We start from the raw sequence: 72,089 nt of genomic DNA, 5'->3' as shown, positions 1-72,089 counted from the left end.
ACTGCGGTTAATGGATATAATACTACCATTATGAATGTTATGACCCAAAAATCGTACAGTTGTCTGAAAAAGTTTCATTTTTGGTACAGAAATAACTAAACTATTTCTGATGATAACATGCTTAAAGATGTTAAGATGTTTAATATGCTAATCAATGGAAGATGAGAAAATGAGAACATCATCTATATAGTAGATAGCAAATTCGGTATAAGGAGTAAAAATATCATTCATGATATGCTGAAATTCTAAAGGAGCATTTTTCAAACCAAATGGCATAACATTCCATTCAAAATGCCCAACGGGTACTGTAGAAGCAGTTTTATAACGATCCTGCTCAGCAATTTGTACTTGCCAATAACCTAATTTAAGATCAAATTTTAAAAAAATGACAGCATCCTGTAAACGATCTAAAAGATCTTTTTTATTCTGAATTGGATATCTGATCCATATAGGCACACCTCTTTCTATTTCTATATTTTTATTAACATAAAATGCTGTTCAACTCCAAGGTGAATGGCTAGTTCTGATTAATTTTTTCTGAAGAAGAGAATTAATTTCTATTTTGCAAAGTTCAAGATAGTCGTTTTTCATTTGACTAGAGTGAGCTTTGGTTGGGATGAATTTTTCATCAAAATCAGGTTCGTAGGGAAGAAAAACAATGTGCCGTTTTTTTTCCCAAAAAGCATTCGGTAGATTACTACAAATTTCTATTTGAAATTCGTTTTCAATAAGCTTGATTATATTCTGTAAAGAAGGTTACTGTAACCGTTGTTCAGTTGTAAGAAAATGAATTTCTATTTGAAGGAAATTAATTTGTTTTTCTTTGAAAGTAACTAAATCACGAATTTGATGTAGTTCTTTTGTGTAAGGTTCTATTATAAATTCAAAAATAAGTGGTTGATTACTGATAGTCGTATGAATGCCTATAGGATCAATCTTAGTAATAGGCATTAAAAGACATAAAAATGTTGTTCCCAAAATAATTGTTGGGGTCATATTTCTGATAATGACAAAAGAGGTAGATAAGCATGCCCTGTTTACCAATAAGAGCTTCAAGTATTTTATACTTGATATACATAGAATTACCACTAGCACTACTAAGTGACTGAGTAGTTTTCTGAAAGTATCTAGTGGGAATTAATCCTTCCCATGTACAATTCATGTCAGCACCACTATCAACAAAGGCAACTGCATCTTTAATAATGAAATCAGGTTGAATAACAAAAGTAATATGTATATACCATTTCTGAAATATAACCTGATTAACAAGCATCAAATACTGATTATCTTTCTGTTCAGAAGTTTCTGGAGCAATAACTTTATTTTTAGAAGTTGCAGTTTTAAGCTGGTGAATATTAGCTTGTATAGCTTGGTTGGCAATTAGAAGATATCAGATTTCTATTTTTTTAAGACATTAATTTCCATTTTTAAGTCTTGAATGGTGACTGGTTTTTCGGTGACTGGTTTTTCAGTAGCAGGTGAAGACTATATTCTATTCAAAACATCCCTCATGCTATAAGTCTGAAAAGGAATTAAAGGTAGTTCAGTAGCAGCTTTCTGTTATTGATAGCAAATGTCTAAAATTTTAACTTCATTTATGGATCCTTAATTTTCTCAGCAAGGTCGAGCATGGATTTCTGATCATCAGTAAAAACATGAACACTAAGACCTCCAAGATCCAATCCATTCATTTCAACTATAGATTTTCAATAGTTAATTTCAGAAATTTGATTCAGATTAGTAGAACAAGAACAATTAGGTTCTAGTGCCTCTGACTCGTCACTAGAGGTAGAAGGAGAGTAAAGCTCAGCGAGTCCATCAAACTCAAAGGCAGTATATGTTTCTTCTTATAATAAGATCCAAAGACATTGCATTAATTTTCTGTTTTAATTTTGACCTACATCGATTAGCATAATGTCCGATTGCACCACACTTAGAGTATTTAATATCTTTTTTTTAGAAGTGGCTACCTTTTTAACGGTGGTTTTCTTGGGTGGAGAAGAAAACTCTTTCTGGTGAGAGGCGAAAGGAATACTTTTGGATTTTTTATAGTATTGACGATACTGTTTGGAAGGCTTCTTGTAATAGGATTTCCTGGTTTTGGATACATACTGAATTTAGGTGACATAGGCAAATTGATCACAAAATTCACCTAATTCTATTTTTCCGATAATATTCTATTTTCTCATCTGGTATTGGAGTTTAAGGTCATTACATAAAGAAAGACCTTCTTCAAGGATTAGGCCTATAAGTTGGCCATAGGTGCACTGATTATAGGGAATGGCCATGCGATCATACTGATCCCTTAAGTTTTTTCCTACCCTTTTCTGCAAAAAGAGTAGGAAGGCCATCAATGAATTTGGCTTTCCAATATTCACTGTTAGCATCAGGTCGCTACATAACTTTCATTAGAAACACATCTTTATACCAACAAAAATGGGTTAAAGAAAGACATCTAAGATTCTGGAGAAGTTCACGACTACGATCACTGTTAACATTCGCTATTCCAACAAAATGATAGATAATGGTTTGGATTAAAGTATAAACTGTATCTTCATGGTGAACAGCAATATTAGTAATCGCATTTAAAACCTCATTCTGTTGAGAAGGAGTGAGAACATTATCCCACCATCCTTTAAGGAGGCCTATAAATCCATTAACAATGAATTGAACTATTTGGTTATCAGTATTATTATTTTGTTTACATATCGTGGCATACATAAGAATTTGATGTCTTAATTCATATATATATGGTATCAGAATAACCATCTAAATTCCATTCATAAATTGTTTTTCCATGACAAGAATTCGGAGCATGAAAGTAATTTTCTTCATAAAGAATATCCTGAGAGGTACGTCTATGATAATAATACCTACTAGATCATGTTGTAGCTGTTCGTGCTGTTTGTTTGGGGAAAATAGTTCTGGTAACAGATCGCATATCTTGAAAATTATTCTGAATTTCATAAATGAGAGAAGGGGTAATTTCCTCATCCTCTTGTTTTAATTCTGGAGTTTGTTGAGTAAACAACATATTTATAGAACTATGTCCTGGTGCAGATTTCCCTAAATTTAATTCATTCATTTTTTTTAGAAGGGTATCCATAAATTCATTGTCTTGTTTCTCGGAACCTAACTTAAAATTAGCTACTTCTATAGGTAATTTAATATTTACTGGTTGGAGGGTAGAGACTGATGGTGTGGGTATCAATTGTCGATCTTTAAAGGTTTCAATAGTTTCTTCTATTCTCGTCAATTGTTTTCCTACTGCTTGAAAGCATAAATTAGTATAATTATTATGTTTTATTAATGGCACAATATCTTTAATCTGTAAAGACTCTTTTTGAGCCATTCTGGAGGGAGTCTCCACATATGTAGTGATGATCAAAGGCATATGTGAAACATTACTAGGAGCTAATTCTAAAGATTGTGGTGGTAGATGGACAGAGACTATGGTTTGACCACTTACTATTGTCCATGTCCTTTGGATTTTCTCAACGACATTAAGCTGGCTAGTTGAAAGGGCTTCCATGACTCTAATTAATTCATAAAACTGTTCTGGAAAAGGTTTAAGAATTTGGTATTTCTCTAGATGATAATAATACTGATTCTTTAGCTGTTGAAGTTCATAATTGATATGTTTATTAAAATACCATAACCTAAACTCCTGATATTTATCCTGCATAAAGTCCTGGTTTAATTGCTTTCTTATTTCACTTCCTGGTGTAAAATCCATTTAGATTTCAAAATTCATATCACTAGCAATTAGGCTCTCAAACCTTCTGGTTCCATAACCTCCATAAGGAATTTGGTTTTCAGAAATGTGAATACCCTGAATTAGGGTTTTAGGAAAAGGGTCAGGAGAAGGCTGACTAGGTGGTCGAGAAGGCATTCCCTGGTTTACAGATTCTATGGATTCAGACATAGAATGTCTGAAGGATTCAGGTAAATCTACCCGGTAAAGTAGATTAGAAGAGTGATGACTCATACTGGATAGGCTTCGGCTGAGGGGTCGTTGAAATTTAAGATAAACATGACCTCCTTGTGTCTTAATAACATCATCTAAGGTTTGTTTGCTGATTGGTCTGGCTGGTACAGCATTCTTTATTTTCCATCTTTCTAGAAAAGTGATACTATTCCAAGGAATCATTTTAGGAACACCTACCTAGCTACTGAAAAGATTAGTGTCAATAAAGACAGTTTGTCCTAGCTCACTATGTTTTCTGATGTAAGGATTTAAAGTACTTAAAACCTTAAGATGAATCCTGAAAATAGCTGATAACGATGGTGATCCTGGTAAATACTAATAACCATTAGTCAAAATTCTTAATTCAAGAACTTTAGACAGATTAGGGTGTATAAGTGCTATGCGCAAATTCGGATAAATATTGAAATATACTAGTCCATGAGATTAACTGGTTTCAATGCCTCCCATTAAAAGAAGCTTTCCAATCTAGGCACCGACCATCCCTGAGTGTACAAGTAAAACTGATATTTTGTCCTAACAAAGTTAGGGGTTTAAAGGCTATCTGAACAAGTCCTATGTGGACATATTTATATTTTTTCAGAAAATGTACTAAATCCTGTATTTGTAGTAATTGAATTACTTCATCGTCATTCTGTAAAGGAACTTCATGTTCAAAAGTTTTAATAATTTTTCTACTGGTAAAATCAAAGGTTCCAATTTTATAAATAGTTTCTGGTTTCACTTTTGTTATAACCAAGCATTGTCTTGGAAAGTTGTAAGTCTTCAGGGCATTTCTTATTGGTTTTAACTCTTATTTCATATCTTTAACTTGTATCACATGCTATAGATTTAGAGTTAAAACTTGTGAATGTATAACTGCATGGGCTACCTTTTGTATCATGGAATCATATGAAATGGAAGGGGCATTGTATTCAAAATGGTATGATTATTTATTAATATTATAGATAGTTTATTATCTTTAATTTCCGGGCGTTACACTCCTCACTACCTTAATAGTGTTGCCATGTTGATTTTCAACCTCAAGCTTATATTGCTTAAAAGCTTCTAAGGCTTTATCTTTACTTCTTAATAAGTAAACATAGCAATATTGAGTGCAATCATCCATAAAAGTAATAAAGTAATTTTTACCTTCTCTAATTTGAACAAATTTCAAATCACAGATATCTCTGTGAATTAAACTTAGAGGTTCACTACTTCTTTCTACTTTATTAAATGATGCCTTAGTGAGTTTTGACTCAACACAAATCTTACATTCATAATTAGGGTCAAACTCTAAGTTTGGTAAACATTCTAAAGAACAAAAGTCTACGCAAAGAATTAAAATTTACATGTCCTAATCTACCATGCCTTAAAAAGAAAACTCAACAATATAAACAGAAAATGTGTTCTTCTTATTAATAGCCAAATTGGGTACAACAGTTAGTACATTGAGCTTAAAAAGCAAATCATTCATGTAACCTCGCCCCACATATATTCCACTCTTAGAGAGTACAACATTTTCAGATTCAAAGGCTAATCTAAACCCATTCTTGACTAACAATGACCCGGAAATCAAATTGTTGCTAATTTCCAGCACATTGAGTACATTGTTAAGAGTGAGCTCTTTCCCCGAGGTCATTTTCAACACAATCTTTCCTTGTCCTTCTACAGTTGATGTCGAGGAGTTTCCCATAAAAGTTGTTCTCCATTTTCCACCACTTTCTAGGTTATGAACACTTTCTTATCTGCACAAATATGGCAGGTTGCTCCAGTATACACCCACCTAGGCTTGTAAATGGATCGGATTCGGATCGGATCTATCAAAATCCGAATCCGATCCGATTAAGATAAACCCGAATCCGATCCGAATCCGTTTAGTTCATATTCGATTATAGATATCCGAATCCGAATCCGATGATTTCGGATAGCCGATCCGATAATCCGAATCCGATCCATTTATTTATTTATTGAGCTATAATTTTATATAATTTGCATTTTTTTTTCATTTTGTGTTTTTTTATTCAAATTGAGAATAATCGGATCGGATTGTCGGATTATCAAATCGGATCGGTTTTTTGCAAATTCAATCCGTTTAATAAACGGATTAAACATATTTGGATTGTCGGATTATTGGATCGGATTTTTTGTAAACGGATTTGAATTATCGAGTCGGATTCGGGTCTGATTCGGATTAAATCCAATCCATTGACAGCCCTACACCCACCACTCCCTGGGATTGCCCACCAAATTAGCCTCAGAGACTACTGCAGTAAGATTGATGTCTGCCACTCTATCAGAAAGATAAAAATCATCGGCTATGTTGGCTTGTGTTGGCTTTTTGCTTCAACTCCCTCTATCCTTGTGAATGTGACAATTCTTAGCGCAATGTCAATCTTTGTCGCACACAAGACACTTACCTTTGAACCTTTTGTTGAACCCATTGTTAATCTTACTAGTAGATCCTTGTTTGGGACCATTGCCATCATGTTTCCGCTTCTTGTTGTTGAATTTTGACCATTGTCCTTGTTCCACAACATTTGCTTTAGCCTACATGATATGCTTTCTCGACTTCTTGTCGATACCACGGTTGCCCTCCTCAATTCTAAGTCGTACTATTAGTTCCTCCAATTTCATCTCCTTGCTCTTATGCTTAAGATAATTCTTGAATTCTTTCCAAGATGGCAGTAATTTTTCAATGATCGCCGCTACTTGGAAAGATTCACTAAGAATCATCCCTTCCGCATATATGTCATGAAGAATTACTTGAAGATCTTGAACCTTGCTAATAACCGTCTTAGAATCCATCATTTTATAATCCAAAAAACGGCTGACAACAAATTTCTTCGTACTGGCATCCTCTGTCTTATATTTCAGATTTAGAGATTCCTACAGCTCTTTTGCAGAGCTTTTGACACTATACACATTGTACGGTGTATTGTCCAACCCATTAAGAATATAATTCCAACACAGAAAATCACCATGTTTCCACGCTTCGACTACGACAACCACTTGCCGGTCAGTTTCTTCCTCGTTCAGTGCCGGAACTTTTTCATGAGTAAAGCGAGCCAAATTCAATGTAGTAAAATAAAATATCATCTTTTATTACCATATTTTAAAACCAGTTCCATTGAATTTTTCTAGCTTCCCCTCATGATTTACCAGTATTGTCGGAGTCATTACTGGCACAATGGGTGTGGGGGGTCGGAGTAAGAACAGTCTCAGTATTGTTTGTTTCAGTAGTCATATTTCTGACGAAATAATAATGCAACAAACGCAAATTTATACAGACTAATTTTACACACAAAACAGACAGAAAAATATTCTGTAACAAAATTCCAATGATAAACAATATATTACTACTATGTTATCAAAAAATCACTAAATAGTATATTACTACTATTTAAGAAATTAAACAGTATATGACTACTATTTAATTTCTCAAAACAAAATATTCGTTTGTATAACACACAAATAAAATTTAAAAAAAAAATCTACTTTAAGATTGCTATTACCCAGCGATTGTGTGTGTGTGTGTAATTTAAATGTATAAATAAAATAAACAACAAAAAAAATAATTCAGAAAATAATTAAATAAATTAAATTTTGAATTAACCGCTTACATAAATTTTAAGTCGAGTCTTGTGTTGGACACAATCTCCTTAAAATAGATTTCGCCCTCGCTCTAGTGCCTCGGGATTTACTAGCGTCTACTTCCCATGATGCAATGACTAACACTTGATTTGCAGCACTACAAAATCAAGTCTGGTGAACCAAATAATGCTGTAACTCTCTCTTTCTCTTCCTATAGGCTAAATGCTGGACAAATACAAGAGCAAAGGAGGACGAAAATAAAAGAAGAAGAAAGAAAGAAGAGACGCTCGAAAAAATTAAATGCTTTAAATTGATGGAATGGCAGGCTATTTATAGCCAACCATGCACCTGTTCGGGTAGGCCTTGGTGGCTGCTCGGCCCATGGTCAGAAAGTCGTGACCAGAACGGTACTGATTCGGAAAGGAGGTGAATAGAATTAGAAATTTGGAAAATTCGAATTTGAAATTTTGGCGTAAAATTTGAAAGTTTCCCACACAAAAATTCAAATGAATTTGGTTCAAAAAATTTAAGCAATGACGCGACCCACAACCCGGTCGGTTGGATGGCGGCGGCGGCACGCGTGGTGGTTTTGGTCAAAGCATATTTTGTTCATAACTCCCCTCTTTTCAAAACTTGGGATGCCCCTTGGGGCCCATCCCAAGTATTACAAGTTAGAGTATATATACTCATATAAACTCTCTCTTTGTTTCAATGTAAGATAAGTCATTTCACAAATGTGTAGGAAACCCACCTAAAGCCATTTCCATGAACCCAAATATGCGCGTTAAATTCTCATTCATCCGGAATTGGTTTTAAGCAACCAAATACACGATATTATTCACCACGCGACATTCAGCATGAATCTATTTTGAAACATCAAAAATAACGCTTAGGTCCTACCTTAATTAATGCTAAAAGTTAACAAAAAATAAAATATTTATAAATCCATTTTCCAACGGATTAGTGGGAGATGAACCCCACCATGTTAGTTAGTTAATATTCCTCTATTCATTCACGTAAAAGGAATTTGGTTGAGATGTCAATTGATTTTTGTCTTTGTTAGCTAATATGTTGCCATCAAATTTAACATGAAATTGACAATTACAAAGACAATAAATAACGAGTCGATGATGATGTCCATCCATTTACTACTTGTAATGATGGTGAGTAAAACGGACCTTTTTTTATGCTAATATGTTACCGTGTTTTTTTTTTTTTTTTTTTAAAATCAGCAAATGTTAGTTGTTAGTTGTTAGTTGTTAAATTAGCACTTACGAGAGAAGATCTCTCTAACCTTAGCAAAGGGCCTAACTGCTTGCAGTCCTTTAATTCAACTCTTCTAAAGAGAATTCAACTCATGACCTCTTTAGAACTAAGCCCTAAAGAAGGCTTGGGGGCCATTAAGTTAGGCCTAGTTTATTTAATATGTTACCATGTCAAAATCAGAATTCGACCATACGCACCTTATCTACTAGGCGGCCTCACTGATCGTCTTGCAAACTACTGTGGAAACATCTTAATTGGTGATAAATCCATAAACTTTGTTGATAAAAGTAATTAATTAATAAAGATACAGAAACGTCCATTGATTTTATTTTTTATTTTTCACTTTGCTTGGTTAGAATTTTCTAAAAATATTTTTTAGAAAATTTTACTTTTTTGTTTTCTGTATTTTTTGTTTTTACTGAATTTTTTAAATATTTTAAGCAATTTTTTTTAATTTTTAGACATACCTAACATAAATATACCTAAAAAGTAAAAAAATTGTGAAAGAAACCTTTTAAAAATTCACTAAATACCAAAAATATAAATAAAAAAAATACGAGAATTCAGTATATTTTTTGTATTTTTATGTATTTATTAATTTTTTAAAATATTTTTTTACAAATTTTTTACTTTTTAGATACATCTAAGTAAGGTCCATCTAAAAATGAAAAAAAAAATTAAAATTTTAAAAATATTCACTAAAAGCAAAAAAAATAAAAATCAAAAAACTTAATTTTCGAAAAAAAACTTAATATAAAAAATTCAAACCCAACACATTACTATTCAAAATAAGAATTTACATGCAAGTGTGTTTGGCATCAAGGAATTTAAGCTGAAATCGGGGGTTATACTATGCTTCCAAGTCAAGAACTTGAATTTCATGCTGCCAAACACAATACTCATGAAGAAGCTCAAGCTGTCATCAGTTGTTAATATTAGTTGATTCCCTTTCAACTATAAAAGTATTACAATGTCTCCTTTAGTAACAGATGTTGTACCTGAGATGCTTTCATTTCAAACTTCCACCATTCCTTTTCTTGTAGACCGAAAGAATCCATCTTTCATCAACACATTCAATTAGAAAATTAAAAATAGGATACATTACAAACACACTACCTATAATTTACTTAAATTATAAATAATTTCTTGTGATTTTAAAAATTATATTACGCCTCTAAAGTTTCTAATTTCATAACAAATATCTCATTTTCTTAATAAATTATAAAGTTAATTAACAATTTTTAATAATGTTAAAATTTTATTTCAATTAATAATTTAGATAATTTTATTATTGTATAAGTGAACAGTTAGAAATTTCACTTTTTTAAATAATTCTGTTAAATAAAAAATTCTAAGAATGAGATATTTTTAATTTTTCAAACTATAAGAAACAATTCGTATTTTAAGCAAATCTCATAAGATATATTCGTAATCTACCCTTAAAAATACATCATCATCATCATCATCATCATCACTTCCCCCATTTCTTTTCTTGTAGACCGAAAGAATTCATCTTTCATCAACACATTCAATTAGAAAATTAAAAATGCATCATCATCATCATCATCATCTACAAATTCTCTCCCAAAGATTTTAATTATTCATTTTCAATTATGCTAACTTAAGAGCAGAGCCAAAATAGGGAAAGAAAGCAGAGCCTCTCTCTCTAGAATCTAGAGAGAGAAAGCTCCCCCCAGGGTAACCATTGGTCCTCCTCCGGGTTCTCTCCATTTTCTTAGAGAATCCATTACTCCTCCACCGTACTTCATTGATCATCTGTTGGGCACCAAGGATCCTCTAGAGTATTTTTTTCCTAAAGTTTCCTAAAGTGGCGTATTGTGTGGCTGAGATTTAATACTGAAAAATTGATGTGACTCGTCATTAAATCTCAACCACACAATGCACTACTCTAGGAAACTTTAGAAAAAAAAAAACTCTAGAGGATCCTTGCTCCCCTCTCTTGGATCTTCATGGCTGATTAAGAGTGTAGAGTTCCTAGAGATTTGTTTGCCAGGGAGAGTCAGTAATCCCATCTCTACCTTCATAATTTTTCCTGATCTATGGTGTTGAGACTATGTAAAGTAGTGTGTCATGCGTGACACCACCATAGTTTAGTGTGGTGCTTGGATGAAATGGAAAGTGGGTGGTTATTCTGATTCCAACCTCTCAGATCAAATTTCCGGTATTCCTAGTGCTCTGTTTATGGCTTTTTGTGTAAGGAGAGGAATCTTTTTGGTTATGTGTTGTCGGAGTTGTGCCGGAGAAGAAGACAACGATGCATTTTGCCAGAGCTCCAAAAGCTATTGCGCCGGAGTTTGGCCGCTAATCTGTATCTTTGCCGGTCCGGCATGAGGTGAGGATGAAGCTTGTGCCTTGTCTCCTGGTGCTGGTATGGCTTTTGCTCTTCCAGTGCCGTGCATTGAGGATGATGAAGGCGGGTCGCTCTGGCGTGGTTTTCACGCTCCCTTTGTGTGTAGCGTGCGGTCCAGCTCATGCGTGTTTTGCTATGTTTCAAAGTCCTTGCCGCTACAGTGCCTTTTGCTGCTTTACGACCTCTCACGGGGAAGATAAATTTGCTCTTGCAAGGATTTTGATGTATTGGACTGAAATTATTTACTATTAACTTGTCCAATGTGTTATATTGTGGTAGCCTAGCTCCGGATTTTAATTTTAATCTATTGTGTGTTGCAGCTGGGTGTGTTTTTCCTTTTGTAGGGTGTGTTGCCTTTAGACGTGGAATAAACGTCATTGTAATATTTATTTTTTTGATTAGATATGTGACTTACCTACTCAAAAAAATTATGCTAACTTAAAAATCAGTAATGTTACAAGTTCCAAGAAAATGATCGGAAAAATTATCGAAAATGACTTTTTGGCTACCACCTCAGCAAATGGTCCCATCATTTCACTCCTCACATGATTATGTATTTGATCTCATGAAACCTGTCATCAACTCCAAAAACATTTCAAGTGCGATACTTGTAAAAGAAGCTAATCCAATAAAAATTATATATTTTAAGAATTTTTGTTCCAAATTTGTTTTTTAATTGGATAATGGAAAAATAAATTTATTTTTAAGAGAAACTACATATCAGTGGTGTCAGGATATAAATATTATAAAAATTAATGACTTTTGTTAAGAAAGGTATTAAATAATTACTCTAATTTGTATAAGAAGTAGAAACAGCTTTTAAAGTTATTAGGGTTAATGATTTTTTCTTTTTTTTAATTACATAGAGACCAAAATGCCCTTCTTATATTTCCCCCAATTTTACTCATTAGTTTGGTTTCTATTATTTTATTTTATTATAATTATATATATATATATTTTTTTTTTTTAATTTGCAAGAGATACAATGATTATATAATTTTAAATAAAATAATTTATTTATTTGGTTTATTATTTTTTGGAATAAATTGAAATTTCTTTTCTTTTTTTTTTTTGGTAATAGTATAGCATCAATGGATTTAATTTTTATTTTTTTTTTGGTTCTAATATTATAAAATTAATAGATCAAAATTTAATTGTAAATGAAATTCATCAATCTATTTCAAAGAATTGTTTCAAGTTAAATGAGTTTCTAAATAAAGAAAGTAATACTATTTTATGTGATTTATAAATTTATTTTTCATTTATAATGAAATATTAATGTTTTTATTTTTTTTATTCAAGAGGGTACTATCATTTTATTTTTTTATAATAAATAAGTCAATTTCATTATTTCAAATGTGAGGACATTTTTGTCCATGTACGAAAATATCTAAGTGTTTGAAAATCATCATATTTATGTCTATTTATGTTTTTCATTTTCCCATACAAGTGGAGGTAGTTAAGATAATTAAATACATTCTTAGCATGTACCTATAGGGTACATGTTAATAAGACCCAAAATTAATAATTAAAATTATAAATTTTTTCATTAATATATAATAATTTTTTAAAATCTATGTTGAATAGTAATTTCTCCTTATTTTTATAAGAGAAAATTGTTAAAAAGTCTAAGCTAATGAAGGTATAAGACATTAAGTCCACTGCCTCGTTTGGCAAGTGGTTGTTTTAGCTTAAAAGTCAAAAAGTTATTAAAAAAATCAAAAAATCGACAACTTATACCAAAAAGTTAAAGATTCTCTTTTCTCTCTATTTTTTGCATATTTTTTCATAAAAAGTCAAAAAGTCATCCCAAACATTCTAATTTTTTTTTACCTCATATTTTAGCCAAAAAACCAAAAGGTTACTAAAATACCATGTTCCCAAACGAGACCTGAATTTTTTTTATTGGTGAGAGGTCCACCTTTTGTGAAATAATTTGGTGAGAACTCCTTTTGTTTGTTTTGAAGGACATTTTGTTTTCAATTTTACCCCTTAATTTATCTGTTCACTTTTTTAGACTATCTATTCAAATTATTTTGGATCTGTTCAATTTTTTTAACTATCTGTTCAAATTATCTTTTATATGGTTAAATTCTTTTGATTATCTATTCAAATTTATACCTATTTGTTGCATTTTTTTCCTTATGTGTTGAATATTTTCTTCTATCTGTTCAGATTCTTTGTTCTTGAAACAATATTTGTTGAAATATGTGTTCATTTTTTATTATCTATCCAAAGTTTTTTCCTTATCTATTCAATTTCTCCCTTATCTGTTGAAATATGTATTAATTCTTATCCATTAAAATTTTTAACAAATAGGTTCAAACAAATCTATTAACCTATCTGTTAAAATCATAATTCATGTTTCTTATCTGTTAAACAATTCCAGTCTTAAACAATTTTCAACAGATAGGTTTAACAGATTTGAAACAATTATACTCCTAAACAAATCTGCTAGGAATCCTTATCCATTACAAATATGTTTCATGATCAACAACATTCATCATCATCATCATCAACAATCAACAAACAACAACCAACAAATACACACCAAAAAATAAAAAATAAAAAAATAAGAAAGAAAGAAAAAAAAAAGATAAAGAGAGAAAGAGAACAAAAAATGCTTCTCTGTTTATAAATAATAATAATAACAATAATAATAAATAAATAAATAAATAAACATGTTTGGTTATACGATCTCAAATCCAGAAAGAACGAATCTCAACTCTGGATCTCCGATTCACCATCGCTGATCTTCGAACGTTCAACCAATTCGTCATCGCCGATCTCAAATTTGGATCACTCAACAATGCTTACGTCGAAGCTCGATCATCATAGATCTCAGGTCTTCTTCTTTATACAACCCGATCTTTCTCTAAATCGCCTCTACCGACAGGCTTCGACCTTAGCACCTGGACCTCCATAACCCTAATAATACATACATCTATATATATATATATATACACAAAAATGAAGAAAGAGAGAGGAGAGGGTACAATGAGATGAGAAATAACCGTAATGAATGGCGTAACAGAAAGCTGCTATTGAACCACCTTTAATTCTTCTTCAGACTTACAGCATGAGGGATGTTTTGAATAGAATACAGTCTTCACCTGTTACTGAAAACCAGTCACCATCCAAGACTTAAAAATGGAAATTACTATCTTAAAAACAGAAATCCGACATCTTCTAATTGCCAACCAAGCTATACAAGCCGATATACACCAGCTTAAAACTGCAACATCTAAAAATAAAGTTATTACTCCAGAAACTTCTGAACAGAAAGATAATCAGTATTTGATGCTTGTTAATCAGGTTACATTTCAGAAATGGTATACACGTATTACTTTTGTTATTCAACCTGATTTCATTATTAAAGATGCAGTTGCCCTTGTTGATAGTGGTGCTAACATGAATTGTATACGGGAAGGATTAATTCCCACCAGATACTTTCAGAAAACTACTCAGTCACTTACTAGTGCTAGTGGTAATTCTATGCATATCAAGTATAAAATACTTGAAGCTCTTATCTGTAACCAGGCCATTTTCTTATCTACCTCTTTTTTTCTTATCAGAAATATGACCCCAACAATTATTTTAGGAACACTATTTTTATGTCTTTTAATGCCTATTACGAAGATTGATCCTATAGGCATTCATACGACTATCAATAATCAACCACTTATTTTTGAATTTATAATAGAACCTTACACAAAAGAACTACATCAAATTCGTGATTTAGTTACTTTCAAAGAAAAATAAATTAATTTCCTTCAAATAAAAATTCATTTTCTTACAACTGAACAGTGGTTACAATAACATTCTTTACAGAATAAAATCAAGCTTATTGAAAATGAATTTCAAACAAAAATTTGTAGTAATCTACCTAATGCTTTTTGGGAAAGAAAACGACACATTGTTTCTCTTCCCTACGAACTTGATTTTGATGGAAAAATGCATCCCAACCAAAGCTCTTCCTAGTCAAATGAAAAAAGACTATCTTGAACTTTGCAAAACAGAAATTAATTCTCCTCTTGAGAAAAAACTAATCAGAACTAGCCATTCACCTTGGAGTTGAACAACATTTTATGTTAATAAAAAGGCAAAAATAGAAAGATGTGTGCCCATATTGATAATTAATTTTAAACTTCTTAATGATGTCTTAAAATGGATTAGATATCCAATTCCGAATAAAAAAGATCTTTTAGACCGTTTACAGAATGCTGTCATTTTTTCAAAATTTGATCTTAAATTAGGTTATTGGCAAGTACAAATTGTTGAACAGGATCGTTATAAAACGGCTTTTACAGTACCCTTTGGCCATTTTGAATGGAATATTATGCATTTGGTTTGAAAAATGCTCCTTCAGAATTTCAGCATATCATGAATGATATTTTTACTCCTTATACCAAACTTGTTATCTACTATATAGATGATGTTCGCTTTTTCTCATCTTCTATTGATCAGCATATTAAACATCTTAACATCTTTAAGCATGTTATCATCAGAAATGGTTTAGTTATTTCTACACCAAAAATGAAACATTTTCAGACAACTGTACGATTTTTGGGTCATAACATTCATAATGGTAGTATTATACCCATTAACCACAGTATAGAGTTTGCATCTAAAATTCCTGGTGAAATTAAAGATAAAACTCAATTACAGAGATTTCTTGGTAGTTTGAATTATATTCGAGGTTATTATCGTCAGTTATCTAAGGATGCATCCATCTTATATACTCAATTACTGAAAAATCCTCCCCATTGGTCTGATGACAAACCCAAGCTGTACAGAAGATAAAGGCTAAAGTTAAACAACTTCCTTGCCGTCATACTCCTAACCCAACATGGAAGAAAATTGTTGAAACAAATGCTTCTAATCAGGGATATGGTGGGATTTTAAAACAAATTAATCCTACCACTTCAATAGAAGAACTTTTACGGCTTACATTCGATAATTGGAAAGGACCAACTTTAATCTATCTAACCATTACATAGGAATGCTTAGCTATTGTTAAATGTCTTTTAAAATTTTAAGATGATCTACTCAATCAACATCTTCTTATTAGGGTAGATTGTTCTGCCACAAAACAGATTTTCAAAAAAGATATTCTCAATCTAGCATCTAAACAGATAATCGCCACTTGGCAAAATATTTTATCAGTATTTGATTTTGATATTGCATATATCAAAAAGTGAACAGAATTCTTTATCCAATTTCCTAACCTGTGAATATTTACAAGGCCCAGGAAACTCATGACCAGCAAAGCTCGGAGCCGCAGAGGCCATGGTCGGGGATCTAATCCCTACCAAACAGAATTTCCAAGGCTCCAAGCCTCTACCAATTAAGGTGAATCCAGCCAAACGGTTAAGGATATTCTCCTTAAACCTGAAGAACAGTATACCGCAAACAGTATTACTGAGGAAACAGTCCTCTATATTGAACCAGCAGATGAACAATGAATGTCAGATCCATGGGAAATCAAGCGGCGATATCAACAAAGGTGAGGTTCTTCCCTTTTATAGATAATAAGATGGAAAAGATAAGATACAAAGAGGACCGGTGGCGTGTCCTAGTGGTGTTGGAGTCGATTGTCCTCATCCTCAATTAGTCAACATCTTATCTACATTGTCTGGTTGCAGACAACTGTTCGGAAAGCTGTGCGATAAATCTGGATGGCAGATAGGGTATTTGCTTTTGTCAAAAGTTATTGTACTACGAACAAAACTCATCATGCTTTACCTTTTCCTTTTTTATCTTTTTCTTTATCGACTTTGTCCGCAGTCATACTGGTGAGTGAATCCCAAAAATCACCAAAGTTGGGTTCATCATCTTCTGGTGCTTGTGATTCGCCAGCTAATACAGCAAATTCATTTTCATCCTGATCAGGATCTTCATGATCTTGACTGCTGGTAACAGATTTCATGGAGGTATCATCTCCGAAAACAGTTTGGAGAAATCGTCCTTTGTAAAATCCCTACTTTTAACAATTAATTATGTTTCTAACAAATTAGGATATTTTTGTCGTAATTCTGTTTGGATTTGTAAAAACAGATTTCGAGTAACTGGTTGGCTAGGAATATTTTTGAAACAGCATCCCAACAGGCTTGAGAATGTGCCTTGATTTTCTAGACAGTTTCTGGTAGAGTAGGGTTCATACCCTTATCCCACCATCTCACAAAGAAAACCCTTTTGAGACATGGGATCTTATTCTGATAATCACACTGAAAGTCCCATTTCCAAATCCATAAAATTCCAAAACGGATTGTAAAATGGACTAAGGATTTAGTAATGGAAATATCCTTATTAACTAGTAAATGAGAATATGCAACATGCCATTCATTATAGGTTTCCCTAATCGGTACTGGTAATACTTCTAGTTATAACCCAAATTTATCCCATCAAACAAAGAACCAAGAAAGGACATCATTTTTTAGGACATCACGGCAGATGCGGATAAACCATGAATGGTTGTTAATGGGATTTTGGTAATAAAATGTTTGAGTGAAAGCATCGATACAGTCCCAATAACTATATCGGGTTTCCCTGTTACGAATATCAAGTTGGCGAGTAGTATGCGGATGAATGCCCCAGGTGGTAATGGGCATAATATTTCTAATAGTTATTTTACTATCCTAGATAGGACTAGCTGTTTTGGAGGGATCATGCAAAGTATGCTTGATTTCAGCAGCAGTCTCAACAAGTATCTGTTCATAAACATAACAATACTGGTCAAAATGAGAGGGAAATTGTTGCGTGGTTTTTGAAATGAGATTATACATTTTAATTTTCAAAAGTGGGGAAATTTGGTAATTACTCAAACATAAAAACAATAAAATTTTACAAATTTTCAGTTTAAAAAATTATTAATCATGAATATGATATCTTATTTAATTAATTAATGTCTAGATACTAATTAGAACCATAATTTGAAAATTCGAAAATTCATCTCCTCACATTTACTCTAGAATCAGGAAATTATATGGGACGAACGTTACTAAGTGTGGTGCACATCGCTCTGGTTTCGAAATGAGATTATATATTTTAAATTGGATAGATATTGATGAAGATGGTGAAGTTGGATATGTATTACCACTGACAACTTGGAATTCGGAAAGTTTATCTTTATGAAAATTAATTATTTGTTAGAGATATCTGTTTTGGGCTATCGGTGGAGGATAGTATGATTGTTATAGAAATTATATGAGAATTAGGAGAATTGAAACTATTTTCTCATCCATTGCATTGAATATTGTTGCTTATTTAACACATTTGGAAATGTTGTTGTTTTGAGAAAAAATGGTGAATAACTTGGTGAATCTGGTTAGGAGTGTAGTTATGGTATTAAGTTAGCCTGTGTGTCCTTGGTGAAAGACTAGAAACCTGTGCGGTTAGGCGTCTAACTTTCCAATTAATACCAGTAAAAATGACAATTTGGTAGTGCTTGTAGCCTACTTGCAGACACATCCTAGAGATTCACATTGTTATATTCATTGCCTCGTTTTTTTTTTTTTTTATAAAGGAAACGATATTGGCATTGCACGATTTTTAGAACGAGAAATGAGAACTTTTTCGCACGAGCATTGCATATGACTTCACCTTATATCTTTGTTAAGGTTCATAAACTGTGTTTTAGTATCTCTATTGGGCTTTGGCTCACCCTATGTGGAAAACCATTTTCAGGTGCTGATGATATTCCTCTGCCAATAGCTTGGGAGGACTTGGAGCAAGAGCTTTATTTTGTTTACATGTTGTAATTATTTTTTACAAGCCCAGCGCTTTATCTGTATTGAGTTTAAAACTCACTTTTGTTGTAACCAAGCATTGTCTTGGAAAGTTGTAAGTCTTCAGGGCATTTCTTATTGGTTTTAACTCTTATTTCATATCTTTAACTTGTATCACATACTATAGATTTAGAGTTAAAACTTGTGAATGTATAACTACATGTGCTACCTTTTGTATCATGGAATCATATAAAATGGAAAGGACATTGTATTCAGAATGGTATGATTATTTATGAATATTACGGATCGTTTATTATCTTTGATTTCCGAGCGTTACACTCCTCACTACCTTAATAGTTTTGCCAAGTTGATTTTCAACCTTAATAGTTTTACCAAGTTGATTTTCAACCTCAAGCTTACATTGCTTAAAACTTCTAAGGCTTCATCTTTACTTCTCAATAAGTAAACATAGCAATATTGAGTGCAATCATCAATGAAAGTAATAAAGTATTTTTTACCTCCTCTAATTTGAACAAATTTTAAATCACAGATATTTGTGTGAAATAAACTTAGAGGTTCAATACTTCTTTCTACTTTATTAAATGATGAGCCCATTTTAATTATGGGTGAGAAAATCATCGGCGAGGATTCTAATCCATTTATAACAGGAGTAATGTTAACCCACAAATTCATTTATCATGATGTGATAAGGAAATGGGGCTCTTAATTATTGGTGTGTAACAAATAAAAAACTAACACCTATCAGGACATATAATTGTGGGTAGAAATTTAAGAGTTTTTTAGGATCTCAAACATTTTTCATAATAAAATGTTTGACAAAAAACTACTCATTTGATGTGATGTGATGTCTTGTGCAAGCTTATACTGAGATCCGTGGAGCTAATCACTACGAGGAGTCTAACAACCGTTGGGGTACAATATCTGATAAAATGGGAAATTCTAGTTTAAGCCACGAGGATAATTGGTGTCAGTGCGTATCATATGCCTCAACTGATAACAGCATTTCACCCATTTATGAGGGGATAATGACGCTGGAAGGTGCCTAGGTATAGGTAGGTGCTTTTGCATTGTTTAGCGAGTCAAATACTCCTACATATGGAACCATAATGGCTCTCGCACGAAAGGGGCTAGGTTAAGCACGTCTGTCAACGATTTACAAGGTAAAGTGTCCTATCTGCAATCCTTGTTTATGGACTAACCTAAAAACTACTTGAGTGACGTCCCACTTCTCCTAACTGTAATCTACCCTTATTTGGCACAAACCCATGAATATACAAACACATAATTCAAGTATATAATAAACAAATTACGACATATATGATCTCATAATTTACTGTTTAAGTGGAGGCCTAACGACGGCCGCCCACACACAGATATGTTCCTATATTTGCTGTTTGATTCTGTGTATTTATTGTTCACAGAATTCTACCTGTTGCGTAGCCTAGGGCTGAAGATGCGAATCTTGAAGAAATGTTAGATAATTATTATGACTTGTAATATAAAATTTGAAAACATTTAATAAATCTACAAGTATATCAACAGAGGGTATGCATTAAAGAAAGAAATAATTATAGTCACAATCTTCATAACAACTTAATTCTTCAATACTTAATTTGTATATTGGAGAAATTTTTACAAGAGAGAGAGAGCTCACAAGGTTTGGAATTACAATCACACTCTAAAAATAAACTCTTTATAATAAAACTCTTAATGACTCTGCCTCAAAAAAGGGTGAGGTCCTTCCCTTTTATAGACAGTAAGACAGAAAAGATAAGATACCAGGAGGACAGGTGACGTGTCCTAGTAGTGTTGGAGTCGATCGTCCTTATCCTCAATGAGTCAGCATCTTATCTACATTGTCTGGTTGCAGATAGTTGTTTGGACAGCTGTGCAATAAATCTGGACAGCAGACAAGGCATCTGCTTTTGTTAAAATTTGTTGTAATGGTTTTGTCGTTTTATGCCGACGGTTTTGCTGGTAAGGGACAAAACTCATCATGCATTGCCTTTTCATTTTTTATCTTTTTCTTTATCGATTTTGTCGGCAATCATACTGGTGAGTGAATCCCAAAAATCACCAAAGTTGGGTTCACCATCTTCTGGTGCTTATGATTCGCCAGCTAATACAGTAAATTCATTTTAATCCTGATCAGGATCTTCATGATCTTGACTACTGGTAACAGATTTCATGGAGGTATCATCTCTGAAAATAGTTTGGAGAAACTGTTCCTTCATAAAATCCATACTTTTAACAATTAATTCCGTTTCTAACAAATTAGGATATTTTTGTCGTAATTCTGTTTGAATTTGTAAAAACGGATTTTGAGTAATTGGTTGGCTAGGAATAGTTTTTGGAACAGCATCCCAACAGGCTTGAGAATGTGCCTTGATTTTCTGAACAGTTTCTGGTAGAGTAGGGTTCATATCCTTATCCCACCATCTCACAAAGAAAACCCTTTTGAAACGTGGGAGCTTATTCTGATAATCACAATGAAAGTCCCATTTCTAAATCCATGGAATACCAAAATGGATTGCGAAATGAACTAAGGATTTAGTAATGGAAATATGCTTATTAACTGGTAAATGGGAATATGCAACATGCCATTCATTATAAGCTTCCATGATTGGTACTGGTAATACTTCTAGCTGTAACCCAAATTTATCCCACCAAACGAGGAACCAGGAAGGGACATCATTTTTTAGGACATTAGGGCAGATGCGGATAAACCATGAATGGTTCTTAATGGGATTCTGGTAATAAAATGTTTAAGTAAAATCATTGATATAGTCCCAATAACTATACCGAGTTTCCCTGTTACGAATGTCAAGTTGGCGAGTAGTATGCGGATGAATGCCCCAGATGGTAATGGGCATAATATTTCTGATAGTAATTTTACTATACTGGATAGGACTGGCTATTTTAGAGGGATCATACAAAGTATTCTTGATCTCTGCAACAGCAGTCTCAACAAGTATCTGTTCATAAACATAACAATACTGGTCAAAATGAGAGGGAAATTGTTGTGTGGTTTTTGAAATGAGATTATATATATTTTAATTTTCAAAAGTAGGGAAATTTGGTAGTTACTCAAACATAAAAACAATAAAATTTTACAAATTTTCAGTTTGAAAAACTATTAATCGTGAATATGATATCTTATTTAATTAATGTCTAGATACTAGTTAGAACCATAATTTGAAAATTCATCTCCTCACATTTACTCTAGAATCAGGAAATTATATGGGACGAACGTTAATAAGTGTGGTGCACATTGCCCTGGTTGTGAAATGAGATTATATATTTTAAATTGGATAGATATTGATGAAGATGGTGGAGTTGGGTATGTATTACCACCCGCATCTTGGTATTTAGAAAGTTTATCTTTATGTAAATAAATTATTTGTTTAGAGATATCTGTTTTGGGCTATCTAGATAGGACTGGCCATTTTGGAGGGATCATGGAAAGTATACTTGATCTCAGCAACAACAATCTCAACAAGTATCTGTTCATAAACATAACGATATTGGTCAAAATGAGGGGGAAATTGTTCCGTGGTAAGATACCACCGCCTGATTTCCCATGGATCTGACATCCATTGTTCATCTACTAGTTCAATATAGAGGACTATTTCCTCAGTAATATTGTTTGCGGTATACTGTTGTTCAAGTTTAAGAAGAATATCCTTAACCGTTTGGCTAGATTCACCTTTACTGGTAGAGGCTTGGAGCCTTGGAAATTCTGTTTGGTAAGGATTAGATCCCCGACCACAGCCTCTATGGCCCCAGCCTCTGTTGGTCGTGAGATTCCTAGGCACTGCAAATGTTCATGGGTTAGGAAATCTGGTAAACAATTCTGTTCACCTTTGATATATGCAATATCAAAGTCAAATACTGATAAAATACTTTGCCAAGTGGCGAATATCTATTTAGATGCTAGATTGAGAATATCTTTTTTGAAAATCTGTTTTCTGGCAGAACAATCTACCCTAATAAGAAAATGTTGATTGAGTAAATAATCCTGAAATTTTAAAACACGTTTAACAATAGCCAAGCATTCTTGTTTAATGGTTGGATAGTTTAAAGCAAGTCCTTTCCAACTACCGGATGTAAACCATAAAAGTTCTTCTGTTGAAGTGGTAAGATTAATTTGTTTTGAAATCCCACCATATCCCTGGTTAGAAACATCTGTTTCAACAATTTTCTTCCATGTGGCGTTAGGAAGATGAAGGCAAGGAAGTTGTTTAACTTTAGCCTTTATCTTCTGTACAGCTTGGGTATGTTCATCAGACCATGGGGGAGGATTTTTCTTTAATCGAGTATATAAGATGGATGCATCCTTAGATAACTGATGATAATAGCCTCGAATATAATTCAAACTACCAAGAAATCTCTGTAATTGAATTTTATCTTTAATTTCACCAGGAATTTAGATGCAAACTCTATATTGCGGTTAATGGGTATAATACTACCATTATGAATGTTATGACCCAAAAATCGTATGGTTGTCTGAAAAAGTTTCATTTTTGGTGCAGAAATAACTAAACCATTTCTGATGATAACATGCTTAAAGATGTTAAGATGTTTAATATGCTGATCAATAGAAGATGAGAAAATGAGAACATCATCTATATAGCAGATAACAAATTCGGTATAAGGAGTAAAAATATCATTCATGAAATGCTAAAATTCTGAAGGAGCATTTTTCAAACCAAATGGCATAACATTCCATTCAAAATGCCCAAAGGGTACTGTAAAAGCAATTTTATAACAATCTTGTTCAGCAACTAGTACTTGCCAATAACTTGATTTAAGATCAAATTTTGAAAAAATGACAGCATCTTGTAAACGATCTAAAAGATCTTTTTTATTCCGAATTGGATATCTGATCCATTTTAAGACATCATTAAGAGGTTTAAAATTAATTATCAATATAGGCACACCTCTTTCTATTTCTACATTTTTATTAACATAAAATGTTGTTCAACTCCAAGGTGAACGGCTAGTTCTGATTAATTTTTTCTGAAGAAGAGAATTAATTTCTGTTTTGCAAAGTTCAAGATAGTCTTTTTTCATTTGACTAGGGCGATCTTTGGTTGGGATGAATTTTTCATCAAAATCAGGTTCTTAGTGAAGAGAAACAATGTGTTGTTTTCTTTCCCAAAAAGCATTAGGTAGATTACTACAAATTTCTGTTTGAAATTCGTTTTCAATAAGCTTGATTTTATTCCATAAAGAAGGTTACTGTAACCATTGTTCAGTTGTAAGAAAATGAATTTATATTTGAAGGAAATTAATTTGTTTTTATTTGAAAGTAACTAAATGACAAATTTGATGTAGTTCTTTTGTGTAAGGTTCTGTTATAAATTTAAAAATAAGTGGTTGATTACTGATAGTCGTATGAATGCCTATAGGATCAATCTTAGTAATAGGCATTAAAAGACATAAACATGGTGTCCCTAAAATAATTGTTGGGGTCATATTTCTGATAAGGACAAAAGAGGCAAATAAGCAAATGCCCTGGTTACAAATAAGAGCTTCAGGTATTTTATACTTGATATGCATAGAATTACCACTAGCACTAGTAAGTGACTGAGTAGTTTTCTGAAAGTATCTAGTGGGATTTAATCCTTCCCGTATACAATTCATGTCAGCACCACTATCAACAACGGCAACTGCATCTTTAATAATGAAATCAGGTTGAATAACAAAAGTAATATGTATATACCATTTCTGAAATATAACCTAATTAACAAGCATCAAATACGGATAATCTTTCTGTTCAGAAGTTTCTAGAGCAATAACTTTATTTTTAGATGTTGCAGTTTTAAGCCAGTGCATATCAGCTTGTATAGCTTGGTTGGCAATTAGAAGATATCGGATTTTTGTTTTTAAGACATTAATTTTCATTTTTAAGTCTTGAATGGTGACTGTTTTTCAGTAACAGGTGAAGACTATATTCTATTCAAAACATCCCTCATGCAATAAGTCTGAAAAAGAATTAAAGGTGGTTCAGTAGCAGCTTTTTGTTGTTGATAGCAAATGTCTAAAAATTTTAACTTCATTTCTGGATCCTTAATTTTCTCAGCAAGGTCGAGCATGGATTTCTGATCATCAGTTAAAACATGAATATTCAAACCCCCAAGATCCAATCCTTTCATTTCAACTATAGATTTTCGATAGTTAATTTCAGAAATTTGATTCAGATTAGTAGAACAAGAACAATTAGGTTCTGGTGCCTCTGACTCGTCACTAGAGGTAAAAGGAGAGTAAAGCTCAGCGAGTCCATCAGACTCAGAGCTAGTATCTGTTTCTTTTTATAATAGGATCCAAAGACATTGCATTAATTTTCTATTTTAATTTCGACCTACATCGATTAGCATAATGTCCGATTGCACCACACTTATAGTATTTACTATCTTTTTTAGAAGTGGCTACCTTTTTAACGGTGGTTTTCTTAGGTGGAGAAGAAAACTTTTTCTAGTGAGACGCGGAAGGAATACTTTTGGATTTTTTATAGTATTGACGATACTGTTTGGAAGGCTTCTTGTAATAGGATTTCCTGGTTTTGGATGGATACTGAATTTAGGTGACATAGGCAAATTGATCACAAAATTCACCTAATTCTTTTTTGCCGATATTGGAGTTTAAGGTCATTACATAAAGAAAGGCCTTATTCGAGGATTAGGCCTATAAGTTGGCCATAGGTGTACTGATTATAGGGAATGGCCATGCGATCATACTAATCCCTTAGTTTTTTCCTACCCTTTTTCTACAAAAAAAGTAGGAAGGCCATCAATGAATTTGGCTTTCCAATGTTCACTGTTAGCATCAGGTCGCTACATAACTTTCATTAGAAACACATCTTTATACCAATGAAAATGGGTTATACAAAGACATCTAAGATTCTGGAGAAGTTCACGACTACGATCACTGTTAACATTCGTTGTTCCAACAAAATGATAGATAATGGTTTGGATTAAAGTATAAACTGTATCTTCATGGTGAACAGCAGTGTTAGTAATCGCATTTAAAACCTCATTCTGTTGAGAAGGAGTGAGAACATTATCCCCCCATCCTTTTAGGATGCCTGTAAATCCACTAACAATGAATCGAACTATCTGGTGATCATTATTATTATTCTGTTTACATATCGTGGCATACATAAGAATTTGATGTCTTAATTCATATAAATGTTATTCAGAATAACCATCTAAATTTCATTCATAAATTGTTTTTCCATGATAAGAATTTTGAGCATGAAAGTAATTTTCTTCATAAAGAATATCCTGAGAGGTAAGTCTATGATAATAATACCTACTAGATCCTGTTATAGCTATTCGTGCTGTTTGTTTGGGGAAAATAGTTTTGTTAACAGATTGCATATCTTGAAAATTATTCTAAATTTCATAAATGAGAGAAGGGGTAATTTCCCCATCCTCTTGTCTTAATTCTGGAGTTTGTTGAGTAAACAACATATTTATAGAACTATGTTCTAGTGCAGATTTCCCTAAATTTAATGCAGTCATTTTTTTTAGAAGGGTATCCATAAATTCATTGTATTGTTTATCAGAACATAACTTAAAATTAGCTACTTCTAGAGGTGGTTTAATATTTACTGGTTGGAGGGTAGAGACTGATGGTGTGCGTATTAATTGTCGATCTTTAAACGTTTCAATAGTTTCTTCTATTCTCATCAATTGTTTTCCTACTGTTTGAAAGCATAAATTAGAATAATTATTATGTTTTATTAATGGCACAATATCTTTAATCTGTAAAGACTCTTTTTGAGCCATTCTGGAGGGAGTCCCCATATATGTAGTGATGATCAAAGGCTGATGTGAAACATCACTAGGAGCTAATTCTAAAGATTGTGGTGGTGGATGGACAGAGACTATGGTTTGACCATTTACTGTTGTCCATATCCTTTGGATTTTCTCCATGACATTAAGCTGGCTAGTTAAAAGGGCTTCCATGACTGTAATTAATTCATAAAACCATTCTGGAAAAGGTTTAAGAATTTGGTATTTCTCTAGATGATAATAATACTGATTCTTTAGCTGTTGAAGTTCATAATTGGTATGGTTATTAAAATACCATAACGTAAACTCCTTATATTTATCCTGCATAAAGTCCTGGTTTAATTGCTTTCTTATTTCACTTCCTGGTGTAAAATCCATTTAGATTTCAAAATTCATATCACTGGAAGTTAGGCTCTTAGACCTTCTGGCTCCATAAACTCCATGAGAAATTTGGTTTTCAGAAATGTGAATACCCTGAATTAGGGTTTTAGGAAAAGGGTCAGGAGAAGGCTGACTAGGAGGCCGAGAAAGCATTCCCTGGTTTACAAATTCTATGGGTTCAGACATAGAATGTCTGGAGGATTCAGGTAAATCTACTCGGTAAGGTAGATCAAAAGAGTGATGACTCATACTGGACAGGCTTCGGCTGAGGGGTTGTTGAAATTTAAGGTAAACATTACCTCCTTGTGTCTGAATAACATCATCTAAGATTTGTTTGACGATTAGTCTGGCTGGTACAGCATTCTTTATTTGCCATCTTTCTGAAAAAAGTGATATTGTTCCAAGGAATCATTTTAGAAACAGCTACTTGGCTACTGAAAAGATTAGTATCAATAAGGACAGTTTGTCCTAACTCACTTTCTTTTCTGATGTAAGGATTTAAAATACTTAAAACCTTAAGATGAATCCTGAAAATAGCTAATAACGGTATTGATCCTAGTAAATACTGGTAACTATTAGTCAAAATTCTTAATTCAAGAACTTTAGACAGATTAGGGTGTATAAGTGCTATGCGCAAATTCGGATAGATATTGAAATATACTAATCCATGAGATAAACTGGTTTCAATGGCTCCCATTAAAGAAGCTTTCCAATCTAGGCACCGGCCATCCCTGAGTGTGCAAGTAAGACTGGTATTTTGTCCTAACAAAGTTAGGGGTTTAAAGGTTATCTAAACAAGTCCTATGTGGACATATTTATATTTTTTTAGAAAAAGTACTAAATTCTGTATTTGTAGTAATTTAATTACTTCATCGTCATTCTGTAAAGGAACTTCATGTTCAAAAGTTTTAATAATTTTTCTACTGGTAAAATCAAAGGTTCCAATTTTATAAATAGTTTCTGGTTTCGCTTTTGTTGTAACCAAGCATTGTCTTGGAAATTTGTAAGTCTTTAGGGCATTTCTTATTGGTTTTAACTCTTATTTCATATCTTTAACTTGTATCACATGCTATAAATTCAAAGTTAAAACTTGTAAATGTATAACTGTATGTGCTACCTTTTGTATCATGGACTCATATGAAATGGAAGGGACATTGTATTCAAAATGGTATGATTATTTATTAATATTATAGATAGTTTATTATCTTTGATTTCCGAGCGTTACACTCCTCACTACCTTAATAGTTTTGCCAAGTTGATTTTCAACCTCAAGCTTATATTGCTTAAAAGCTTCTAAGGCTTCATCTTTACTTCTCAATAAGTAAACATAGCAATATTGAGCGCAATCATCAATAAAAGTAATAAAGTATTTTTTACCTCCTCAAATTTGAACAAATTTTAAATCACAGATATCTCTGTAAATTAAACTTAGAGGTTCAATACTTCTTTCTACTTTATTAAATGATGCCTTAGTGAGTTTTGACTCAACACAAATCTTACATTTATAATTAGGGTCAAACTCTAAATTTGGTAAACATTCTAAAGAAAAAAGTCTACGCAAAGAATTAAAATTTATATGTCCTAATCTACCATGCCATAAAAAAGAAGACTCAACAATATAAACAAAAAATGTGTTCTAATTATTAATAGCCAGATTAGGTACAACAACTAGTACATTGAGCTTAAAAAGCCCATCACTCATGTAACCTCGCCCTACATATATTCCACTCTTAGAGAGTACAACCTTTTCAGATTCAAAAACTAATCTAAACCCATTCTTGACTAACAATGAGCCGGAAATCCAATTCTTGCTAATTTCCAGCACATTGAGTACATTTTTAAGAGTGAGCTCTTTTCCCGAGGTCATTTTCAACACAATCTTTCCTTGTCCTTCTATAGTTGATGTGGAGGAGTTTCCCATAAAAGTTGTTCTCCATTTTCCACCACTTTGTAGGTTGTGAACATCTTCTTATCTGCACAGATATGGCAGGTTGCTCCAGTATCCACCCACTACTCCTTGGGGTTGCCCACCAAATTAGCCTCAGAGACTACTGCAGTAAGATTGATGTCTGCCACTCTATCAGAAAGATAAAAATCATCGGCTATGTTGGCTTGTGTTGGCTTTTTGCTTCAACTCCCTCTATCCTTGTGAACGTGACAATTCTTAGCGCAATGTCAATCTTTGTCGCACACAAGACACTTACCTTTGAACCTTTTGTTGAACCCATTGTTAATCTTACTAGTAGATCCTTGTTTGGGACCATTGCCATCATGTTTCCGCTTCTTGTTGTTGAATTTTGACCATTGTCCTTGTTCCACAACATTTGCTTTAGCCTACATGATATGCTTTCTCGACTTCTTGTCGATACCACGGTTGCCCTCCTCAATTCTAAGTCGTACTATTAGTTCCTCCAATTTCATCTCCTTGCTCTTATGCTTAAGATAATTCTTGAATTCTTTCCAAGATGGCAGTAATTTTTCAATGATCGCCGCTACTTGGAAAGATTCACTAAGAATCATCCCTTCCGCATATATGTCATGAAGAATTACTTGAAGATCTTGAACCTTGCTAATAACCGTCTTAGAATCCATCATTTTATAATCCAAAAAACGGCTGACAACGAATTTCTTCGTACTGGCATCCTCTGTCTTATATTTCAGATTTAGAGATTCCTACAGCTCTTTTGCAGAGCTTTTGACACTATACACATTGTACGGTATATTGTCCAACGCATTGAGAATATAATTCCGACATAGAAAATCACCATGTTTCCATGCTTCGACTACGACAACCACTTGCCGGTCAGTTTCTTCCTCGTTCAGTGCCGGAGCTTTTTCATGAGTGAAGCGAGCCAAATTCAATGTAGTAAAATAAAATATCATCTTTTATTACCATATTTTAAAATCAGTTCCATTGAATTTTTCTAGCTTCTCCTCATGATTTACCAGTATTGTCGAAGTCATTACTGGCACAACGGGTGTGGGGGGTCGGAGTAAGAATAGTCTCAGTATTGTTTGTTTCAGTAGTCATATTTCTGATGAAATAATAATGCAACAAACGCAAATTTATACAGACTAATTTTACACACAAAACAGACTGAAAAATATTTTGTAACAAAATTCCAATGATAAACAGTAAATTACTACGATGATATCAAAAAATCACTAAATAGTATATTACTACTATTTAAGAAATTAAACGGTATATGACTACTATTTAATTTCCCAAAACAAAATATTCGTCTGTATAACACACAAATAAAATAAAATAAAAATAGGAATTCTACTTTAAGATTGTTATTACCCAGTGGTTGTGTGTGTGTGTGTGTGTAATTTAAATGTATAAATAAAATAAACAACAAAAAAAAATAATTCAGAAAATAATTAAATAAATTAAATTTTGAATTAACCGCTTATAGAAATTTTAAGTCGAGTCTTGTGTTGGACACAATCTCCTTAAAATAGATTTCGCCCTCATTCTAGTGCCTCGAGATTTACTAGCGTCTACTTCCCATGATGCAATGACTAACACTTGATTTGCAACACTACAAAATCAAGTCTGGCGAACCAAACAATGTTGTAACTCTCTCTTTCTCTTCCTATAGATTAAATGCTAGACAAATGCAAGAGCACAGGAGGACGAAAATACGAAGAAGAAGAAAGAAAGAAGAGACGCTTGAAAAAATTAAATGCTTTAAATTGCTAGAATGGCAGGCTATTTATAGCCAACCATGCACCTGTTCGGGTAGGCCTTGGTGGCTGCTCGGCCATAGCCAGAAAGTCGTGACCATAACGGTACTAATTCGGAAATGAGGCGACTGGAATTCGAAATTTGGAAAATTCAAATTTGAAATTTTGGCGTAAAATTTGGAAGTTTCCCACACAAAAATTCAAACGAATTTGGTTCAAAAAATTTAAGCAATGAAGCGACCCACAACCCGGTCGGTTGGATGGCGGCGGCTACACGTGTAGTGATTTTGGTCAAAGCATATTTTGTTCATAACTCCTCTCCTTTCAAAACTTGGGATGCCCCTTGGGGCCCATCCCAAGTATGACAAGTTAGAGTATATATACTCATATAAACTCTCTCTTTGTTTCAATGTAAGATAAGCCATTTCACAAATGTGTAGGAAACTCACCTAAAGCTATTTTCATGAATTCAAAAATGCGCGTTGAATTCTCATTCATCTGGAATTGATTTTAAGCAACCAAATATACGATATTATTCACCACGCGGCATTCAGCATGAACCCATTTTGAAACATCAAAAATAATGCTTAAGTCCTACCTTAATTAATGCTAAAATTTAACAAAAAATAAAATAGTTATAAATCCATTTTCCAACAGATTAGTGAGAGATGAACCCCACCACGTTAGTTAGTTAATATTCCTCTATTCATTCACGTAAAAGGAATTTGGTTGAGATGTCAATTGATTTTTGTCTTTGTTAGCTAATATGTTGCCATCAAATTTAACATGAAATTGACAATTACAATGACAATAAATAACGAGTCGATGATGATGTCTATCCATTAACTACTTGTAATGATGTTGAGTAAAACGGACCTTTTTTTATGCTAATATGTTACCATGTTTTTTTTTTTTTTTTTTTTAGTCAGCAAATGTTAATTGTTAGTTGTTAGATTAGTACCTATGAGAGAAGATCTCCCCACCCTTAGCAAAGGGCTTAACTGCTTGCATTCCCTTAATTCAACTCTCCTAAGAAGAATTGAACCCATGACCACCTTAAGACTATGTCCTAAGAAAGGCATGCGGGCCAATTAAGTTAGGCCTAGTTTGTTTAATATGTTACCATGTCAAAATCAGAATTCGACCAAACGCACCTTATCTACTTGGCGGCCTCACTGATCGTCTTGCAAACTACTGTGGGAACATCTTAATTGGTGATAAGTCCATAATCTTTGTTGATAAAAGTAATTAATTAATAAAGATACAGAAACGTCCATTGATTTTATTTTTTATTTTTCAGGTTAGAGTTTTCTAAAAATACTTTTTAGAAAAATTTATTTTTTTATTTTTCGTTTTTTTTGTTTTTATTGAATTTTTTTAATATTTTAAGCAATTTTTTAAATTTTTAGGCATACCTAATATAAATATATCTAAAAAGTAAAAAAATTGTGAAAAAAAATCTTTTAAAAATTCACTAAATACCAAAAATATAAAAGAAAATATGAGAATTCAATACATTTTTTTATATTTTTATGTATTTATTAATTTTTTAAAATATTTTTTTACAATTTTTTTACTTTTTAGATACATCTAAGTAAGGTTCATCTAAAAATGAAAAAAAAAATTAAAATTTTAAAAATATTCACTAAAAACAAAAAAAATCAAAATCAAAAAACTTAATTTTCGAAAAAAACTTAATATAAAAAATTCAAACCCAACACATTACTATTCAAAATAAGAATTTACATGCAAGTGTGTTTGGCATCAAGGAATTTAAGCTGAAATCAGGGGTTATACTATGCTTCCAAGTCAAGAACTTGAATTTCATGCTGCCAAACACAATACTCATGAAGAAGCTCAAGCTGTCATCAGTTGTTAATATTAGTTGATTCCCTTTCAACTATAAAAGTATTACAATGTCTCCTTTAGTAACAGATGTTGTACCTGAGATGCTTTCATTTCAAACTTCCACCATTCCTTTTCTTGTAGACCGAAAGAATCCATCTTTCATCAACACATTCAATTAGAAAATTAAAAATGGGATAAATTATAAAAACGTCACCTAAAATTTACTTAAATTATAAATTATTTGTTCTGATTTTAGAAATTACATTACGCTCTCTAAAGTTTCTAATTTCATAATAAACAGGTCATTTTCTTAATAAATCATCAAGTTAATTAAAAGTTTTTAATAATGTTAAAATTTTATTTCAATTAATAATTTAGATAATTTTATTATTGTATAGGTAAACAGTTAGAAATTTTGTTTTTTCAATTAATTATATTAAATAAAAAATTTTGATAAAGAAATATTTATAATTTTTCAAACTACATAAAGTAATTCGTATTTTAAGTAGATGGTGTATTTGTAATTTACCCTTAAAAATACATCATCATCATTATCATCACTTCCACGATTCCTATTCTTGTAGACCGAAAGAATTCATCTTTCATCAACAGATTCAATTGGAAAATTTAAAACGCATCATCATCATCATCATCATCTACAAATTCTCTCCCAAAGATTTCAATTATTCATTTTCAATCAAGCGAATAACCAGAAAAAATTATCGAAAATGCCTTTTTGGCTACCACCTCAGCAAATGGTCCCATCATTTCACTCCTCACATGCTAGACCTGTATGTAGAGTTTATAAGTTGCTTATTTCAGCTTTTGACTTAATTTAAATTAAAATATTGTGTTTGGTATAACTTAAGTTAACCAACTTATAGCTTAAATCAAGCTATTTCTCAGTTTATCTCAAAAGCTAGTCAGGAGGTGCTTAAATTTTCGATTGAAGCGCGCAGCTGGTGTGGGGGGCTAAAATTACTTAAATGTTTTCGCCAATATCCAAATATTAATATTAATTAAAAAAGAAAAAATTGTATATTTATGAAGAAAAAGAAAAAAAATTGATATTAATTAAAAAATAAATATTAATTGGTATTAATTATTAATAAATTCATATTGTATATTTTTACATTAATTAAAAAATAAAAAAAATTGTATATTTTTGAAGAAAAAGAAAAAATCAATATTAATTAAAAAATCAATATTAATCGGTATTAATTATTAATAAATTAATATTGTACACTTTTGTAATGAATTAATTATTACTTGATATTAATTAATAACAATTGTTGATTATTAATATTAATTGATACTAATAAAAATTAATTATTAATATTAATTTATGCTAATTAATAATTTTAGTATTAATTGAGACTAATTAAGCCATTAATTGATACTAATTAATAATTTTAGTATTAATTGATACTAATTAAGCAATTAGTTGATACTAATTAATTTATAATGGAAAAAATTGTGACAATAATACTTCCATTACATTTTTATCAAATGTATCCATTTTTATATTAATTGATACTAATTACTACTAATTATATTAACGTTTATTAATGAAATAATTTTTTTTTAAATTAAAATTGAAAAAAATAACAAAATAATTATTTTTATAATCATTTCATTATTTCAAATGTGAGGACATTTTCGTCCATGTACGAAAATATCGACGTGTTTGAAAATCAACATATTTATGTCCATTTATGTTTTACATTGCTCCATAGAGATAAGGGGGTGCAGTTACTGCTGCCCCCTTTTGGGAGGTTTTTCTCGAATGTTTTTCGATAATCTGAATCGTTGATATTGTAAGGTTCGTCAAAAATATTATTCATGTCAAAAATCAAATTAAATTAGATATTCATAACCCCATGATTAGATAACAATTTTTAAAAAAAAATTATGAAAGTTATGTTAACTGTTAATTTTTATAGAAACAAATGTGCTTTAGTGATAGGGTTACAAATATCCAATCAATTTGATTTTTTGTATGGATGATTTACTCGACGAACCCTACAATATGAACGATTCAAATTATCAAAAAATATTTAGAAAAACCTCCCCCAAGGGGCACAACAGTAACTGTTGTACCTTAAGGCACAACAGCACCCCCTCTCCGGCTCCATACAAGTAGAGGTAGTTAAGATAATTAAATACATTCTTAACATGTACTTGTAGGGCACATATTAACAAGACTCAAAATTAATAATTAAAATTATAAATTTGTTCATTAATATATAATAATTTTTTAAAATCTATGTTGAATAGTAATTTCTCCTTATTTAAGAAAATTATTGAAAAGTCCAAGTTAAAGAAGATATAAGACATTAGATCGACTAAATTTTTTTTGTTGGTGAAAGGTCCACTTTTTGTGAAATAGTTTGATGAGAAGTCTTTTTGTTTGTTTTGAAGGACATTTTGTTTTCAATTTTACCCCTTAATTTATCTGTTGACTTTTTTCGACTATATGTTCAAATTTGTATTTATCTGTTCAAATTTTTTTGACTATATGTTCAAATTTATACCTAACTGTTGAATTTTTTTTCCTTATTTGTTGAATATTTTCTTCTATCTGTTCAAATTCTTTGTTCTTGAAACAATATTTGTTGAAATATGTGTTCATTTTTTATTTCTATCTAAAAAATTTTCCTTATCTGTTGAAATATGTATTAATTCTTATCCATTACAATTTTTAACAAATAGGTTTAAACAAATTTGTTAACCTATCTGTTAAAATCATAATTCATGTTTCTTATCTGTTAAACAATTTCACTCTTAAACAATTTTGCAACAGATAGGTTTAATAGATTTGAAACAATTATACTCTTAAACAAATCTACTAGGAATCCTTATCCATTACAGATCTGTTTTATGATCAACAACATTCATCATCATCATCATCATCATCATCATCATCATCATCAATCATCAACCATCAACAATCAAAACTACAAAACAAAACAAAACAAAAAGATAATGAGAGAAAGAGAACAAAAATGCTTCTCTACTTATAAATAATAATAAATAAATAAAAACACATGTTTGGTCATACGATCTTAGATCTAGAAAGAACGGATCTCATATCTGGATCTCCGATTCATCATCGCTGATCTCCGAGCATTCAACCAATTCGCCATCGCCGATCTTAGAGTTAGATCACTCAGCGATGCTTGCGTTGAAGCTCGGTCATCACAGATCTCAAGTCTTCTTCTTCACGCAAAGGCGATCATTCTTTGAATCACCTCTACCAACGGGATTTGACCTTAGCACCTTGACCTCCATAACCCTAACAATACATGAATATATATATATATATATGGGTGTTCCTGGATCTGTTCGGCTCAAGTTTACCCTTGGGCTGTCAGCCAAACCAACACGTTCGGGTTGGAAAAGCAATTATATGTTGTCGACTGAACTACACTTCAAAATCGACCGAATGAAAAGTCACGGCTTGGTCGTCAGTTCAGTCGATTTTGAAAAAGTTGTAGGGATGGAAAATAAAATTTGTGAAAAAATAGATTGAGAAATCAAAACAACAAATTAAACTCATGAATACAAATCAGTAACAGAGAGTGACATAATACAGATGAGTAACAGATTACAGATTACACGTGATGTATATACACTTAGAAATTACAGATTATCGTCATAGCCACTATCTTCGCTCATCGCAACACCTTCGCTCATCGTCACCAACACCATTCTTCACTAAACGTGTCTGTCACTACCACCACCCTATCACCAACGGGAGAAAGAGGGAAGAAAAAAGAAAAAAAATTAAAAAAGAGAAACAGAGATTAGGAGAGAAAATGAGAGATGAGTTCGTATCTGAAGGAGAGAAGAAAGAGAGAGGATGGTCGGTGATAGAGAGAAACGAAAGGGTTAAGAGAGAGAAAAAGATGGAGATGAAAGGTTGGACAAAAAGAGAGAAGAAGAAAACAAAAGGATTGAGGAGAGAGAGACACAAGAGTAATGAGTTGTCAGATTTGAGAGAGAGAGAGGAAGAGAGAGAGAGAGAGAGAGAGAGAGAGAAGAATACATTGGAATTAAGGAATAAATTTTTATTGAGAAGATAAATATGACCTTGGAAAGATATGTATCTCTCAGAGAGTAAATAGTCTCAGATTTTGTTTTTTTTATAATAGATATTGGGTGTATATCTCGACTTGGAAAAGAAGAAAAAGGTTACAATTGATTGATTGATAAGGGTGAGCTTTTACACAAAGAGACTTGGAAAGGATAACTTTGTATTGGAAAATGTAAAAGGTCTTTGAAAAGAAAAGGATTGACAGAATGCCTTTAGCTCATTTAGTTTAAAACAATATATATAAGTCGGTCGGATCGGGTTAAGTTAATATTTTTTAATTCAATCCGATGTCAGACTAAAATTCCATTTTTTTAGATAATACAACCGCAACCGACCAAAAATGTGTGCCAAACTGTCCATGGCATATACGGGTCCGGGCGGGTTCACAGGTGAGTCGGTTTTTTGAACACCCCTATATATATATATATATATACATAAAAATAGAGAAAGAAAGAGGAAAGGGTACAATGAGATGAGAAACGCCCGTAATGAATGGCATGTTAGGATTATGGACACCCAAAACTCAATCACACATACACAAGGGACACAGAAATTTACGTAGTTCGGCCCAATGCCAACGTCCACGGAGTAGAAATGAGAATTTCACTAAAACAGAGCAAAATACAAACAATGGAGGAGGATAAGATTTCTCTCTCAACTCATAGCTCTCTAATTTCTGAAACATTTAGTTCTCTCCCACCCTCTCTATTTATACACAAATCTGAGGAGGGTGAAAACAACGTTGTTGGGTTTGGCAAGTTAGCTAGCTGCCATTCTTGACTTCCTTGGCTATCATTCTTGACATATTTCAAGCTTCCAAATGGTGTGGATTCACAACAATTCTCACCCTCCACACCAAAGGGGAGTAAGGATCTTCACTAGGAGTTCATCCCAGCAATGTCTTTGCAAATTTCAAGTTTGTCTCTCGAAACCACCTTTGTACGCATGTCGGCTGGATATTATCTCTGTGGATCTTAACCAGTTCCAATAACTACTTCCCCATCACTTCGCGTATCCAATGATACCGAACATCAATGTGCTTTGTGCGGGAATGGTATGTAGAATTCTTCTTCAAGTATATGGCACTCTGACTATCACAATGTATCGTGAACTTTTCTTGCTTTAGTCCTAGTTCTTGAAGAAATCACTTTAACCACAACATTTCTTTCCCAGCTTCTACTGCGGCAATATACTCTGCCTCGATTGTGGATAAGGTAACACACTTTTACAGCTTGGACTGCCAAGACATAGCTTCCCTAGAAAAAGTGAACAGAAATTCTGATATAGATTTTCTACCATCAAAATCTCCTGCCATATATGAATCTATGTAACCTTCCAAGATTGGTTTAGCACCTCCAAAGCACAAACACATTTTTGATGTACCATTAAGGTATCTCGTAATCCACTTGAGTGCTTCCCAATGCTTTTTCTCCAGATTGGAAAGAAATCTGCTTACTACTCCAACAGCATGAGCAATATCTAGTCAGGTGGACACCATTGCATACATCAAACTCCCTACGGCAGATGAGTAAGGAACAGCCTCCATCTCTTCTCTTTTTTTTTGTGGAGGAGGGACAAGAACTCTTGCTCAGCTTGAAATGATTAGCCAACGAAATACTGAATGGCTTGGCATCTTTCATGTTAAACTTCTCAACTACCCGTTCAACATGCTTCTCCTGTGACAACCACAACTTCTTGGCTTTCCTGTCACCCATAATTTGCATGCCCAAAATTTGTTATGCAGGGCCTAGATCCTTCATGTCAAAGGACTATGATAACTCCGTCTTCAATGACCTAATTGCTGCAACATCCTAACCAACAATCAACATGTCATCAATATAAAGCAGGAGTATGATGAAGTTTCCATCGGGAAATTTCCTAACATAGATACACTGGTCTGCAACAGTTCTCTTGTACTCATAACCCTCCATGAATGAGTCAGACTTCTTGTACCACTGTCTCGGTGCTTATTTGAGGCCATGGAGACTCTTCTTTAATTTACAGACCAAGTTTTCTTTTCCTTTTACTTCAAGACCTTCTAGTTGTTCCATATAAATTTCTTCCTCCAAATCACCATGGAAAAATGCCGTCTCCACATCCATTTGTTCAAGTTCCAAATTCAAACTGACCACTAGTTCCAAAACTACTCGAATAGATGTCATTTTCACAAGTGGTGAGAAGATTTCATTAAAATCAATACCTTTTTTCTGCCCAAAACCTTTGACAACTAATCGAGCCTTATACTTGACTAGCTTTCCACTGTCATCTTTCTTCAACTTGAACACCCACTTGGTCTTCAGTGCTTTTCGATCCTAGGGAAGTTTTACCAAATCATAAGTCTGATTTTTCTACAAAGACTTCATCTCTTCTTGCATAGCTTGTTACTAGTTACTCTTCTTCTTATGATTCAGAGCTTCTTGAAAACTTTCCAGCTCCCCCTCATCAAATAGCAAAATATACTCAGAAGTAGGGTATTTTAATGATGGCTTAGGCTCTCTTATTGATCTTCGTAACTGTGGACCAACAGTTTCTGGCGGAGGGGTTGTGGCTCTCCTTGCTTAACACCCTCTTCTTCTGGATCTTCTTCTTCTAGAAATCCATCCAGTAACTCTACATCATTAGTTATATGTTATGGTAGCTTTTCTTTATCAACGACATGCTCTGACAGTACAGGATTCGAAACAACCTCTTAAACGTCATCAACTTTGGGTTTGGCTAGTTATCCAAAGTCTTCTAAGATCTGACCTTCTTGAAACTCCCACATCTCTGCTTCAAATGACCTTCTTGTTTTTTAGATCCCATAATCTATATCTGAATTGTTTATCTCCATAACCAATAAATATGTGTGGAGTGGCTTTATCGTCCAGCTTATGTCTGTGCTCCTTGGATACATGTACAAATGCTTTGCACCCAAACACTCTCAAGTGAGAGTAAGAAATCTCCCTTCTAGACCATACTTTTTCTGTAATCTCAAAATTTAGTAGAACGGATGGCAATCTGTTGATCAGATAGCAAGCAACACGAACAACTTCTCCCCAAAATGGTTTTGGCAACTTTGCCATTTTGAGCATACATCTGACCTTTTCCACAATGGTCTGATTCATTCTCTCAGCTACACCATTGTGTTATCGGGTTCTAGGAACAACCGTCTCATGCCGGATGTCGCGAGTAGCACAGTAGGCTTTAAACTCTTTTGACGTGTACTCGCCTCCATTGTCTGTTCAGAGATACTTCAGCTTCTTTCTGGTCTCCCTTTCCACCATAGCATGGAATGTCTGAAAATGCTGGAACACCTCAGCTTTGGTCTTCAAGAAATATATCCACAACTTCCTTGATGCATCATCAATGAAAGTTAGAAAATACTTGCGGCCGCCAAATGACTCCACTTCAATAAAGCCACAAACATTTGAGTAGACCAAGCTGAGCAATTCTGATTTTCTCTTGCTCGTTGAACTGAATAATACTCGATGTTGCTTCCATATAGGCAATGGTCAAACGGTTTAAGAGCACTACCCTTGGACAAGGGTATCCTGGATTACTTCGTTAACATATGCAATCTATTCTCGCTTATGTAAGCCAGTTTTTTGTGCCATAAGTCTGGTGACTCTTTGTCTTCTACTGCATTGAGACTCCTTGGACAGATCTTCGTTTGAGTCTAGTACAGTGTGGAAGACATTTCTCCTCTAGCGATTGTTAAAGCTCCTCCTGTTAGCTTCCAATGGCCATTACCGAATGTACTTGTATAGCCCTGTCGATCCAAGGCACTTTTAGAGATAAGATCGAGTCGCAAATCTGGAACATGCCTCACATCTTTGCGAATCGACTGGTATCCGACATTAGTCTGAATGCTAATGTCTCCAATACTCGTTTTTTTTTTTTAATTGCTAGAATTTTCTATTCGAATAATGCCAAAATCTCCAAAGTTGTACGAGCTGGAAAGTTCTCTGTAGAAAGTAGCGTGATAGGATGCAGCTATGTCTATCACCTACTCTGTGTAGTTGTAGTCAGCCACGTGAAGGCAATCCTCCTCTTCACCAACTACAAGAAGTATTTCATCAGTTGTTGGGGTTGTCATCTTCTCATCTCCCTTTGTTTTATTACTTTGGCTTTTATCTTTCCGGCTTGGGCAATTTCTCCTTATGTAACCCTCCTGGCCACAGTGAAAGCAAGTGAAACTCGAGTTTTCTTGACTTTTGTTGTCTCTAGATTTACTCCTGTTATTCTATCTGCCTCTGCTCTTGCTTCTTTCCATATTGTTTCTTCTACCTTTGTTTTTGCATCTGCCTTCTGTGACAAGAGCATGTGATTGATTACCCCTCATGTCTTTCTTCCTTACCTCTTCATTAAGTATGGCATCTGTGACCATGCTCATGGTCAGTTCCTTTCCAGTGTAGAGTTACTGAGAGAGACCACCAGCATCTCCCAACTGTCGGGTAAGGAACTAAGCAGTAGTAGGGCTTGCATTTCATCATTCAAGGGCATCTTGATGATTGCAAGTTAATTCACCAGATTTTGGAATTCACTGGTGTTCTACAACAGATACACCATTCTACAATTTCAGGTTTACAAGTCTTCTTATCACCAAGGCTTTATTTCGAATGGTCTTTGATCGGTACATTTCTTCTAACTTTATCCTGAGGGCATAGGCATCTGTTTCCTACACGACATGATGAAACACACTGTGGTCTATCCATTGACTAATCTGATCAACAGTCTTTTGGTTTTTCTTCTTCCAATCATCATCCTTTTCATCTTCTGGTTTGACTCCTCCAAGCTCAATAGGGTCAAACAGATCTCTGCAATATAGGATGTCTTCCATTCTTGGCTTTCAGTTTGCATAATTGGAAGCATTTAATTTGATCATCGATCCTGAAGTTGATGTAGATTCCTCCATCGTCTTCTTTCTTTTTAAAAGAACTCTAATTCAAAATTCCGATCTTAAGGATGTGTCCGGAATACTCTAAATAGTTGGAAAACACTATTCGATCGTCAAAATCGAACTTCAAATCTCTCAGATCTAGCGAAAACAACCTTAGTAGTTCATATCAACATCTATAACTTAGCCGCGTTGTACCAGATCACTCTTCTACCTTCTGGGTTGGGTCAGGTCACGGTCAAGTTAGTTCAACCCGACAAACTTGGGCTATTGACATGTCATCCATGTTGCATTGACAGTTGCCAACGTGGTATTGACAAATGGCACTGATGCGTGGTAGGTCGGCAGCAGTGCGGCTCCAGTTTTGGTGGACGACGTCAGTTGTCAGTGGCATGATGTCAACGACTAGCGGTAAGATGATGTCAACGATTGGCTCTCCTGGAGACTACGCGTGACGTGTGTGGTCAGGCTGCGCCGCGCGTGAAAATGACATTGGAAAGCATATGGGGCTCATGCGGGCAACTTCGATGTCCTTTTTTGATACAGTTTTTTTCTATGTGCTCGCCTCGTCGAAAGCTTCAACCTTTTGTGATCAAAAGTGGATTTCAACCACTTTGAAATCTGGGCAAACAACACCCCATGTTTCACTAAAAAATAAACCAACGAGGCTCTAATACCACTTGTTAGGATTATGGACAGCTAAAACTCAATCACACACACACACACAGAGGTCATAGAAATTTTATACGGTTCAGCCCAATGCCTACATCCACGAAGCAGAAATGAGAATTTCACTAAAACAGAGCAAAATACAAACAAAGGAGGAGGAGAAGATTTCTCTCTCAACTCATAACTCTCTCTCTCACTCTCTCTAATTTCTGATACACTCAGTCTCTCCCTTTCTCTTTATTTATACGCTAATCTGATGAAGATGAAAACAAGGTTTGTGGGTTTGGCAAGTTAGGTGGCTACCATTCTTGACTTCTTTCAAGCTTCCAGATGGTGTGGATTCACAACATGGAGGATGCCTGGTACGAAGGATCGACTTGGCCACCAGAGAAACGTATTCGAAGAGTGAGTGTTCGATACCACGCCTCCGTTCTGGTTTGAGTTCAAGTTATGTGTAGAAAGAGAGAATGAAGAAATAGTTTCTGATTACCATAAAGGACAGAGCTTGTAGAGCTTCTCATCGGAGTGAAACTTGTGGTGGGGTAGTATCGAACCAAATCTGAGGCGAGAGAGTGTAGATCTAAGGTGGCGGAGTCCAATGATACAAAGGAAGACCAGATCTGAGTCATTGTCATCATTATCATCATCATCATCATCACATAGATAGATAGAGAGAGAGAGAGAGATATCGTTAGCCAACGTTGAGTGGCGATCATTAGCCAGCGCTGAGTGGTGTTACACGATGGAGGAAATCAACAACAGTTGTAGCGGCATTGACCGGAGAGAGACGTTGATTGGAGAAGGTAGAGGAAGCGACGGCAACAATCACAAGAGAGAGAGAAGAGAGAGAGAGAGAGAGAGAGTTGGTTGGGTTTGATTTGGTTCACGTGTATACCATATATATACATGGATAGGTTGGTCATTTTAAAAGAACTTGTCTTTATGGACAAAGTATTTTAGAGTCTAGACTTTTGGAAAAAGAAATATCAAAATTGGATTTGTGGACCGAGTGCCCTTTCTATAATGGTGTAAAACTCATAAGTGAAGTTAAATAAAAAAATCTTATACGTATGATATGAGTATTTTCTGTATTTGGTATAAGTATTTTTTGTATGTCAAATTTCAAAATAAATTTACATGCAATTATTTTAAAACTTTTACACTTTTTTACAAATTTTTTTGGGTATAATATACACATTAAAAAAAAAAAAGGAAACAGAACATCTGATGTCTCAGGCAGCCACCGTCTCTCAAGCAATTGTAACAAATTATTTGCCTAATTGAATATTTGGTCTCATTATTTCAAATTGAGGGAAATATAAGGAGGGTATAAATAAGTCAATGTCATTATTTCATCTGTATGGGTTGTAAATTAAAAAATGTATATAATTATAATAAAATAAAATAATAGAAGCCAACCTAACGAATGAAATTGAAGGAAATGAGGGTTTTGATCTCTATATAATAATAAAAAAATCATTAATCCTAACAACATTAAAACTTTTCGTTCGTCGTATACAAATTGAAATAATTATATTCATTTAATACATTCTTTAATAAAAGGCATTAATTTTTATATTATTTATCATCTTTTTATACTTTATTTTTCCCGAGACCACTGATATGTAATTTTTCTTAAAAATAAATTTATTTTTTCCATTATCCAATTAAAATACAAATTTGGAACAAAAATTCTTAAAATATTTCTTTTATTGATCTAGCTTTTTTTTTTTTTTTTTTTTTTTTTTTTTTTACAGAAAAATCCTCCATACCCTCCCGCAGATCCAAGACAGCACCTCTTGCAGAGATCACCAGGATGTCCTGTTAGCTGTTCCGAGCGAAAAGACTATAACCTAGGAACTTGCCCCGACCTTCCAAGACAAGCTCCGCTTAACTCCAGACTCGTACAACGGGAGAGCATTAAACTCACACCAAGTGCTGATTAGATAACTTGAGATCCAACTTCCTAACCAATTATGTTTCGCCCGGGAGATTGGCCCAAAAAGGAGGAAATTGAACTTATGATCTTGAGACTTAAACCCCAAGCCTTAACCACAATGTCACCTACAACACTGGATTCTTTTATTAGTATCCTACTTGAAATTTTTTTTTGGAGTTGATGGCACAGGTTTTCATGAGATCAAATACATAATCACGTGAGTGAAATGATTGGACCATTTGCTGAGGTGGTAGCCAAAAAGTTATTTTGATTATTTTTCCGGTCATTCGCTTGGGGCTGTAGCATTACAGGTTAAAAATAATAATGTCACTTGTGAGAGCCATTGAAAATGGCCGCATAAACCACTAAAAAACACAGAAACAAGTAGATCTCCATCCACTTGAATATTATATGCCACAATGTTCAAATAAGCACAGAATAAATGGGAGCACCAATAGCACCAAAACAGAATTTTAACTTTCAATATCAGCCCAATTGACTATAGATGGAAGGAAGCTAAACAAGTTACATATTACTTGTGCAAAATCTAACCTAAAGTTAATAAGAAGCTTCATAACAAGAATATCTATGATCCTATCCACGTACCACAATCCAAAATTTCTTTCTAAAATCTATAATTTAAATAAAGATAAAGCTAGTTCACTTTTGCCATGTTTTAGCGTCTTTACCTAGGCAACATGTTCCTGCCAAGCCAGTTTTCTCGTCTTCAACCCAGAGCCCACCAGGTGCCCTTTGATCATCAAATTAACTTTTCCGGGAAAGCAGAGGACGCATGAGGGCTACAAATAGGCAAAACTGAAATGCAAACACCCAAACATGGCCTTTAAGAATTAACTTGACCCCGGGATGACTCTCCCAATCCTACGTTTGGTTCAACTTTAACTCTTTTGTAGAACAACACATACGCTGCAGAGGTCTTTATGTCAGCTTCACCAACCGGTGATACATGGGCATCATCAAAATGATACCATCTGTTCTCATCGATTAACTGCAAATTCAAAAAGCAAGCCACCCAAGTTAATCCAGAGTCCTATAAAAGAATGATCACATAGCATGGCATGGCAACGCACGATAGTTTTGCATGATACTCCAAAAGTTAAATGATACCCTTAAACAATAATAATTATAATAATAATAAAATTAAGGACTCTCGGACTCAGTTCTCAAATCCTAGTAATGGTATTTTCGACATGGAAGTTCCTTGGACACACATTAGAGCATGACATATTGTCAAATGACAACCAAATGTCACAAAGATCTAAGTAGACGAAAGTTCCTTCAATTGCTCCTATGAAACACAAAAAGCAGTAGTGATGCAGACTAACTAGGGGAATGGCATAATCTAGGTTTTCAGGCAGTTAACAGGAAGAAAATAAAAAAATAAACAAAAGAGGAATAATATATCTAATGAAAAATCCACACGTACATAAAGCATAATTTGTGTATACCTTAGCATAAGCAGAGTAGTGCCCCCCACCAAGGCCACCATAGTGGTTGCTAATGGCATAGAGCTCATACACAAGAGATTGTCCAAATGCATCCTTACATTTGACATATTTGCTCAAATCAAGATTATGAATCGGGAAATTCACAAAAGTGTCGAGTTTGTTCTTCAGGTATCGGCTGTATGAGAACCGCTTTAAGTGAAAGACTAGTATATCTGGCAACCGCCACAAGTCTAACTTCTTAGTGGCTTGCCTGTGTTCCTTGCAACCAGGGCAGTACCTGCATTGAAATTTTAATTCACAATAAAAGATGATGCCCAAATCTATAAAAATTAAAATTAAAAAAAAAATTAAAAATTAAAAATAGAAGAAGATGATGCTGTGATACTTGAGGCGAATCAGCCTGAAAATATGTAATTCTGCACTATCAAAAGTGTTATTTAAGTATAAGTAATCTACCACATGTCATCAAGCCCTAACGGTTCCTTCTGTAAAAATGCATCCAAACACGAAAACAAAGAGACAGCTTCTTGCCGTGTTTTCTTCACAGTAAGCCCAGTCTTGTGAACCACTGGAAGATCCTTCAGGTAGCTGGCATCATATAATTCATGTTCTTTGTAAGTCCAATCCAGCATAACCTTAACCAGTTGACCAGGCTTTACAAGTGAATCCTTTGAAATTGGCCTGCAGCTGTCATCCGTTATGAAGCAGAGCTGAAAGGTCAACTCCCTGCAGGATATTTCTTCCTGTTCTGCGTTGTCCATCATCAACTGGTTTCCAGGTCCAGAATGGGTAACGCAGCTGTCTGTTGATTCGTCAATAGCTTCTGAAGCAGAGCCATTTTCCTTGCCACCATTAAGCTTACTTGAACTAAAATAAGTTTTCCTTATCAATGGAGACAACACTCTACTAACAGCAAGATCAATGTCAGCTCCAGTTCGTGTGTTCTCCAGATAAGTAACCAGTGGTGTCAAGAAAATCTTCCCCTCACTTCCCTTCAAATTATCTGAGGAACATCTGGAAAGCATTGAGGCTTTAGTTACTAGGAAACAGTAAAAAATAATAATAATAATTTATATCCATACTATTGTAAGGTGAAGGCATGAGTTGGTGTATATGTCTCACTTTTTTGGTTTTCCCAAAATTCCCCTACTGGGCATTTATGCCCTAAATTCAGTATTTTATTTTTTTTCATTTCAATTTTCAGATTTTGAATTTAATCATACATTTCACAATCTTATTTTTCTGAAACAAAATGATTATATCACGCACCGTGATTCTTGTGTGCCACCACTTCTAGTAATAATAAATGTTTGCTTTAAAGAGTAAAGGTACCATCTATCCTAGTACATAGCAGCTGGACTTTAAAGAGTAAGGGTCACATGCGTCATTAACGTTTTTTTTTTTTTTTCCTTCTTTCATTCTTTTCCATTCTTTCTTCTGGGTTTTTTAAAGGCCATCCCTGTCATGTAGCCCATTTCCTTCAGACCAAAAATAAAAACATCAATCAGAGCATCTATGCAACAAGGCACTTTGGTGTCCTTAGTGAGGCAACCAAACCATGGACACAGCAGACATGTCAGCCCAGCTACAGAAACAGGCTATCAGGGTACATATAAACTAATAGTCTAGTCAGGCTTATATTGAAGAACACACACACCGATGATATTGTACTTTCACGATAATGAATACACCCAGAGCCTTTTTATAATGGTATCACTATCAAGAATTAATCCCAGGACACATTCCCGTACATCACCTTAACAAGCAGCAAGATTAGCAAAATCTAAAATAAAATCATTTTCACCACTACCAAAGACGACCATCCTTCTAACTAAATGAGATAATAGACCTGATGTCATCCAAGACAAGACCAAGACCACACAAGGCATGCAAGTATTAAATAGCTGTAGGCTGGAACAAACTTAACCCAGTGGAAACCTCATTGATATGGTTTCAAAAAAGATCACTCACTTTTCTAGGTCACAATGACATATCTCTAGTCTTGTTAACTCTGCCTGACTTTTTGGAAGTCTGTAGGCTACAATATGCTCATCATCTTTTATAATAGACAATGGCTCCAAAGGGCTCACTAAATATCGATATATTCGATGATCATAAACCTGCAAATAAAAAAATCCAGGGCTTCATAAGAATAGGGCATAAGAATAAACAGCTGATTAGTCAATAAATAACAAAATTCGAGAAATATATTGCCTCAGCAAGCAACAGGCTTTCATCACTCCTTAAGCAGCATGCAGTCCCCAAAGCCTGAACAAGATCTTTGCAGCAGCCAATCTTTTGGACAGTAACCGTATATGGCATTGGAAGAACACTCCCATTACTATCAAATACAGTTACTGTCATTGTCCGAGTGACCGTAGAGGGCAGAGGCAATGATAAGTACATGAATGGGTCAAATGTTATTGAAATTTTGTTGCAAACTGGGCAGACCAATGTTGATTTATATTGTCCCTGAGCATTTTGCAAACATCAAGCAAGCTGTTATTAAAACAATGATAAAATACAATGTTCAGTTACCAAAACTCTGCATTACCACCTTTGGTGCACAAACATACCAAAATGTAGTAGCTCAGGTATCAATGTATCATTCATCTTTGAATGGAGAGAAAGAGAGTTTAAGAGAGTTTTAAAACTGATTGCAAACAAATATGATACAAATTGTACCATTACATGACTGCATCAAGAGCACCAACAATATGATGAATTGACAGTTAATTCCAACTCCCGACGGAGGGAGGTGCATGTCAATTGATAAAGATTGGTAGGGACTCATATGCAAAGATGCAGCAATAGCTACTTGCGTTGAAACCACAAGTGCAATCAATTGATGGCTAAAACATAAAAATCCAGTCCCAGTAAGGCTCCCATCACTGCAGTGTTGGGTGACCTATGTTACATAAACTCAGGTACGAATATAGGGAATGGATAAATGTCAAACCTTCATAAACCTAAACCTTAGGATATTGGAAATTTGAGTTTTGAGTTTCTTCTTCTCCATCCAAGTGTCTAAATTGGATACGGATGTCAAACACATATCCCCCACCTTAGTCACATCCAATAAATATGGAATACTTTGAAGAAATAAAATAGTCCATGTGGTGACAAGTAGGATCTATCATTTTCTTTTTTCTCTTTCAAATAAATAAAACATAAAAAGGGAAGAAATTGATAAATCTCACCCATCGGCAAAAACTATCAGCAATAAACAACTGACATTTACTACAAACAAGCCAACCAATGAAAGAACCTAAAATTCCCAAATAAAAATTCTAAAATACTGCCTTGTCAGTTCAATTTGTCCGATATCATATGTAGAACCCAAAAAAAAATTAATAGAACAATATGGAAGAAAACCAAGAGAAGAATGCACAGCTGTTCAATTTTTGAAAACAACTCCGCTACGTAGCTCGAAATATCAACGGCTCAAATGGCTCGAAATCCCAAAACGACGTCGTTTTAGGATTTTTTTTTGTTCTCTTACCGGTAAGGTAATATTTTCCGTACCATTCGAGCTCTACGCATTCGAGCTTTCACGCATTTTCCTTTCGAAAAATAATTTAATTTGTAAAAAAAAAATTTTTTTTTTTGATAAATAATTTGTAAAAATTCACTCTACACTAAGCACAAGATTTATGTTATCGTCAATTATTTTGGCTATACAGAAAGGATACAGGTACTGATTGCTGAGATTATCCATAGCGATTTCTTGCAAACAAGATCTAACTTCATTTTATACAAAGCTATTACATACAAGCAGAACACAAATAGAAAGAATGTACTCACTTGGCAAACATCCACAATTATGGAGTCATTCCGAGCCTTGTGATATCTCCAACACTCCTCCGCAACTTCCTCATCAGGGCGACCATCAGAATCATTGGTTTCAATATATGGTTTTTGCTTAACACGATTTAAATCTTCATGCAGCCCATCCAGCAAGAAGGCAAGGAGTTCCTACAGTAAAAAAAATCATTACATCTTCTAAATTATTGATGCATTATATCTTATAAATTCATTATTTTCCAACATTTGCAGCAAACAAATAAACAACAAAAACAATTGGATGGCAAGAAAAAATCTGTAGTCTGAACATCAATTTTATGTGTCTGATAATGGATAACTAGTACAATCAACTAAACACTAAAAACTCTACAGCATAAATTCGGAATACAGGACATCAAATCATATGATGATGAATAACCAAACATCTTGATTAATAAACCTTAATATGCCCAACTACAACATGAGTAACTCACAACATAATACATTCAATTTCTGAAGGTATAACAAATTTTGGGATGGATAAGATTCATATAATCATTATCATCAACAATACTAAAGCTCAGTTTAATCAACAAACTGTTTCCTAATAAGAAAGTTGTAGACACACCAAATTTACCAATTTCAATTCACAGAACATACTTTATGTTAAAAGAATATTACTTCAAAATGGCACCAGATGGAGATATATGGACGCAAACCATAAGTGTGTATCTGTGAACCTATCACACTACCTTTCATCATCCACAAGCTGGCTTATAGCCAATACTAATCAAACCCCACAGCATCACTCACATTTCTGAACTCAATTGACAGTTTTTCCCGATGCAAAGGCATCCAAAATCTAAGCAGCACCCAGCTGTTACAATATAACTATTTCTTCAGCAAAGGACAAACATCAACAAAACCTCCAGCCTGGTCCTTCACCATAAAAGCTCTGTGATCTAAAATCAAGTGGACCTGGATGAGCTCAGAGCTTAATCCAGATGTCGAATAGCATATACCCTAACACCACAACAATCATTGCTTAATTTGGTGGCCAAAGCACATGCTTCGTGTCCCCTGATGACTATATATGCTTCGTGTTGAGTGAAAGGTGTTTCCATAAGAAGCAGGGACACTGACATGGAATACAACGATTTCAAAAAAAATGAGGACATGGACACAACAGGGACGCAATAACAAATTTTTTTTATATATATATTTTTATTTACTATGTAAATTAAGATTACATCCACAAACAATCAAAATTAACAAAAACTATCACTAATTCGATATTTTAAAAAATAAATAAATATATATATATACGTATATATATATCAATTTTAAATTAACACTTACCGTTTATATCTTGTTTATGGTTGATCTATTAATTATTTAAATCTAAGCAAAAATTAATAAACATCTAACCTCCATCAAAAGCACTAAAGATAAGGGAGAGAAAAAACTATTTGGTGTGTCTCCAGAGTGTCGCTGAAGTGTCCCTGGTGTGTTCCCTAAAAAAATTAATTAATTAAAGAGATACCACATGCCATGTCCCATACGTGTCCCCGCCCTGTCTCCATTTCCGACGCCCCTACAACACTTGTTTTAAAGTGTCAGTGCTTCATAAGCAATAAGCTCCTTGCTAGAGTGAAAGCACCCACATGTTTCAAGTTTCAAACAACTGAACATTATTGATCGCGCTGCTAGAGTGCAAGTTCTGAGGTTTTCAAGTTTCAAACAAATGGATCTCAGCTATTTGACTAGCTATAATCGCAATTCTTTTTCATATTCTGCTACTAATACTGAACAACTAATCCCATATATATATATATATATATATGCATGTACTTATGTAATGTTCCTTTCACGTCACATCCACAAGCAAAAAAACTCGCTCCCGTTGAGGACGAAACTAGCTCTCAACTGAGACAGAACCTCTCAAACATCTCAAAGGAATAAAAGAAAAACAACTCAAACTTATTCTAGTACTTTCGATTTACATAATATTTATTTCTATGAAGCACAGATAATTCAAAAAAGGAGATGCATCCGTATTGTATCCGAATTAGATACTGATATTCGAATACTCGGAAATACGTATCAGATACTTATTAAAAGCATCAGGTACTTCATACTTAATTTTTCATTAATTTCGGAGTAACGAATACTTAATTTTGAATTATCGGATACTCCAAGTCACATAATACTTCTTTTAAAAAATTAGAATTGTTACATTTTTTGCATCGCATTATAATATAATATAATTGTAAGGATAAATACAAGAATTTTTTTCTAATACTTGGTTAGAGTTCAAGTAATAGAATTTGTCAAATTGATTTATCGTTATAATTTGATGCATGTCCCTTATAACTACATAGAAGGTAAGGATTAACAAAAAAAAAAATATAACAATAGTAAAATTAAATATCAATAAATAAGGAAACTTGGATACAAAATTTTTACTAGTGTCAAAGGGGAAAAACGCAATGACAAATTGTAGATTGTTCTATTATTGTAATATGACCAAATTAGACTTGATATTAAGGCTTCATTTGGGATAACCTGCAAAAGCCAAAAAGTCAAAAAGTTATTAAAAAAGTCAAAAAGTCCATACTATTTGGGGGAAGCCTAGAAGGCAAAGCTATTATTTTGCCCTGTGAATACAACTACCCAAAAGTCAAAAAATCAACAAGAGTAGAATGGTCATTTTGATTTTACTATAATATTTGATTACACATCTTTTCGTAAAAACTCAAAAAGTTATCCTAAACATACATCTTTTTTTTTTCTCTACTTTTTTAGCCAAAAAGTCAAAAAGTGCACTTATATAGCACATCCCAAACAACCCTATAAATAAAATATTTGCAAGACCCATTGAAAAACTTAAATTAATACCTAATTCATAAAAGTTAGTATTTTGCATCATAAAATTACAGTGTGGTTCCTCAAATTCTTGAGCTTATATGTAACTCACTACTATTAACTTTTTTTACAAATATTTTTTTTTTACAAACGTATCCTAGCTGAAGCCAAACCCATATCCTAATTTTTTAGATTTTGTCCAATCACCGTATCGTATCATACCAGTATCTCGTATTTGTATACATGCTTCCGAGATTTATTCATACTTAACAAAGACAATTTATAGTTGACATCAATCTCTAATATTTATTCATACACATATTATAACTAAATAGAAAAAAATAATTGTTAAAATATAATTTATATATAAAATATATAAAATATGAATGCTCCCATAGGCATTCCCATTCTTAGAAACTTCTATATGCCCTCATTCCCCGCCTCCACTCCATGCAACTAAGCTCAAATTAATCATGACAACAAAAACTTTGCAAAAATGATAGAACCTACTAGAAATTGAGAGCATTGTAAGGGGGGAGTAACAAGATGTCATGTGGTACTAACTTGAGAATCATGCTGATTAAACCCACTAAACTGGGGAGCAAATCGAGCAAGCTTTCCCTTGAATGCACGAGGGGCGATTGCTGTCCGCCCTGAGGACCACAGTTTTCTCAATAACTCACCAAATGCAAGTGCAAGCTCACCCTGCACAACTATTACAGATATTAGAGACCTTATGCAAAGTTTTCTGGTAAGTAAAAAAATTCCCTAACAAACTAGAACAGCCACGTACATGCAAACCTAAAGGATTCTGCCTGTTGATCTCATCAGTGTAATCTTGCAAGAAGTACTTAACAAGGGGAGGTGTATGGACCAAACACTGAATAGCACTATTCATAAAACAAGTATTTCCTAAATTCTGCAATCCTGCCAAACCTCCCCTTTCAGCTTTTGCTGCAGTCCTCGAAATGTCATAACCATCTTCCATATCTGCAATACCTGAACTTAAAGTACTTCCTTGATAAAAACTGGATCCATAACTTGTTGAATGACCATTGGACAAAGTTGGGCCCCCAGCAATTGTCACAGATGATCTTGAGGGCTCTATAGGAACCAATGCTAATTCATTTCCTGTTGAATCCATGCCAAATCCACTGGGCCAAAATCCATCGACTTGGACTTCCAAAAGAATCTAGCACAGATAACAATACATCAATAAATTGGCCATAAAACTAATTTTGTGAGATGCAAAATTGGACGTATTTATGGAACCATTAAGGAAAAAGAGAAAGGAAGAATATAACTTAAATGTAATAAGGCTTTTGTTTGAGTTGGGTTGAATTTCTAATTACAAATGTGCAAATGATGTGAAATACCAACTAGATGTCCTGAAGTTATCAATAAATCTAATGAAACACGTGTAACTACAAAATTCATTATATAACACCAAAAAGAATCTTGATGAGGCTGATTATATGAGTTGGTTAAATGATAAATGATTGAAAGGGAAGTAAATGAAAATTCAAATGAATAAATGATGGTATGACAAAAATAAAATACGAAGTGGCAAATATACACTTGAATCAAGTGAAACTTTTCCTTCTGAAAGGAAAAACAAGAAAGATCTTTCTCATTTGAGGGGATGAGGAGGACTCACGAGTATTTTACATAAGACAAATGACGAATCAAAGAAAGACATAAAAGCCTATCTTCTAGGGAAAACCGAAGGACATGCTCAAAAATCATATTATGCATTGTTAACTAAAAAACAATAAACATACCCAGTGAATCAAATGTTGGGTCTATTTGGTGACGTTTACAGTTTATTGTTTTTGTTAACAAAAAACATTAAACATGTTTATATTTACTTTTGTATACAGGAAGATAAAAACATGTTTGGTACATGTTTCAAAAACTTTTGAAAAAACAGATGAGGGGGGGTGGACAGAGGGGATCAGAGGTGGAAGGGGACTCGCCAAAGGCGGTGGCTGTCAACCACAAGTGTTTGTCGGAGGTTAAGGGGGAAAAGCCACAGGTGGTGGTCGCGGCCAAGGTGCTGGAGATGGACTCACCAGAGGTAGTGGCTAGAGGGGTCTCCAGTGGCAGTGGCAGTGGCCAGCAGTGGCCAATGGAGAAGGAGAAGGGAGTAAGAAATGCAAACTTAATTAAAAATAAATGAAAACAACTTTTTACGTTTATAGAATTTAGTAAACTTTTGTTAACTGCTTATATTTTTTTGGGAAAAGAAAATAGACATAACAAGTTCTTCTTTCCAATCTTTCAAAACGTTTTTGTTTCCAAACTCAAACATATTTATATAACCTTTTTTGTCCAATTTATAACCAGGAAGATTAGAACAACTCCCACAAAAAGAAAGTCTATCCAACTAAAATTTTGAACTTTGCACAACTAAAAGAAAGCTTACTTGAACTAAAATTTTATAACCTTGCCCTGTCCCAACTACCAACAAAATTGTCATCACAAAGGAGGTATATTTTAAAATTTTAATGTGTCGATGTTGCAGGACAATCTCATGCTTCATTTCACAGTAATTAATTACTCATAATTTGTCAAATTTTGGACTAAAGTTACTAGTGAATTTTTTTTTTTTTTTTTGGATAAATCAAAGTTACTAGTGAATTTTAACACAATGCTATGCAACATTTTCTTGATTTTCACACTAATTTTTCCATGATTGATAGATTACATGTTTGACACTCTAATGCATACGGTATATAATTATATGAAGTCCTCAAACCGTGAATTTTCTTTCTCTACTTTCAATATAATCTCAACGCCAAAGCAATGCACCACAAAATACACATCATCACATCCCAATCCTGGCAAATCCACCCCCTTTTTTGTAACACTTTTCACTATAAGTAGCTTTTGTGGTCTAGTTCTCACTTTTATGTTCCAAAATTGTGATCAAGGTTCTTAAATGAGGGAGTAATGATTATCATTTCACTAATTTCCTACAAGGATACAACGTATATAGGCAACTTCTTTCTAGGTTTCGTCTCTTTCCCCATTATTTGTAAAATGTCTCTTCTTACTATGAACAATTTTTTCCACTTCCTAGACAAGTGAAGTGCGAACTTAAACCATTACTCAAAACCATTCTTGATTTTTTTTATTTTTTAAAAGTATTAATAGGTATAATAGTAAGATTTCTAGAAACTTATGAGATATCACACACTCAAGTAATGATATATAATCATATCAACATGTGTGCACTGCAACATTTTAGAAATTACAGTAAAATGGTAAGACTATTGGATTAAGGCATTTCCAACATGGAATAAAGCTAGTGCATGTGCATTGATCACACCCTTCAGATATATCAGCCAAAATTTAGTCATCAGGACTGAATTATAGAATTTTCATCAAAATTTCCACCAACTCCAAAGTAAATTTATCATCCAGAGTACTCACATCTTGATCCATCTGCAGTTCAGATTTCTCAACGGTCTTGTTTGAATCCTCTAGTATTTCATGCTTCTGTTTATTGAAATAGTCCCAGATCCGTGCCTGTTGAAATAAAAAAGAAGAGAAAAACAGAAAGAGATGGGACACCTTCAGCAAAATAACCTAGAGAGAGAGAGAGAGAGAATTCACAAAACACACCTTATCTGGCTCTATCCCTCGAAGTGCGCACACACTCTCATAAAGCTCTTGTAAAGAAGCCTGGACAAATTAAAGCAAAACGAAGATGGTAATATATATATATATATATAAAGAAAATATGAAACTTCCATTTTACCATAACCACAAATATACTCAGGGTTAGTAATAATCTCCGCCCCCCCCCCCCCCCCCCCCCGGCCGGCGCCAAAACACACACACAGTTCGCTTTCTAACATTGAAGCCTAGTATCAATATCTAGGAAGGCTCCATACCGTTACTCTATTTGTGATTGAATGGACGAACCATAAACACGCTCTATTATCATTACCAAGCCAAAGTCTCATGTCCCAATCAAATGGAGTTGGCTAAATGAATCCTTTTTGTCATTCCCTCTGTCACGATCATATGCTCAATTCATAAACACAGTTCGCATTCCATGTCATTTTAAGTTTTCCCCGCCCCCTCAATATTCCCATTTATAGTAATCGTATCATTCTTCGTTACAATTGCATCTTGTACATGACCAAACTATCTTAGCATATTCTCTCTCAATTTAACTTCAATCGGTGCTGCTTCTATGATGTGGAACATGCACTCTAAGTTGGCTCAGACATTTTATTTATTTTGTAATTTTATGTTCTAATATTTATGTCTATTTATAGTTAATTAGGGTATTAGCAATGTTTAGTTTCTTTTTTTATTAGGATTAAGTTTCCAAATAATAATAGGGTTTGTATTATTTACCTTTGAATTAATGATATTGAGTGTTTACATCGTGGCCTTGATTTAGGGTTGTGGCCCTATTGCATTCTTCTCTTCTTCTCTTAAGTGCTCTCCATCATTCTACTATTTCACGAATATATTCATTTCTGATTTTGTCTTTCTTAGTTTTACCACACATTAATATTATTTTGTTCAAATTTTTTCACTTCACTTTTTGAATAATTGCACCTTTTTTTAAAAAAAAAATTATTTTATTTAGATTTAGATAAGCAAGGATATGAAAAACCTCAAGATGATATTCAAGATCACGTGGACAAATTACATCAAGCTAAATCACCCTCTTTTTCCTTTTTCAATTCCCATTTTTGAGAGCATGCATTTTTGTGGGTTTCTTCCTTTTATATTTCATTTTTTGCGTGGCAGTTGAGGGGTGGTAAATATAGGAAAAATAAGACATTAAAACATAGGTGAATCTACTGTGTATTGCATTAGTAGAACAAAGTTAGGTACTTGCTCAATGTGGGAATAATTGATAGGTGCCAAAATGTACACATTGAGGACCCCTTAAAGTACACTTGTTAAGTCAATACCCCCATTGTTACTTGATGTTTTTGTTGTGTTTGTGTGTATACAGATCGCTCAGGCTCTTGGGATGAAATTGAATTTAATTTGGAGTATCCAGAGCCCAGAAAGCAAAGCACAAGGCTGCCTTGATCTGCTTGAGCCGATTGTAATCTCTGCTCAATCAGAAGTCCCCACCAAAGTGTGTTTTCTGCAATTTTTTAGATGAAGTCACTAGACAAATTTGCTCAGGCAAAGCCTGAAATCCGCCCATGGAGAGATACGTGAGGCACAACAAATTTAGGTTTGTTTGTACAAGATTTGACCTAAATAGGACCTACTTTTGAAAGAAAGTATAAATAGGGAGTTAGGTCTTTAGAAAAGAAGAAGTCTTCAACACAAGAGAGCGGCTCAAGAGGCCAAAAATATAACTTTCCAAGGAATTGTCATGGAGTTCTCATCAAACATGGTGGTTTACACCTCAACCATAAGCAGCTAATCTACCTACTTAGACTTTTAAATGAAACCCTAGTCAAGTAATATTGGGTGTTTCGTATTTTTGTTTTGGGGTTGATTATTTAGTCAAGAAGATTTTATAATCTTGAGATTCTTTTATAAGATCGATTTTTAATGCTTGATTCAATGGTTGTGTTTAATTTCTATTGTCTTAAATACAACGGCTATTCAATGGTAAAATTGGTTCATGTTTTGATTGTTGAAATGATTCATACAAAGAAAAGACGAGACGTTGTTTGGTGTAGATGTCTTGTTCTGATCGAAGATGGTTCACACCTGATTTTTTTTAATACAAGATTTCTCTTGAGGATTTCATTGAGGCTTGCAGCCACATAGGATCATAGTCATGTCACTTAATTAATTTTTGAAATCATAAAAAAGCCTATGCTCTTCTCCTCTTGAATTCCAATTCACTTTATTGTCAGTTTCATATTTACATTTAGTAATTTACCAAATTCTTCTTCCATATTTATTTAACAAATAATTTCAGGATTTATAGCAATTTCATACCAGTCTCAGGTTCGACACCCCTACTCTAGCCACTATCCTACTCAGATTTGTACTATTGCGAGGATATTATTTTTGCACAATCAATAATCAATCTTGTACACATCAGAATTAAAGTGTCAAATGGAGTATATTGTTGAATATAGAAATTAGAGTAAATAGAATCTTTTTATTTTTAGTATTATGTATATAATCTGTGATTATATCAATCACTGATTTATATCGTTTCCTAAATTGTATCATGAATCTATTACATATACATGGCCTCTACCTCATTAATGGGTAAGCCAAATAATTCTTTTCATTCTTTTTGGTATCAGAGCTAAGTTAAGTACCTAGTAATTTTGCTTCACTGCTTTGGCCTCCCGCCGAACCTCAACCCGTTCCACTGTCATATTATCTTCCAATATCACTTCCTAGTGATCTCTTTCTCTATCCACTAGTTTATTCATATCCCAAATATCTCTATCATATTTTTTTATACTTACAATCCATTTTTTTGTATGTTTCTACTCCACTTTGTCTTTCCCTCTGTTTCAACCTCAAATAGGTTTGAAAAGGTTTCTATCTTCAAACCTATTTGAGTTTGAGAGGGTATTATACCTATATCACAGTGATATACCATGTGCATCACCTTAGCCACCCCATCTGACGCACAACCCAAGTCCCCCTTTCTGGCGCACAACCCAAGTCAACCCCTTGGCACACCACCTGAGTCGCCCCCCCGGCGCACTTTCTAATAAGTTGCCCCTTGGCGCACTCAATCATCTGTTACCATCATCATTGAGCACCACGTCATAAGTTATGTGCGTGTCACACTTACTGGTTCAACATCCAGTTAGTCTCTACAACAGTCCAACATGACCCCTTAAACTGTCCTGACATTGATTCTAGTTAGTTCCTATAACAGTCCGGCATGATCCCGTAAACTGTCTCTATATTGATTTCGATCAGTTCCTACAACGGTTCGGCATGACCCCTTTAAACTGTCCCAACATTGATTCCAATCAGTTTCTTCTAGGACAGTTCAATCCCTATTTTTTTCCCTTTCTAAGGTGTGGTGCTGATGTATTAAGCACTTTTTTGATCTTTTTTATTTAGTGGACTACCAGATTTGTTCAGTAACATTTATTTGGACTAGCCATTGAGTTTTTTCCGACTTCTTCCAATCATCCATTGACAAGCTGCAATTGTTGAATATCTTCACATCACCTTGAGAGGAAGTGCTGAATATAGAAATTAGAGTACATATAATCTTTTTTATTTTTAGTATTATGTATATAATCTGTGATTGTGTCAATCACTGATTAGTATTGTTTCCTTATTTATATCGTTTCCTAAATTGTATCATGAATCTATTATATATACACGGCCTCTACCTCATTCATGGGTAAGCCAAATAATTCTTTTCATTCTTTTTATATCTCCATGAAGAACATAACTGCCAAGAAGGATGAGCTGCAGTACAACATCAAATAATGTTGAAGCTAGTATGGCAGGTAGGCAAAATTAACATTTCATAACGAACTGAAACTTTTGAAAAAACAGACAGAAAGAAAAGCCATGAATAAAAAACAATGCGTCTAAGATTTGCTTCAAATGATTTCTTTAGTGATTAAATTCTGTAGATATCAATGTCTGCGAATATGTAACAAAAATTAAATAATATAAAGGGATAACCCACTGAAATTCATGATTAGCCATAAGTATGGAGGTAACCACATTATTAATTTCCTGTTAAATGGGTAAACTTCACTGCAAAATTCTGCAACCTAAAATAGAGCAATGAAGGAAAATAAAACAGAAAACAGTACCTTTTTACTTAACCGGATAATTGATTGGCTGTTGTCTCTGGAATCAATTAACTTGAGACAAAGAGGGTAAACCTCCACATTGAACTGCTTGTTAACATCACCCTGTGAAATCAATTTCCTCGGTAATGCTGGCCCTCCCTTGTACCTAAAAATGAAAGGATCAAAATATAAAACACTAGCAGCATGGCAAGAGTAAAACACATGAGGGTTTGTTTGGGATGTGGGTTGGCTTTTTGGCTTTTTGGCAATTTCTCGTTTGGGATAGGTTTTTTGGCTTTTTTGACTTTTGTGAGGGAAAAAATGAAATGATTATGGTTTGGATGTGACATTTTGTCTTATTGGGCTAAAACACCTATTTTGTCTTATTGAGCTAAAAAATCTATTTTGTTTTTTTGTGGCTATTTTAACCAAAAAGCCCCATTTTAGCTTATGCCAAACGAAGGCTCACATGTTTAAATCTAGGAATCGTATCAAACTACTGCTATTACTATGGCATTGACCTATATCTAATACTACAGTAACAAACTAACATAAAAGCAACCGCATATAAATGAAGTTGAAAAGAGCATATTATAAGAGACACGATGAAGATCGCGGAAAGAAGAAAAAAAACAAATCTGGAATTTCATATGAAGCATGTTTAGGGCATCAAGGATTAAAGTTTTGGAATAATTTTCAGTCATTATTTGTATTTATTCTAATTGTAGTAGTTTTTAGTTCCAAGGGCATTAAGGTAATTTCAATAATTGTTAGACATGGTTTGTAGGGGTTGCCCATAGGTTTTATTTTTGGGTCAAGTTATTAAATGGGTCATTATATGTGTGTTTTATTATGTCTAGAATAGTCTTAGTGGTCAAAAGTCTTAAGTTTCTTATTTTGAAGTTAGAGTAGAATTAGAAATCATCAAAGTTTCCTATTATGATTGAAGTGGTATTGGATGTCATAGTCTTGGTCTACAATATTAGTAGCTGCCAAACATTATGAGTTTCCAAATTTGAGCCATACTCCTTATAAAAGTAGGTGTATTGTCCTACAAATATATGTGTAATCTCAATGATTGAAGAGAAGAGTTGATGTTATGAGAACTTGATATTGTATTTGTGTGATTAGCCTAACCCTTGCAAGGGTGAAGTGCCTCTTTCTCTCTCTTCTTCTCCTTCTCTCTAGCAAAGTTATGTTTGTTAGGAGAAAACAAAACTTAAGAGTTGTGATTAGGATACCACCCCCTTTTATATTAGAAAATTAAGTAACTTACAATGGAAGCCTTTTATGCAAGAACGGAAATACAGCTAAGCTACAGCTAATAATCATAAATAAGGAAATACAATATTACTATAATACTAACACTCCCTCTCAAGCTGATGCAAAAATATCTCTCATTCCCAGCTTGCCAAGAAAATCATAGAATGATTTACTCCCGACTCCCTTTGTGAGAATATCTACTAGTTGTTCGCCAGACTTCGCAAAAGAAGTACAAATGGTGCCACTAGTGAGTTTCTCTTTGATGAAGTGATGACCAATCTCAACGTGTTTCGTCCGGTCATGTTGATCTGAATTGTGAGTTATGTTGATAGAAGCCTTATTTATCACAATATAGTCTCATGGAATCGGTCTGATTGATTCCCAAATCACTCTACAGCAACCTAATCCATAAGAATTCGCACACACCTTGTGCCATAGCTCTAAACTTTGCCTCTGCACTAAACCTTACTACCACATTTTGTTTCTTGCTCCGCCAAGTAACCAAATTGCCTCTAACAAAGGTACAATATCCTGATGTGGACCTTCCATCAGTTACTGATCCTGCTCAATCAACATCTGTATAAGCTTCCACCCGAAAATGATCATGCTTGGAAAAGTATAGACCCTTTCCAAGCGAATATTTTAAGTACCTAAGGATGCGCATAACATCAGCATCTAAGAATGCCTCATGAGAAGCATATGCATGAACTGGCTAACTATGCTGACATCTACAGCAATGTCAAAACGAGAATGAGATAAATAAATAAGCTTACCCACAAGTCTTTGATATCAACAGCAGCTCCCCCACTATCATCACTAAGTTTCTGATGGGTTTCTAGTGGCGTGTCACAAGTTGTGCTTCCAAGCATTCCAGTTTCCTTCAATAGGTCAAGCACATATTTTCTTTGACAGATAAAAATTCCCTCCTTGGATCGGGCACCCTCAATACCCAGGAAATACTTCAGAGTCCCCAAGTCTTTTATTTCAAACTCACTTGCCAAATACTTCTTCAACCGAGTCATCTCCTCAACATCATCTCATATAAGTACTATGTCATCCACATACGATGAGAGTTGTAGTCTTACCATGTGAAGAATGTTTAACAAACAAGGTGTGATCAGCTTGATTATGTTTGAAGCCATATTTAAGCATTGCCTATGTAAATCTCTCAACCCAAGTTCCTTGCTCCTTGAGTGTATCAGCTTTTGTATTCCCAATAGCTGGTTCACATTGAGGTTCACCTGTTATATCCTCAACAACTGGTAAGGATTCATGAACAGGTAATACTCCTATGTCAGAAATCTCTTCATATCAAGGCTCTCCCTGAAGGGATGACTGGGAAACCGGATAAGACAAGAAGTAGGACAGTGACTCAAAGAATGTGACATTCATGGACACAAACCACTTACGAGAATAAGGATGATAACACTTATACCCCTTTTGAGTAGGTGAGCACCCAAGAAAGACATATTTAATAGAACACTTAACGTTGAATCTAAGTACACTTTCCTATGTAATCTATCTTGTTCTTCTTATTCTTCTCCTTCTACACTTTTTAAGGCATTGCAACTTCAAAACCCATTTAATATCATCAAACAATATTCCACAAGGCCTAAATCATCTTCCCTTCAATTCTAAAACCCAAGCCTTTTTGTCACTTCATATAAACCGTGGAAACCTCTATATTTTGATCACCATTTTAGGCACACAAAAAAAAATAAAAATAAAGTAAGTCCCAAAAGCCAACTTTTTTCTGTTGTATCATATCAGTTTAGGGTTCAACACTTGTCGGAGATTTTTCCCTGCACTCGTCCTACATCGTTGCCTCCTTATTCAATAAGCATTGTGTAATAGAGCTAGTTAATCTGCACATGTTTCTCTATTAACATTCTTCATCATGGAAAACATATTTTAAGCACAACATAATAAAGTATCTGGAGAAGAAGGAAATTTATGTGAAAACATACCAGTCAAAAAGGTTCTCCCAAACTTGTCGAGGAACTAAAACATAATCACATCCTTCCTGCAATGCTCTACGAAGCTCCAGATCACCACACTTAGTGTCATTTCCATTTAGAACTATATCAGAATTATCAATTGGTCCAGGTTTGTCTACTGTCTTTGACAAAATCAAAGACTGAGAATCGGTAGAATGCTTGTCAAATAAATGAGGGTCAACATCTTGTCCAGTGTATTTCTGCCAGCTTGTGAACCACCTACACAGAGGAAAAGGAACAAGACAACAATGTGGGAACTTTTATGATTGACAATATTTTTAAAAAAATAAAAAATAAAAAAATTTCAGTAGAAGTCTAACAAAAGGACAAAGTATACCACCAGAATACTCAACAAAATAGAATAGGAACCCACGAAAATTCTAAGAGGGAAAAAGGTGCTAGCATACCATTCATTAATTTCAAGTGCCACATTGGCCATAATTTCCTCATAAACACGGAAATGGTAGAATATGACAAAACATAGGCCATGTTTGGTGGAGCTTTTTTTAGGTTAAAAGCTGATAATCAGAAAGCAGAAGCTAAAAGCACCCCTACTCCAACTTTCAAATAATCAGCTTATTTAAGCTATTTCTGCCTAATACTGTTTGGTAGGGCTTGTTTCAACTTTTAGCTTAATTTAAGCTATTTTGATGTGTTTGGTTCAACTTAACAATACAGCTTATAGTTTTTTTGTAAGTCAAAAATCAACTTATTCTTTGAGTGGGGGAGGAGAAGCTTAATTTATAAGTCAAAAATCAACTTATGTTCACAGCTATAAGCTATAAGTTGTTAGGCTAAAAGTTATAATCGCTTTCCCACAGCTCTACCAAACGGGGCTACAAACAGAAGCTGCACCAAACAGTCAGGCACAGACTCCCAAATCAAAATAAGCTATAATCACCCCCCAACAACAGTCCCATAATGGTTCCAAAGTGATTGTTCCTAATTCCGCAGTGAGTCAAAATGACAATTAAGTAGTTACATTAGTCTGCCTGTGATTGAATCAATTATACAACCATTTATGTTTCAATTTAGTTCATTCGAGCCCATGCCCATAACTCGACATTTTATAAGATAATAATCCTCTAGTAAAACAATGACGTGGTGATGTGTTTTTTCAGTTAAAGGTCATCAGACAATCAGACAAACTACTTCAGCAATGCGTTTGTCCTCATTCAAGCAAAACTGATCTCTTCACTCGACTGTGAATACAGCTTTGTACCAAAACTGACATTTGATCCAATTTGTTTGTTTTTAGGGACACCACATCTGATCTGATCTGATGTGTACTATTCATTTCAGCCACCAAGATTTTGTCCATGAATCTGTTAAATAATAGCACACACTAGTTCTAGGACTCCAATCTTAGAATTGGCCTGCTAGAGACTAATTGATCAATAGGTATCAAAGTTTGTCATGCAATAGCATATCTCAACTTCAGAAGATCCAACTCAAGTCACCAACATCACCTACAAGGTGGTCACTATTTTATTCACTATAGACATACATCTCAGATTACCTGAGCCAGTTTAGGCAATGGATTTGTGTGATTGACTACATGCCAAGTTTTCCAGCACAAGTGTCATATGATCAATTGTTTCACAGTGCATGTATAATTTCATAGAAAATATAGGGTGTGTTTGGTTTGTGTTTGTAGAGTAGTTTTTGAAATAAAAAGTACGAAAATTTGTTTGGTTTGACTTTTTTCAGAAATGATTTTGGAAAATTGTTTTGGAGAGAGAGTTTTAAAAAAAGTGATTGATTTGATGTGTATGAGAGAGAGAGAGTAATTTTAGAAAGTAGGTAATCAAACAAAATTTTGAAATTTTTTTTGAAAAAATTTGTTTTGTTTGATTATTCTTGAAAATTTGTTTGTAGAGAATTTTTTCCAAAAATTTTTCTGGAAAACAAACCAAACAAGGCCATATTGCCTACTCATTAAGCATGTGTTAATGCACCCACGTAAAATTCACCACAAATCTCAAAGGATGTGCATGACATCTTGTACTATGTACATCCTGGCCACTTGCAAAAGCTCGCCTTAACAGGTAGACTGGGGAAACTGCATATGATGGCCCACATGGTAAATCTGCCTTCTATGATTCCCAAGTTCCTTGGTTGCTCAAGAATTTGTTGTTCTTTTTTATCTTTATCCTGGTGGCATTCTCTTACTAACTATTTGTTTTCGTGCTTCAGCCAGCCTTCGTGAAGTGTTATGAGCCTAAGGGACGTCGAGTAATAAGCAAATAATTATACGGACTTATGAGAAGTTGGTAGCATATCTAACTTAATCCAATTATCCTATATTAAATAATATTTTAATAGTTATTTAAACAATTTAAACCTGGTCCAACATACCTTTTTCTTTCTTTTTTTCATTTTTTCTTTTTTTTTTTCCTGAACATAATTTGTACCTTTCTTCTAGCCTCCCAATGTTAGTCCTGGCTCAGGCCCTGATAGCATTATTTATCGGATACAAAACTTCACAGCCATAGGAGATGGTCCCATATGGGCAAATTGTAAATTAAATCTTTATTTATATACATCCAAACTCTCCAAAAGTTTCAAATTAGATCTTCAGTCAGTGAAACTATGACCACACAAACGCTAATGGCAGTAACATCACGATAGAGTTCTTGAAAAACGTCAAGCTTAAAATTTTGAAAATAAAAAAAAAAAATTTAATTACATGGATCTACATGCCCATAAAAATTCAACTTGTTTTTGATATAGCACACAACTCTCTCAAAGGCTTTCAAGAAAAATATTCAAGATTGAAATCAGATAATTGAAATTCGGAGGAGGATAGCTAAGATTACCGGTTGGAAATAACGTAATACAAGTTGCCTTCTTTCAAATTAGATTCTGCTTTGTTTGTTAACTCAGTTACGATCCGTTTTTCTTCCTCCGGTGAGAAAGGTATTCCAATTGCTCCATTCTCCATCATATTACCCGAATCAGGAATCGTCATGATCGTCACCAACCTGGTAGATTCAAATAAATAAAAAAGTCACACATCAGGAAAAAAAATAATCCAAATTACATCATTATTTTGAAGATAAGAAATTGAATTGAGTTCGTATGAAATCGAAGGACTGGTAGAAAAATGTAGTACGAAGGAAAATACAGAGAGAGTTGTGTTTAGAAGTTCGAACGATGAGAGATGGATTTGATGAACCCTAGATTGCAGGATTGGGGGGCTTTGATTTCGATCCCAAATTGACCAAACCACCAAACCACAGAAGAAAAACTGTTTTACCGTCTTTCAAAGACTTGTCTTCTGTTTTCCTTGTTTTTGTGTAATTTTTTTTTTTAAACTTTCGAGTCCCTCGCCATTTATATAGAGCCTATAGCCTAGGTTACGTTTGTTTTAACATACTTTAATCCAAAAAAAAATTAAAATTAAAAATCATTATAAGGGTGGTTTGGATGGTATAAATATATGTACTTTTTGATTTTTTATAAAAAAAATTATATAAAAAAAAGTTAGGTAAAAAAATAGAGAGGAAATGTTGATTGATGTAACTCAAATAAGTGTATATATCCAAAAAAAAATGTACTTTTTTTGTGCTTGCCAAACACTTGCTAAGTTATATTATTTTTTATTTTTCTATAAAATGTTAAAAAGTTAATAAAATAATCTGTTTCCAAATGAAACTCTACAATCATGTGAAGTTATGTTTTAAAAGAGAAATTTTTAAAAAGAGAAAATTTGTTTAATTATCAATTTTGAAAAAAAAAAAAAAGGTTTTGAGTTATATTTTGAAATTATTTTGAGTTTATTTTTTAAAATATTTAAAAAAATATTTTTTATTTTTTTAAATAAATATTTTTTATTATAAATAGGGCACTTAGGTCAAAAGTCCAAATTTATTTTTGTTTAGCCAAAGGTTTAAGAAATTCTATTTCCATACACTTAATTACCTCAGTGCACATCTTCTCTTAGTATACACACTTATTAATTTGATTATTAATTGATTTTCTAAATCCACACACTAAAAGTTACAATTATATCATTTACTCATAATCTTTGTACACACACCATTCAACCCTCATTTCCATATTTTTTTTTGCTTTTTGTTTTTATGTTTTTCAGTTTGGAGATTTCGGCACTGGTTTTTCGAAATTATACATTTAATTTAAAACTTAACTTCCGAATAGGGGTGTAATTTTGGACCGCGGCCCGTGGGTGGCTCGAAGCCCAAGGTGGGCCCGACCCGTTTAGGCCCGAGCCCACGCCCAGCCCGAGGCCTTAGGCCAAGACCTGGGCCATCGTTTTGAAGCCCAGCCCATCGGCCCGCTCAAGGCCCGCCCAAAATCCCAGCCTGGACCGCCCGGGCTACCCGAGGCCCAGTGTTATTTTTAATGGAAAATAATAAAATTTTGGTGGAAAAAATTTAAGAAAATTTTAAAAATTGTTTTGGCCCGCCCAAAGCCTGAGCCCAGACCCAAGCCCAAGTGGCCGCCCCACTGGCCCGTCTAAAGCCCGAATACCCCCTAGGCCTGGGCCTATGCCTAGTTTTCTGGCCCGTGGGCCGGGTCGGCCTGATTTTTTGCGGAAGCCTGCAAAGCCCAACATGGGCTCGACCCGGCCCGAGCCTGAATGGGCCGAGCCGGGCCAAAATTACACCCTTACTTCCGAATAAAAGTAATTAGTTTGACAAATTTGTTCAAAAATAAATAAATAAATAAACTTTTGACAGTTGATGTCCGAATATAGTGAAATAATTCAGCATTGGTTGTTCGATTGAAAACTGTGAAAAAAAAAAAATTTATGTACGAAAATAATTAACATTTCCATCACTAATAGAGTATAAATTGAGAGATTAAAACAATATGAGAGTTGTTATGAGAGTATTAATTTGTAAGCAATAGAGGAATATAAAGTATGTAGCAAGTAAAGTGACAACAATGAAAAAATTAGGGTTTCATTTTTTATTTTTTTTTACTCAAAATGTGTACATTGAGATTTTTTTTTTTTTTTTTTTAAATGTGTACAGAGAATATTCTCATATAATATTATGGTGCTAGTGGATGTCCATTATGGTCATTTTAGTTTAGGATATAATTGCCATTAAAATAATATTTCATTAAGTGTGTGCACTAAGTAATTAGGTGTGTAGAAATAGAATTTTTCCAAAGGTTCAGGTTCTGAAACATTTTGTCCAAAAGGACAAGGTCAATCAAAATGACTAACATATCATTCTTTATATATATATATATATATATCATATACATCGTCCCTAAACTCTCTCAAATTACTCTCTCTCTCTCACACACACATATACACACACACATTCACACTCTTACTCATTAAGCTCTCAACACAACCCATGTACTGTCGCATCGATCACCTTAGACCTGAGATCATATATATATATGATATACATGGTGCATTCTAACAACCTTGATCCATAATTAACGTCTACTGCATGTATAAGCATGCTTAATAAGAAATTAAGATGAAATCTCGAGTTAATTGCATGTGTTATATGATATTTGTGTTTATATCTGTCTGTCGTAGAATTATCTGTATGTGTTTCTATTTCATTATGCGAATTGAAGGCCTTATTGTCGACTTCCTTAATTCTGATCTGGTAAGGCTTACCATTGTTTATACAGAGTGCTCCATTCAACGGTTTCTTTGGGAAAAACTTCAATTACTATCCTAAGACATACAAGGTTTGTAGATGGTTACGAGTTATTTTAACACAATTTCAAATGTGTTTGAAAAACTTGGTGGCAGACCTCAAAATCTTGTATCTTTAGAGGAATTCAATACAATGATTGATGATTGTGGCATCATTGACCGCTGTTATAAGGGCAGCAAGTATACTTGGTAGAATAACCCATAAGGTGGGGGCTTTGTTTGGGCGAGGCTTGACAGAGTTTTCACTAATCCGGCTTGGGCTGATGTTTTCTCCTCTACTATGGTGAAAGACTTACCACGCTCAACATTAGAGCACGCTCCTATGCTTATCTAGATTAACGAAGGTGTGTCTTCACGAATTTGACTTGGTTTATGTGTCATTTGGAATTTTTAGAAAATTATGGTAAGTTTGATTGGAATCTGATTCGGAACCAAATAATTAGAATTAATAATTACAATTTGATTAATTAAGCCAAGCTTGATTAGCCAGCACTAAACCAAGCCTATATAAGGCTTCTAGATTACAAAATACTCTCATTTTGTCGTCCTTAAGAGAAAAAAAATGAGAGAGAAAGAGACCGAAAGAGATTGAAATCAAAGCTTGAGGATTGGAATGAAATTGTTAGGAGATTTGGAGAGTTGCTCAAGAGTAACATTAAACCTTAAAGAATTGACGATTCTAGGTAAGAACCATGTCCTTAAGCTTTGTATTCAAGACATTAGTGAAAGAATTCAAGAGATTAAAGTGGTTAAACATGAGAATTGAGCTTAGGTTAAGGAATTTGGGAATAGTTCATGCATGCATGCATAATTCATAAAGTTTTGAGTTTAGTTTCCAAACATTCACACATGCATGAAACTTTACTTGCATACTTTGAAGAATCCAACTTGGTTTCACTTGTATTCCTTCAATTGTTCATGTTTTAGAATCTTTGAACTTGCATCATAATATGCATGTTATGTTTTCACAATTAAAAGTTTGATTTTAAACAATTGGCATGCTTTTGGACCTTGATTTTATGAAATGATCTTTAATTCTTAATGTTTTACAAGTTTTGGCATGTTTTCTCAAGTTTTGGGGCCAAAGGATGTGTGTTAAAGCTTTGGAATTAAGTTTTGCATCTTGAACATCAATCTGGAAATTCCAAATTTTGCACCCTCCGCTCGAGCGGTGGAGTTTACGCTCGAGCAGAGAATGCGACCTCCTGACACTTTTGTAGAGTTTAGGGGTTGGCTCAAGCGACATAATCTACGCTCGAGTGGCCACCCTTATTTTTTTTACCTTCCGCTAGAGCGACCGAAGTTATGCTCGAGTGACCATCGAGCATCTGTCGAGCGAAAAAATCATGCAACCAGTACTTTTGCAGATTTTACAGACCGTTCGAGCAACAAAAGTTGCACTCAAGTAGACTGCTCTGTTTTTGAAAATTTAGCTAAGTGTTTCAAAGCACATTTTAGCATTCTCATTGCATCCTAGGAATTTTTAAGCCCTAGTTAAGACATAATATTGAGGACAAGACTTAGAAACACACTAAAAACGAAACGTAATGAACCTTTTCCGAGCGTGTGTTTCAGTGTGTATCTGTTATCTGCTTGTGTAGGTCACGCGCCGTAAACTATTCGATCTATCTACTTTTGGAGCCAACTGTAAATAATAACTTACTAAAGCTATGTTTAATTTTATTTATTTTCTGTATGATGAAATAAGATTTGTTTTCTAAAATGTTATGTTTTGTACAATGAATGATTGTCCAATTTCTGACAAGTATTCGTGACATCCTTAGCATATCTGTTAACTGTTACACGATATCGGAGGTTCTATCATGGAACTTAGTATATCTGTTATCTGTTACCCGTATCGGAGGCTCCATCATGGAGCTTAGCATATCTATTATCTGTTATCCAGATTCGAAGGTTCCTTTATGGAATTGGTTACTCATAACCACTATATGTTCTGTATCTGTTCTGTATTTGTCTGCATCTATTTTGTTAACGCTAATGGATGTACTACATATGATTAAGCATGAATCTTGATTTTCGTATATGATTTGAACAAGAATTTCAATATGGATCTGATTTTGTTTCTGAAATAAAAATGATTTTGCTTTCCGAATATGATATAGGACATCATTCAATTAAACCTCTTTACTCTCTTATTATTCATTGGGCTCCCGCTCACTCTATTATTTATGTATGTAGGTGATCAGGCGCGCGACCAGGCTCAATGATGTTCGCTTGGAATTTTGTTTTGTCAGCCAACCTTTGTGCCTCTCCAAGGAGATTCTGGAAAAAGTCAAGTGGTCATGTTTTGTGAACTAAGTTTAAGACCTTGTTTTCTTTTCGTGAATTTCGAACAAGTTTCTGTTTATTTGTATACTAGGCTAAGTCCATTTTGGTTTTATCTGTATTTGTGGGTGACGTAAGACTAATGTAAATATGACGTCACATGTACGTATATAAAGTTTTAAATTTTTATTCCATCTATGTCTGCACAGCTCTATGAACTATATATGTTTTATATATCTGCATGTGCAGCCCCTTATTATGTGTTAATCTGTTTAGAGGCGTTTGGTAATCCAAGGATTACTGCCCGATTACGATGCTAAACCTATAGGGTCGAGTTTGGGTCGTGACATGTATACAAATCAAAACCTCTTTCTCTCTCTCTTCCTCCACCATTACTTTGGAGTCATTGGAGTTCGCGGTGTTGGTGGCACCGAAGCTACTTCCGGTGAAGTCGCCATATATATAGGAATAGTGCAAGACGTTGTTCAGGATGTTTGGTCGGGATGGGAACGGGTACATCATAACAGTAGAGCTGACGGAAATGATCAAAGAGGCTGATAAGCTTGGTCATCTTTCTCTGATCTGTGCCAACGGTCTCAGATTTACTCCGATTTGCATTGCCGTGAAGAGATTGTCTTTCAACGATGAATCATCTTGAAACGTCTTATAGAGCATCAAAGATCCTTCGCTGCAAAAGAAACCGAGTGGAATACAGCTTCGCGGACACGATCATTATCATCAGGTCCACTATTTTCTATTTTTCTCGCCGCTCTTGGTCACCGTCGTCGATTTTCGGAGACTGTTGGCT

General features: G+C 33.9%; 1 protein-coding gene across 4 annotated transcripts; it reads right to left on the bottom strand.

Moving 5' to 3' along the window:
- Window positions 1-44,712: 44,712 nt before the first annotated feature.
- LOC114270643 (ubiquitin carboxyl-terminal hydrolase 9) lies at window positions 44,713-66,701 on the bottom strand. 4 transcript variants are annotated; one of them, XM_028212188.2, is made up of 14 exons: window positions 66,473-66,701; window positions 66,165-66,329; window positions 63,316-63,564; window positions 60,107-60,251; window positions 55,986-56,045; window positions 55,794-55,889; window positions 53,152-53,550; window positions 52,923-53,063; window positions 49,515-49,685; window positions 47,925-48,182; window positions 47,682-47,830; window positions 46,167-46,724; window positions 45,711-45,987; window positions 44,713-45,250 (listed from the first exon to the last, which is right to left on the bottom strand). In XM_028212188.2, the coding sequence occupies exons 2-14, from the start codon at window positions 66,314-66,316 to the stop codon at window positions 45,086-45,088; spliced, it is 2,820 nt and encodes a 939-aa protein (XP_028067989.2). In that variant the 5' UTR covers window positions 66,317-66,329; window positions 66,473-66,701; the 3' UTR covers window positions 44,713-45,085. The 4 variants fall into 4 exon arrangements, with proteins under 4 accessions (XP_028067989.2, XP_028067990.2, XP_028067991.2 ...); XM_028212189.2 differs by having other exon boundaries at window positions 66,501-66,689; XM_028212190.2 differs by having other exon boundaries at window positions 66,461-66,676.
- Window positions 66,702-72,089: the final 5,388 nt, after the last annotated feature.

Source organism: Camellia sinensis, chromosome 4, assembly GCF_055761805.1.
Source record: "Camellia sinensis isolate YWXY chromosome 4, ASM5576180v1, whole genome shotgun sequence".
NCBI lineage: Eukaryota > Viridiplantae > Streptophyta > Magnoliopsida > Ericales > Theaceae > Camellia > Camellia sinensis.
The sequence above is the reverse complement of the archived record's forward strand: the minus strand, read 5'-3'. Positions and strand labels throughout refer to the sequence as shown.

Coding starts and splice junctions, on each gene's coding strand:
- LOC114270643 (XM_028212188.2), bottom strand. CDS start 66,316: ATGACGATTCCTGATTCGGGTAATATGATGGAGAATGGAGCAATTGGA. Junction 60,252..63,315: donor TGGGAGAACCTTTTTGACTG/GTATGTTTTCAC, acceptor TTTCATTTTTAG/GTACAAGGGAGGGCCAGCAT. Junction 45,251..45,710: donor ACTACTCTGCTTATGCTAAG/GTATACACAAAT, acceptor TTGAATTTGCAG/TTAATCGATGAGAACAGATG.